A 63,877-nucleotide genomic window follows, 5' to 3' on the forward strand; every position below is an offset into this window, starting at 1 on the left:
ACATCAGAGCTGTGGAAAATATGAACATTGTAAATAGTCATCACTGAGTATCCTATTTGTCATTTGTCACTGAGGACCCTCTCAGCAAATGCATACTCAGACACACTATTACATACAGATGTTAGAGGTGTTCTTGTTTGGCAATCCCCAATTGTTCACTTTGGAGGTCACTTGGATCAAGCTAAAGGTCACTGAGAGTTTGTCTTACTGTGATTGGTCAATAGGAGGGAAATGAATTAATCAGGTCAAGTCCAGGGAGCAAAGAGACAGATGCGAGGAGAGATACGGAGGTAGATGCTAAAAAGTTTGGAGAGTGAGTCACTCATCGAAACTTTATTTATTTAGTCAGTGTTCACTCATTCTGGCCAATTTGTTTAGTCTTGGTAAATTAGGCATTTAGGTACAGTATTTTCACCCCTGGTGTTTCTGAACACAAATTTGAACACTCATTTGGTTAGGGGTTGTATACCTATACTGTATTTTATTTCACTATTTTATTTCGCTATTCCAATTCCAATGTCCAGTGCTGTGTTGCATCCAAAACAGAGATCACTCTGTCAGCAAATAATCTAAACAAAACTAATCTTTATTTGTTTAAATAAAGAATAGATAGATAGATAGATAGATAGATAGATAGATAGATAGATAGATAGATTATTTTGCATTTCATTACAGTGTCTGCTTGTATTCATTTACAGGCCTAAAAAGACTGGATTTTACTAAACCATAAGTTCAGGGTAACACTTTAACTCCTGGTAATCTTGAGAACCAAACCGTCCCATCTTTCTAACTTCGTTCTATATGAGGTGTACATAATACAGACTAGGGGTGGGGCACAACGCTCACTTAAGTGAGAGTGAGAGAAAGAGGGAGAGAGAAAGAGAGAGAGCAAGCAATAGCCTGACTGACAGCTGGGGACATGAATGAGCACTTCTTTGGACTGTATCAGAGTTCAGTGCATGACTCAAGAAATGTCCCTCTAGATTCTTTGCTTTATCTAAGAAAAGCTAATATTGACAGAGACTTCAGTAATTACTTTGACATTAGATTGGTCTTCTTCTTTGCTTATGAGGGTAGTGAATCCAATGTGTCCAAACAAAGACCAAACCAGCACAGACACTAGCTGGACAACAATTAAATAAAGAATGTTGAATTAATGAATTGAGGGACAAGTCTCAAGATGGTGTTAGAGCTTCTGGACTGCTGAGGGCACCTTTTTTTGGAATGGACTCTTTGTCAATAGTTAGTCTATATGATGTGATGAGGGCACCTCACTTCAGGAATTCAGTTAAATGACATTTAACAGCAAGAAGGAGAAGTATAACAAGAAGAGGAAGTAAAGGTATATGGATGACCGTTGAAATGTAAAATATGTAGATTGCGGAACAGATCAAATTCAGCAGTGGTACCACAAAAACATTGCTTTTTGACATTCTTGCAAAGGCCATTAAAACCTAAACCTTTGTTAAACCTAACAGATTAAGGATCAACAGTAAAACACAAGAAATAATTTATGAAACTGCAAACACCTCCACAAATCTGAATAGAATGTACGTATACGAAAGCATATGAAAAATATTTAACGAATTGTAAGCATTGATCACTGTATTTAAAGTATGTTACAAAGTGCTGCATTAAACCTTCACAATAGCAAAACGTAGATTTTTAACTTTCGTGGTAAACAATAGCTCATAAAATTGCTCCATTTATCAGCATGTGTGCTAATGAGACCATCCATATTGAGTGAATAAGTAGTGCAGTGATGGAATCAATGCACTTAATGATGAACTGAGTCTGAATACTGGTGAACTGCTGACTAGATACCCAACCCTGAATTTCTGGTATATATTGGTTATATTTTTTACTCGTTCTCTCTCTCTCTCTCTTTTTCAACTTGATACACACTGCACTTCATATTCTGCTATTTATGTCACGAAGCTTCGACTCTCTCCATATTAAATGTGTGATCATTTTTGATGTATGCAATAAAATGCATGATCTGTTTTACAAACTGTAAAATTTGTTCTTGACCTGTGTCACATGTCTTAATTAATTTCCTCTTGCCAAAAGCAAGAACCCGTTTGAAGAACCTGTGACTAGGGAAAAACTGAAGTTAAGGTGTAGTAATTGCACTCTACGTTTGTCAGTCTTTAACTAAGACGTGCACCGTTTGTAATTTTAATTAGTGTATTCAGCTGCTTTGGATTAGCAACTGTCCTTTTCCTGTTAACCCTTTCATGCACAAATTTTTCTTCCTAAATCAGGATTTTTCTCCCTATTGTTTCACTGTTCTTTAAGGATGATACAACAAGTGTTAAAACCTTTTTTACCTGACTCCATTCACTCATTCATTTATTCTTTCTTTCTTTCTTTCTTTCTTTCTTTCTTTCTTTCTACTGGTTACAATTTTCTCCACCATGCCTGTTTAAAATATCAAGTATACTAATATTAGGTTCTATGTTGAGAGGAGTCTCAAAGTCAAAATTCACGCCTTAACTGTAGAGAAAATGGAGAATATTCTACAGTTCATGAACAAACACAATGCATTTTGCAAGTACTAAATATGACTGTCCTCCAAAAAAATGAAAACAAAAACATAAATAAATAAGGCAAATACAGCTCCTTTGGCAAATTCAAACCATTTGTCAGTTTTTCTTATAAACTGAAACAGACCATGGTTTGAATTATGGGGGGATGGGGGGGGGGGGGTCTGACCCCTCTAATTAAGACTTGGAGTCCCCCAAAAAAGGCAAAAAAACAACAGTTCGGGGGGGGGGGGGGTGTCAAAACATTTATATATCCTATGCTATATAGCCCTGAAGAAAAAGTTGACCCCCCGGTTGTCATTGTATAACTTGCACTCTGAAGCAGACATAAAAGTTTGCTGAGCAAATGCAGTCCTCAGCAGTAGGCAGTGCCATAACCTATTTATTACCAAAGAATATGGAGCCATCTTTTTTCTAATGCATGAGATTACTCATGTGAAGGTACATATAGCTATTATGATTTTGTTGCTGAGTGCTATTTTCCATTGGTTAAGGGTTCTGATGCTTCTCCTGTGATGTGTTTCTGATGTGGTTGATGGATCTTTGAATTTTTTTGATCATTGTATACTAGCTAACTATGGTAATCATTGCTATAACCAGCTGTAATACTGGTGGTGTCATGAATGGACATTGAGGCCAGATGCATGTGCTGAGCAACAGGGTTTATGTGTAACAGAACTCAGGTCAAACAGGTCAGAGGGCAGAACACCAGCAAACAGAGTACAGGAGGTTATGCTAAATCACTGTCAATGAACAGGCAATGCGGCAAAGTTCCAATACATAAAAGATTGCAGGACTTTCAGAGACAAGGCAAAAGCTCATACATGGGAGCATTGGCAAGGAGATAATTGCAACAACTCAGGGTAGCAAGAGATCCAGTGATTAGTACACTAGGGAGTCTGAGTGTTGATAAGATGAATCTGATAGGGAGTGTGTTGGGGGTGTGACAAGTGCAGCATTCCCATACACAATGACTTATCAGTTGATCTGGTGAGAGTACAGTCCGTTTGGAAAACATAATGATAAAGTTCAAGGCTGTTTGTTTTAGGTGCTGACTGATGGCCTCATGCCTGGTGTTACGTGTACTGTGTGTTTTATTTGTGTGCCTTGTTTCGTTTGCGTCTCTCTCTCTCTCTCTCTCTCTCTCTCTCTCTCTCTCTCTCTCTCTCTCTCTCTCTCTCTCTCTCTCCTGACGCAGGTACCCAGCTGTGGCGGGATGGAAATACCATCTAGCCCGGTGTTGTGCCCCGCCCCTCCCTCTCCCGTTCTACCAACCAGGGAGGGAGTTCCCCTCTTGTTGTAGCCAACCGCCAACATTTAAAAAGGATAGATGCGCTGTGTGCTAGATTTCGGTCTGGTGGCTTGCGTTTTGCCTTTCGTGTGTTTTTTGCTAATTACAAACTTTCCATTCTGTGTTCGACCCTGAATTTCCGTTTATTAACTTTGTTTGTGAATTGCGCTCTGGCTTTGGTGTTTTGGTTTTTGCGGGGAGAAGGACAGGTAAGGAAGGGGATCCCCGCGGTAGTGTTAACGCTGTATAGGGATGGGTTAGAGGCGGGTGCCACTCTTGTATTTCTGTTACTGGTTAGTTAGTGTAGTCAGGTTTCCTTTGGTTCTGCCACTTTTTTGTTTTGTAGTTCAGTGTCTTTTTCGGTGTAGACATTTAAGGTGTTTTTTGTTTTACTAGTTTCATTTCTTTGGCACCGTCTGGTGTCCTCTCCCACATTCGTGTGCTTTTGTGTGTGTTTGTAAATATTTTGTAAATATCACTTTGTAAATATTCCAAATATATCGTGCACTTTCTTTTACACTAATTCCCCGTGTCCGTGTTTCCCTCTCCCATCACACCGTCCCAAAACCAACACAGATGGTGGGTTCCTTTATGCTACGTCCCCCCTACATACCCCTAGGCACCACACTCCACCGGGGACGTAACACCTGGAGAAGACTTGTTCTCATTTATCTGAAAACATCACTTTAGCAGTATATTACTCGAAGGTAGCAATTCACACAGGGTATCCATAATTTTAAAAGCTTCTGTTAAAGACTCTGACAGTTTTTTTTTTTTTTTAAATATTATATGACATTATACCGATCTATAGAACAAGTTCCTGTCAATTTGAAAACTTGAAAAATATTTTTTAAGCCAATGTGAAAATAAAAAAGGACAATTTATTACCATTAAAAAGTGCAAATTAAATTCATTCATGCAATGTTTTGGTCAACATAATGGGCACCAAACACGTACGCACGCACACACACACACACACACACACACACACACACACATACACTGATGTGGCCATTCTAAATAAAGTGTTCTTGATCACCACTAATACAGCATTCAAAAATGAAATCGATCATGACGAATATCTTTATTAGTTTAACACTGTGTGAAGGTACAGCAATGGCAAAAGAGACAAGAACATCTTAAAAACATTATTATAAAAATGCACAGGTTTCTGTCATTTATGTCTGTCCAATTAGTGACTTAATACTAGAAACAGATATGATTTTATTTGATTTACAAAGAACCCACAAATCCATTAACACACCAAGAAAAATATTATCTATTCTTTGGACTGTTTCAGCGTCCAAAGGGAAGAATGTCATGCCTATTTGCAAATACAGATAGATTCAACCACAAGTAAGAACGAGTTTTTCCCCCTTGAGAGCAACTTTACATCTTTATTCACATACACACACAACCCAACCACAAGCCACAAACCACACACACGCACACACACACACACACACACACACACACACACACACACATCATTTTTGCTCTTTGTTTTAAATGTACACTGTGTGCAAACAACAAAAATAAATTATTCCCTGAAAATGATTTCATCTTGTGTAACTTCCACAAAGACTGTAAAAAACTGGTCAATATTTCTGTGTGTGTGTGTGTGTGTGTGTGTGTGTGTGTGTGTGTGTGAATGTGTCTGCAGATAAAGGATTCTATATAAACGCATCTCATTCATATTAAACACCCCATTAGTGTAAACAGAATTTAAAAGACCCTGTCAAATACAGCTTGTTTCAAGGAATTTCCTTTTATCTTTGCATCTCATCTTTTTTCAACCAGCGTAATGGAATCACTTCCATTCATCACCAGCCTCTGAAAATCTGAATTTTCTTTTTTGTTAAGAGCTGTTCTGCAATCTCATTCTCGAAATTTCGCCCATGTTCCTGTGCGCCAGCGTTATTTCGAACTTTCTCAAAATAATGATGCCAGTTTCCATTTTTATCGGCTCCAAACCCAAACACGTTCACCTAAGACAAAGAGAGAAAAGCAATCAGATTGTGTGGTTACAAAATCACCTTGACAAGACACATGTCACAAAATTGCAATGAATATTCATGTGGGCCTGCTGTGTGTGAAAGAAATGAAATACACGTCGGTATTCTTTAACGATATTAAAACCGTCGTGTTAATTGTTGTCTCGGTGGTGGCATAAATTATAACATTTACAAACACTTCAAAACAATTTTGGTTGGGTGGATGGGTGAATGGATTGCTTAATTAACTAATTATTTGACTGTAAAATGGTTTTACCTCGTCACAGACGTGCAGAGCCAACACCAGAATGAGGAAGCCAGTTGATGGATATCGACCATGTTTCTGCAGCCAGAACTCATAAACATATTTCATAAAAGCAGGATGGAGCACCATCACCTTAAACATTTTTTAAATAAGTGGTATATTAGATAATAGTGATTAAGATTCAGTTTTAATTAAAGGTAAAAAGAAATAAAATGGTTAGTTTCTACTTCAGAAAACATTCTGAGCATGAAATGAACATGACGATTTCCACAGGACAAATAAAAAATGAGGCCACTAATATTGTACATACTGTCTCAAACTGTGGGTTAGTTCAAACCGTCTTGTCTCTTTGATTTGATATTATATAAATACAGTTCCTGATTTCTGCAGACTTACCTTGTTCTTATTAGCCTGTATTGTGGTTCTAACATTTTTGTATGTCCTGAGAATCAAAATAAAAAATGAATAAAGACATTAACACACTGCACTGAAATGTGTTGCAGTAGACTGAATTTCATTTAAGCAATGACATGATTGAAGAGTTTCAATTTTTTCAATTCTTTTTTTTTTCAGTGCAATAAATTATGAAACAATTGTGAGAGGCAAGTTTTAAAACAGAATCACACAGGTCTAAATCTCAAATATGTATCCTGTGACGGCCTCCGTTCTGTACTTGTGTTGTGTGCAGGTTGGATGTCAGAGTGGGACCAGGCCATCCTGGTTGATATTGGGCACCTGGGTGTTCTAAAAGCATAAAGGGAACTGACACCCCCCCCCCTTCCTTCTAACCCTTTTCTGTTTCTTTTTTCCTCAGGCCTCCACCATTTGTTTCCTGAGGATTTTGGTTGCTGCATTACAACACTCCCACACTTCTCTAACACACATCCATACCTTGCCTACACTACTGATACTGCTGACTACCAGTCTAATTGTTAAATTAAGGGTGTTTTTTCTTTTATAATAAATTTGCTTTGTCCCTAATGTGATCTGTGCATGGTCTGCCCTCCTTTTTGTCACCTCTTTTGAGCTGAGTCGTGACAATCCATAGGAAAAATACATACAAATAGAACAATCGTCTACTCATCTTGATAACATTTGGTAATATTAAGTCTGTACTCACCGTTTGATGTCTTTAGTGGTAAAGGCACTGATGAGCCACTGAAGATCTAAAGTCTTAAAGGCAGCCAGCACTACATAAGTGGAGTTATCCACATCCACTGCACTCTCAGGATAGATGACACGATGAGTAGTTTTGGTCCCCACGTCTGTCTCAAAGCCCTTAATTGGCCCCTTATTCATTCTTAAAACAACAACAAAAAAAAACAAAAACCTGACCGTATCGTTTTGGAGCTTAGATTGTGGCTTACTGCGACCATATTGCTCAGCGCAGGCATCTAGTTTCCTTCAGTTTAAATTGACACCTGTAGAATTCTGAAATGGTCTCTTTCATGGTTAAGGGGCTTAAATTAAGATGTTTTTCTCTTTTTAAGAATATCCCCAGCCTTAAGCCAGGACCTCATACCTGAAGACAAAATCATGAATGTCTATGAGCTTTCCATAGTGAGATCCCAGGAGATTTCCTGAATTCCCCACAACAGCACAGGTCCTGCAGCGATCAGGCTCTGTGTCCATGACTTGTGGATTGTCTGGAAAGATTTTGAATAGTTTCTCAATCACCGCTGTGTAGTTGGCTCTGTGTGATGCAAACTGTAGGCTCTGGCCACAGAAGACAGAAGGAGGTAGTGATAAGGATGATTAAATTCTAGCTACTGAACTAGCTGCACTTTAAGAGCAATTTCGTTGACTGCAAATTCCTAGATCAAGATTTATTTTGAGAAATACTATATGTTTGACTTGGCAATGTGATGAACGATTACATAATAATATGGATATTTACTTAGTGTTGTGAATATTGCCCATAAAACATGCATTTTAACCCTCATGAAGTTGACGTCATTGCCAACAGTGATAAGCGGCGTACTTTTACTATGCAGGAATAGTTCTACCCTTAAACACAGTTGTGAGAGGCAGTAATAACTAGATGAAAGTACAGACTTGGGACTTTCCTGCGGTTCTTATTTACTTTATGGGACCAACCAGAGGCAGAGCTATTATACTGTGAATTTTATTTAAAATTATTGCCGGAAATAAAATCTTCATTCAACTCCCATTAAATTTTTCATTGTATCCCTTTTTTTGTTCTAGAGATATGCAGAGAAAAAAATACCTGTGTTTCCCATAAAGACTTTTTCAATTCTAAAGGTGACTTTTTTTCATTTTTTCTCTTAAAAAGAAAAAAATTGACACATGCCAGGGGAAATCCATTCTTTATGTTCTAAATAAAGGTAAAACTAAATCTATGGCAAAACGGCATAGACAAAAAGACGTCAGACTCCAAAGGGTTAAAACTGAATTTTAAATGATAGTTTACAATGATGTAATCATGACATTTATAATGCAGGCAGCAGGTTACTGAAATGTGATTAGCCTACCTGCCACCAACTATAAACCTCTTTGCTGAGTGCACTGTTGTTCCTGGTCAGCACTGGTTCAATGAAGGGCTTGTATCGCTCAGTGAACCAGGGATCATCATCCTCATTACTGATGCAGAAACTGCACGCACATTGTTTATTTCTTTGCAAAGACTCAAAATAAATGAAGTTGTTGTTCCCATATGTGTACAAGAGTGTGGCAAAGGCAACTGCAAGTGACATAAAAATGACTCTACGCATACGGATCATAGTCTTGTTGTTGGATGGACACTGTATCACCAGAACTGGTTTAATATCAGATGGATATCTTTGTGATGTCTCTGTTGAAGAGGAAAAAACACATGAATATTGTGGCACTCTGACGTTTTAGCCTGCACGAATAAGTTAAAGAATGAGACAACTCTGGAAAAACCTGTTCTACTCTTCATAGGAAAATAGAGCGTGTTATGTTGATGAGGGTTATGTTGATGTTTTCAACCACCCCTTTTACCTCTAAAGTAAATTTGGCATTGATTCCAATGGACATGGTGTGGCAAAGTGTAAGCACTGAATTTAAGTCAGTGTAAAGTTCTCTCTTTCTCTCTTTCACACAGTATAAAGTTAGATATTGTGCTAATAGCTTACTGTTGAAACATTCTTTGAAGTTGCCTAGCTGGATTAAATTGGTTGTCAGAATAGATTTTACCTTTCATCTAAATGTAGCTTTGGAACTTCAGAAATATTATGTTGTAAGCAAATATTCAGCCCATTCAACTTCAGTTCAGCTGGAATAGACGTGTTGATTTTCTTTGCTCAGCATCACAAGTGTAAAGACAACAGATTTACTGTTGTGATTTCCAAGGGTAACATTTGCATATGTAATGCATATTGAAGTTATTTTACATCCATTGGCATATACAGTGTTATTATTGCCCAAGACAAGATGCTGTTTCAGGAATTTTCATTACGCTCAGCACTGGGGTGAAATTACTTAATACAGACAAACTATGCAATGAACTAATACTGCATGTCTTTTGATTTTTTAAAATATTTTTGTACTTTCTATAATATTGTTTGGTTAATTTAGTGTGACTGCCCCCCCACCCTAAACACACAAAACAAGATAAACGTGTTGCAATAAAATATTACCTAAGATTAATTGTTATGTACATTTCTTGTCTGCAAAAGAGAATGTAATAAATACACACATGGTTTAAATTAATATCTGATTTCATGACTTACCACTCAGTCTCAGATATCTGTTAATGATGATGTATATTTAAACTCAAACACAGTTTACTTCTCGAAAGCTACCAGTGCAGTGGATGAAAAGTGACAGGTGCATGAGGCTTTCTGTTAATAGAAAAAAAATATTAGTATTCATGAGAATGACCAAAGATAAATACCAATAGGGCAGTGTGGGCCAAGTGTGGGTGTCACGAAAAGTGTGGGTTGGGCCATAGAAGGATTTTAGTCACTATGTCTGCAGTCATGCAAATTTAAACAATGGTTGATTAACCAGTTTAAGTGCACATATACTCACTGGATTAGGGTCTTTCCCAACCCACTCTTTGCTAATTAACATTAATCTGGCCCTTTTGAACATTTCCTGCATTGCTGAACATATAAAAATCTGAACAAACCTGTCTTAACTGTGTGCATAAAACTCAACTTTTATTTCCTTCAGTGCAGGCCTAACCAAAGCGTTCAGTGTTACAAGGCTTTAAAATAAATCAGTTTTATTTTGTTTGCATAACTTTGTAAACCGCATAATTTCAAGATGAAAAGGGTCATGGATTTTACATTCAATTTATATATTTATTTATTTATGTTTTACTTTTTGTTAGACTGTTCTGATTTCATCTTGCTAGTTTTTATAATTAACCTTACCTGACATCTTGAGGATGTCAGATAATCCATTGGATAAATGGAATTTGATTATGCAGTAATATTCTATAATTGTAGTGAATCCATGAGTAGGTTATATTTGATCTTAGACTACGTCCCCAATAAGCTGGGTACATCTGAAAACGCTTGATTATTTCTCCGTTTAGCCCCTCTGTCCACACTAAAATGGTATTTTCCACCACCGAAAACGATACTTTTCGAAACCGCTCGCTGAGGTGCATAAATGCCGGGTTCACATTGCAATGTGGACAGGAAAGACGGAGAGTTTCAGAAACGATGACATATGTCGATGATGTGAAGTCAATGCGGCTCTGTAAGCCCTTCAGCGTTTTGGTTTAGATGCAGCACATTTGGAAAACTGAACAAAAACGATAGTGTGGACAGAGAGTGTTTTTACATAAAATCTGCTTTTTCAGATTTACCCGGCTCAGTGTGGACATAGACTAAGATTTATTCTGTAGCTGCCAGTGATTACCTGTGTAAGGGTGAGTGCTTGCAACAGACTGTGTAGTTCAGTGGCGACCTGTGCCTATCAGAAAAGGCCTTCTGTACCTCTACCCAAAAAAAAACAATGAAAAATACAAGAAAAAATACAAAATACTGACCATTTTTCTGCTTTAGGCAAAATATAATTTTACTGCTCCATCTTTGAAAATTGCATTGTTCTAGTCACATCCACACACCCACGCAAATGCACTCACACACACACACACACAACTATAGGACGTCACAGCTACAAATCCAGATATGATCAGTTGGTCAGATTGTCAATCTAAATGGACTTTCTGCACTTCCCTCCATCAGTGGTTACAGAGGTACTAATATTTAGACAGAGGATACTGCTACATAATTGTGCTGAGATGTTTTTATATATATTTTTATATGCTCAAAAGAGTTTTCAATAGCAGGACTACACTGACTTTTCAGAAATGAAAATACATTGTTTATTCAATGATGGAAAAAATGGTCTGGTCCATTTGCTTTGTTTTGGGGTGCTAAACAATTGGGTGCGAGACTGGATGCTTGTGCAAGTTCCCAGCTTTTATTGAACAAAGGTCAGGCCAGAAAACAGAGGCACAGAAATACAAAAACAAGGCAGGATTCAAAGTAACCAAGACTTACCTTGGTACCTCAGATCACATCAGACTAGACAACACTAAACAACACTAAAGGAAACTAAGGAAAAGTAGACATATTTATACAAAAGAAAAACGGGCTTGATCAGTAAACACAGGAGGAACCAAAAACTGAGTAACTAACAGAACCAGGAAAAACAAGGAAGTGACCAAAGAGCAAAACAAAACAGCCAGTAGTGAGGGAGAGTGATTCACAGCATAACATTATCCCCTTACTAATGTGGCTGCAGCTGACACTGTGGGGAACCTGGAGACCCAGGATGAACTTGAGTAAACCAGGGGGACCAGGAGACACCAGGAACACGGCTGATGAGACTGGCGTATCTGGCAAAAAGCAATAGAGGGTCAGGAGAGGCCGGGGTTGGGTTGATCTTAGGTCTGATCTGCTACAATGGCATTTAATATAATTTGGCTATCCTGTCCAAAATGATTTGGTTACTCTAAAGATAAAATTTCTCTCACACCTTATTGGTTATAAACACTGTCTGCTAGCAAAACAATGATCCTGGTGCCTAATTTAGAGAGAAAGCATGAGGTTTTACCCTAAATCTTATAATTTGTTTCTACAGACAGGAAATCTTTTTGCTTTGTCTTCAGCAGTGCTTCATTCTTGTAGCATAAGTACATAGTGTTTATGGTCATTAAAGTGTGAGACAAATTTGGCGTTTCTAAATCATTTCTTTGACACAAGAAATCTTTCCCTCAAGTTTAAAGTGGGAGGGGGAAAAACAGTGTAAAACATACTGCTTAAGCCTAACTTCAGAAGACAGGTTCATCCATTTGGTAGTGCACGAGTTTATGGCTAGGAAGGAGTGAAAGAAATTTGGTGTTTCTATCACTGAGAAGGACACTGGGAGCAGGCTCCAGGTTGTTATAAGGCAGATGTACACATACACATCAGCTCTGAGGGTAAACATTTTTAAAGTATAGTAGACAGTGGTAACTGAATTTTTCCGAAAAGCTGTATATAGTGTGCTCCTTTGAAATGCTTAGTTCTTTGATGAGTTTGAGGCCATGCAATTTAAGTACTTTATGTGAGTAATGGAATGCTTAATAAACTAACATGGTGTTATGCAATCTGTGTCTTTCATCTTTGAGAACATTACTGGTATGTTTCCACAGTCAAATGATTAGATGGATCTGTGTGGAATATTACAGCTGAAGTTGATGTTGTACTGTCTATGAAAATGTGAAGTTTCACTTCAGCTTTATGTGACTTATATTTAAACAGCACAACACCTTTCATTATGTTGGGTTACCTGCTGTTTCATCTTTATGTTTTTTAGAGAGTGTTGAGTATAGTACCACTTGAAAACACCATAATTTATATAAATAATATGGCCTAATTTCATCATGCCAAATAAAAGTGCAACATGGCCATCTTGAAATAGCATATAACTCTCGCATCACGATAGTAAACAATTAATTCAATCTGGTATCTGCAAATACTAGATTTGGAGCTTGCTGATCAGATTTCTTGTTTGGGCCTAGAGCTGTATCTTACTTGACAAAATTTCAGTGTCATGTATATCCCCCACTCAAACACCAAACTGTCCAAAGTGAATATGCACAGGTATAGCACAGATGGCTATTAAATGAATTCCATTACGGAAAAAGCAAATTTGGACTGGTATCAGACGAATTATAAAGTTGAGTCCTCTTGTTCTCAAAGAGGACTCAACTTTTTTTCTGTCTTGAACTTGTCTTGGTCTTGATCTCATTTGCACTCAGTCTTGACTCAAACTCAACTAGTCCTAGACTTGGATTTGTCTTGGACTTGACAATGGTGGTCTTGACTGCAGCCCTGCCATTCCCCAGTGCTGAATTTATTCAAGGAGAATTAAATAAAGTCTGAGACAGCCTATAAGGTTCCTTTCTGGCCGACAGGGCTCACAGAAACTCTTTTATAGTTCAGTTAACTTTGCAAACTTCAACAAACTTCATGTGGTTGTCATTACATGAATCATTTCATTTAGCGAGAGCTTTCGACCATACCAAAAAAAATAAAAAATCTTGATGTGTCACTGTGATAAAATAAAAACAGTTATGGTGGCTTCTGACGTCAAGGATTGTGAAGAATGCTGACAATGTGAAAGAGGTTGTTCTAGTCTGTTGGAATCTTAAAGAAAACAGTTCAGTTCCTGCACAAGTCAAACTTTTGTGAAGGGTATGTGATGTAAAACTAGGAATGCACCGTGACAAATAAAACTCTGGCAAAAGGAGTCATTGAGTATCTGCCCTCTCTGCAATTAGATACTCATACACTGTATTACTTACAGATGTTAGGGATGTCTCTATTTTGTATTCCTCTAAATTATGTTTAATAAGTGAGTGAATGGATAAGTAAACACGAAAATATTGCCTCCTCACAAGAACACAAATTTAGACTCTGTTTCCACCAAAACTAAATTATTAGTGTTTTTTTTTTCTAATTATTTATCCTCATCATAAGCAATAAGCAAAACAAGATTCAGGGAGGAATGAAAAATGCATAAATGTTTAACTGTTCTCTGCTGACTCACAGACTCCTCAGCTATAAATCTCTGATTCGGTGTTGTGTTGGTTCTGATGTGGAGGTTTGACAGAACAGTAAAGGACTGGGAGAGATTGAGGCTGATGACCTCCAGTGACTTTATTTGGGGGAGACGGCCATTTAGGGCAGGGGGGTTGGAACTCAATAGGCAGACTCGTGTCTTCGTACGGGTAAATCACAGAATGTTCGTAACTGAAATGTAATGTCTGTATGTACATAAATGTAATGAATGTATATGGCCAATAATTGAAGCAAGGGTTGGTGATATATGCATAATATAATATCACAATATTTTTATTCTTCATCGCGATCCACAATATGTATCACTTTTTATTTTTTTTATGTATTTACTTGTACATTGCAACCAAGCTTGAAATTATGTAGTACTCTATTTGTACCCTTATGGAAAATCTGTCCCTACAAGAAAAAAAAAACACTGCGCATAACATTACGGTATTTAAAATACCAGCAAAACAATAACTGAAAGACTGCCTTTGTGCATATGGGCTCTGCGTCTTCCAGTCATAAATGCAATGTATGTAAGACTTGGCAATAAATGGCTTGTCACTGCATAAGAGTTTTATCCGTTATATTTTCCCAGAATTCGGTGTATAGACGCGAAAAGTTTGCAAAAATATTTGCGGTTTGGTATGTCATGATCAGCAGCGTCTGTGTGAGTGATCTTGCTCCGACTGAAAGTGTCTGTTAAGTCTTGCTATCAACAGCGTCTGTGTGAGTGATCTTGCTCCGACTGAAAGTGTCTGTTAAGGTGAAACTGTGACAGAGGATTATGCAATCACATTTGATGCACTCTTCATTAAATTCTCCGCATACGCTTTGTGAGGTGGTTTCATTTACAGTTGCTAAAAAGATTGGTTGCCAGCTGTCGTACTAATGATGTCTTTGCAAAGCTTGGAAATTAGTGGATTAGTTGAAATCGTATGTGGCAAATCCAAACTACTTCCACATTATTGAAGTGGGACCTTTTTTGTTTGGAGCCATTTTTTTCCGTATCAGTCATCAGTCACTATTTAAAGGCTCATTTATGCTCAACGTTGTACGGATACGGACGGAGCCTTCTATCCGTACTCTGTGTTCATTTCGTCCGCATTTGTGCATGTTTTCTGAAAGCTTGCGGACATGGACACGACTTAGTAAGAAGTTTTAAACCTCTATATGACGTTACTCTGCGCTCTAGTGGATGTATCGCTTAACATCCATTCCAACGTAAAGGACACATGAAAGTATGTGGGCAGTGACGCTTACATCGTTTGAAATGTACGCATTTACTCTCGTACGTAAAGGGGGCATAAATCAGCTTTTACAGTCAATTTAGGGCGTAGGGAAGATGCGTTAAGTTCATGTCCAACAAGCATCATTATTCTACCATGTATTGTTCTGCACTTTAAACGCAGATTAGTTCAATGAACTTAAAAACTTTGAGGTAACCCGTTGCCCTAACAAAATTTAAGTTAAGCATTGTTGAACAAATAAACAAATATGAGTTTAGGGTACTTAAAGTATAAAAATGCACTACATTATGAGTTTTAGTACAATAAACTAATTCTGCATGTTAGAATAACTTATATGTATGTTTATATAACTTGTAAATTTTTGCTATTTTAATTGAACTTCATGAGTCACTCACTCATTATCTAAGCCGCTTGGCCTAATCGGGGTTGCTGGAGCCAATCCCAGCGCTCATAGGGCAAAAGGCGGGGAAACACCCTGGACAGGTCTGCATGACAAGAGTGTTTTACTGACCTTAATTAACAGTGTTGATGGTTGTTGCACTCATCCTAATGTCTGTCTAAGCTATAGTAAGCACTGATTTAGTTGAGAGGGCTTTGTCCATTGGCACTGACATGCTTACAACAGGGAGCTCTGAGAAGAGAAAGCCAACACCAGCAGCATTGTTGTGCCCAATTGGAGCAAAGAGGCTGAAGCTGACCCGAGTTGCCAAAGCCACTTAAAAGGCACTAAATGGCAAGGAATGGAGACAACAAAAAGCTCCAAATTGTCATCAAAAAGCCTTCCAAGGGTGCCACTGCTGCAGACTTCTGATTAGACAGCTCCAGACCAGAAGGTCTAACAAAGACTAGGTGACTTTGGGGTGCATGTTAAGGGTTTATATATTCGTCGTATGACCCGCCAAAGAGCTGTGTTTAGAGAAACTCACAGTTCTCTCACAGCATTTGTGCTCTACTTTGGCCTTTGAAGGTGTGTGTCCTGCATTGACAAGTGGGTACTTTGGAATTAGGTGCATGCGCTGATCAACCAGTCAGTGCATGCATATGGCTGTGTCAGGACATCCCAAGTGGATAAATTTACTGAACTATGTTGTCTTTGTACCCCTAGTAGCTACAATTAATAGGTAACAGCTAATGCTCTAATCTGCTCCTTGTTGAAGGCCTGCAGGGACTGACGTCTGTTAGGGAAGCAGTTGTGTGTGCTTATCAACCAGTAAGTCACTCACACTGTCTGACAGAGATAAAAACCCTGCATGTCTGGATGTGGGGATCAGGTTAGAGTGAAATAGAGGCTTTGTAGCAGCTGTGGAACTTCTCCTGAACAAAAGTACTTGGCCTCAGAATATGTGACACATGTACCTTTTAAATTTTAACATTGCACCCCATTGCTCTCCTACCTTCTGGTTCCTCACTGTCTGCTCATTATGTACTTTTTTTCTCATGACAAATGCAGAGTTTATCATATTTCTTATTAAAAAAGAGCCAAACAATGAAGTGTTTTGCTGCTTATCAAGTTCATATATTAAGAGTACCATTGTGCATCTAATGGTCTAGTTGTGGCTTGCGATGTTGATATTTCAGCCCTGTTCTAATAAGCATCAGAGATTTTCTATGTGCAGCTAATGATGGCTAACATCTTTGATTCTGACGAGTAATATATATTTTATATATACACACACACACACATACACAAACATGTGTGTGTGTGTGTGTGTGTGTGTGTGTGTGTGTGTGTGTGTGTTTAAGTGGATGCTTATTATTTAAAATTGCCATTGTGCACTGTACATTTGAAGTTTTTCTCTTCTGACATTGTGAAATAGAAAAACATACAATTTTGTACAAAATTTGTATGTTATCTCCTTCCTCACAATGTGAGTTACATTGAATTCATTGGTCACATGATCACATGAGTAAGATAACTGTATTGTGTACATTTATCTGAATAAAACAAGGTGATTCACTTAGTAACTTCTATTGTCTCGTTTGAAGTCATCACATCATTTTCTCATTTCTGTTTCTGAAAGGAAAATAGAATGAACAAAATATACATGGACCTATTAGACATTCCCTCACCTTCCAGCTAAACTGTTGTGCCTTGGTATTTTACAACTTTTTGCAACCTTTCCACACACTTGTGGTATGGTCTCCCATTCATGTGTGGTCCCTGCATCTGTCATATTTCTCAACAGCAGGTCAGCATCTATGTTGTGCCTAAGTGGTTAGTTCTGGATATCAAAATCATATGTGAATAAGGCAGCAAGCCATCTGTGTCCTACAGCATTGAGCTTCACAGTTGTGAGCATATATGTGAGGATGTTGTTTTCAGTGCTTAGGGTGCATCTGGCTCCATAAAGGTAATTGTGGAATTTATCCACCAGAGCTCACTTTGAGACAGAAACTCTAAGTGATGGATTGGGTAATTTCTCTCAGACTGTTTCAGCTTTCTGCTAGCAAATGCAACTGGTGTTAAGCCCCCAGTATACTCTTGATAGAGTATGGCACCAAGTCCTTCTAAACTGCTGTCAACACGCAGGACGTATGGCTTGTTGGAGTCTTCAAATGCCAGCAACGGCACATGAGTAGGCAGTAAATAGTCTAGTGAAAAGTGTCAATGCAGGATAGGTCCCATCTCTCACCAAATGGCTCAGAATTTGTCAGATAAGTCTTAGCTGTGTCATGCTTCTTACCTCATTGAGTTGGGGCATAACCTTTTGTGAGTTCAACTAATGGTCTGACAATTGCAGAATAGTTGGCTATAAACCTGCAATGGTAGTCACAGAATCCACATTCCAACCAAGCAGAGACAAGATATAGGACCGTTGGGACAGCTTCTAACAAAGTTGTTTTTTCCACTCCTCTCAGACAGGTGAGTCCCCAAAGTTGATCAGGTTGGCATCAAACTGTGGTGCAGGTATCTCATAAGGTTGGACAATTATGGCAACGTGCATATGTCCAACAACTGTTCCAACTGGTATGACTGTGTCTCTCAAGGACTTGTTTTGGACTAGAATTTTGAAGTTTCTAACATTCACCACATGGCTCAACCACCATGGGCTGGAGTAGAACACCAGCTGGAAGTGGGGCCTTGGGTGACATCTCCACCATCAAAATTTCTTCATCAGCTGCCCGCTTGAAGTCAGTCTTGCAGACAGCATGAAGGTCATCACCCAGCTATAGAGTCAAAGGTCCTGGGCCTTGCCACTTCACACAACCAACATCAATGTGTTCATCCTCAACAGGTGAAGCAGTGCCTTCCATTGTTTGCTCTTTTCCACGGCAAGTTTGTATACCCAGTGCCTGAGTGATGTCCATGCCACCTTCCATGCAAAGCTTCACTAGACGTCTGACATGACTGATGTTGGTCTCCACTGTAAGTGGGGCAGATAAAGGTGAGCACTGTCATGACCTGGCGGGCACCCGCAACCTCTGTAGGGAATTCAAGACCCACGACAACATAACCTGGGTAGGTGTAGCTAAGGTTAGACTCACTTAAACCTTAGAGGGCCAGACTGTACATAGGGTGCATAGAGATATCAGGCAGATACTTCTTGTACCAGTAATCAAAGATCACAGTCACCTAAGAGCCATTGCTGAGCAATGCGTCACATAGTTGTCCAGCTTCTGTGTTGGTACACTCCTCCTTGGCTTGGATTGGCTTACTCACCGCAGCTGCAAATATAAACGTGAGATAATTTATTTCAACTTTCAGGCTCTGAATCTCAACCTGTGCCACTATATTTTGTTTTGTATTGTTGGGTGGCAATTGGAAGAGAGATGTTTTACATTGCAATATGTGGGCTAATAAATGTTTCATTAATTCTGTGGTTATACATTGCACAGACTCTCACCATATCCCCCTGTTTCTGTCTCTCTCTCTCTCTCTCTCTGACTGTCTCTTCCTCCCCCTTTGTTTCTTTAACCCCTTTTATGATCCAGGTCTCTCTGTGTTAAGGACCAATGCACACCAAAGCAAAAATTACTCGGCTCAACACTTAACAGGCACTAAGCTCGACTTTTTAGCGCAGCAACCCCGTAACGATCAATCCTAATGAAGACCAGATGATATCAGAGGTTAGTTTCTCTCAGGAGTGGAATTCGGACCAAGGCACGATTCCAATCTGCATTCTACCACTCGTTCACTAATTATATAGAACAAAAGAAAATGAAACTAACCTATACAACACTACAGAATAATCATGCATATTGAAGCTGTAATGAATGATATAGCTGTAAATGTGCTATAGGTCTTTTAAATAACCACTGGCTGATTAACCAACAGCCAGTTCTAAGGCTGTCAATGAACCTAAGCCATTCACAATTATATTTGATATCGCTCGGAAGCATAAAATGTTTTGGATATGAGTAGGCTAATTTTACTATTTCTTAACTTGAAAAAGTTATGTAAAATTATTTAAACTAAGCTCAAATTAACACTTCCCAAATTCCAAGGACCGTCTCCTCCTTCTAGGCAGAGACACCCCTGAAAGGATAGCAGCACCTGTTCATTTCCAAATCAGATAAGATTCCAGGTTTGCCAATCCAGTCTTCCTGTGTTTTGTAGACCTGGAGAAGGCTTACGATCGTGTCCCCCGGGGTGTCCTGTGGGGGGTACTGTGGGAGTATGGGGTGCCAGGTTCGCTGCTGTGAGCCATTCAGTCCCTGTATAACCGCAGTGAGCGCTGTGTCCGTATTCTTGGCACAAAGTCAAACTCGTTCCCAGTGTGTGTTGGACTCCGTCAGGGCTGTACCTTGTCTCCAATCTTGTTCTTAATTTTCATGGACAGGATCTCAAGGCGCAGTCGGGGTGAGGAGGGTATCCAGTACGGTGCCCTCAGGATTGTGTCTCTGCTTTTTGCAGACGATGTGGTTCTGTTGGCCTCATCAAACTGTGACCTTCAGCACACATTGGGGATGGTTTGCAGCCGAGTGTGAAGTGGTTGGGATGAGGAGCAGCACCTCCAAGTCCGAGGCCATGGTCCTATGCCAGAAAAAGGTGGCTTGCACCCTTCGAGTTGAGACTGAGTTTCTGCCTCAAGTGGAGGAGTTCAAGTATCTCAGGGTCTTGTTCACGAGTGAGGGTAAAATGGAGCGGGAGATCAACTGGCACATCGGGGCGGCGGCAGCGGCAGTCATACGGTCATTGTACTGGACCGTCATGGTGAAGAAGGAGCTGAGTCAGAAGGCAAGGCTCTCAATTTACCAGTCGATCTTTGTACCAACCCTCACCGATGGTCATGAGCTCTGGGTAGTGACCGAAAGAATGAGATCGCAGATACAAGCGGCAGAAATGAGCTTCCTCCGCAGGGTGGCTGGGCGCACCCTTAGGGATAGGGTGAGGAGCTCAGACACCCGGGAGGAGCTTGGAGTAGAGCTGCTGCTCCTCCGCATTGAAAGGAGCCAGTTGAGGTGATTTGGGCACCTAGTCAGGATGCCTCCTGGGCGCCTCCCTGTAGAGGTGTTCTGGGAGGAGACCACGGGGAAGACCCAGGACACGTTGGGAGAATTATATATCTTGGCTGGCTTGGGAACGCCTTGGGGTCCTCCAGGAGTAGCTGGTGAATGTAGCCAGGGAAAGGGATGTCTGGGCTACTCTCCTCAGCCTGCTGCCACCGTGACCCGGTCCTGAGGTGTCATGCAAGCTAGAACTGCCACTGTTTACAAAATACATTCACACCAGTCAGTGAAAATACTGGAAATCTTTTCTTTGTGCTTTTGTCAGTTAAATAAAGGTTCAGGAAAATTAACAAATCACAGATTCTGGTTTTTACTGGGGTTTGTAGGTAAACAAGTAAATAAGTAAGTAAGAGATGAAACATTGAAAAGGCAAAAGAAAGAATGATGATGATCATACCTGTTGTTTAATAGAATGTTCTCACAAATTCAGTCACAATGGTGCTGAAATTACTTTAATGGTTGTCAAGATTTTATTCAGTTTTTATCCTGTAATAATATTGTTAGGCTGCACACACCACACACAAAACATGTCTGAGAATGTCATCCAGCACTGTGTGTATATGACTTGTGTGTTTAATTTTCTTCTTCTTTTACAGTTGCACTCACACCCCACAGGCCTAAACCCACAGTGAGCAGGGGTCAACTTTTGCACAGTGATATGTGTCTCCCTCTAGTGTTGTACAACAACATTACTTGACAGTTAATGGACTGTTGAGTTTATTTATAAATGTGGATAAATTGATAGTTCAGGCATGAGCCGCCCCCCCCCCCCCCTTTCTGCATAAGCAATGAATTTAACAGAGTTTTTCTTTTTCTTTGAAAATAAAAATGAAAAGGCTGATACAACTGAAACTAATACATTCTTCATTAAATCCACTTTTACTATCCAAATTTACCATAAATTGTATAAATGCACCACACCACTGGTTTTTCATTTCCGACTACATGTGTAAATGAAAACTTGATATGCGTGCTCATGAGATGCTGTCAGAGGCCTTGATGGCATCACCGGAACAACTTTCTCTCTTCCTTTTTCTTTTTTTTCCCTTTTTTTTTTAAAAATTTACATATTTCTTTGCTCACAAAGCCAACACAGTAGCGCTGAACTCCACCTGTCTGCCTGCCACTGTAGACCTGTCTAAATATCAACCATTGCTTTTCAACAGTGTCCTCCACTCTTAACAATTATACAGCTCCATTGTTTCAACACAGAGACCACTCTCATTCACCGGTCACACATCACCAGGATTTCAAGAGCGAGAGAGAGAGAGAGAGAGAGAGAGAGAGAAACTTCCACTTACTGTGCTCTGAATTACATGTGTTTTGAAATAACTTTTTTCCCTCTTTTTGCTCTTTTTCAGGAAAGGCCAGTATTTGTTCATTTAGACATCTCACCTTTTCTCCACCATGCTTGTTAAACTATTGGGAATACTGCTTCTGTTTTGAGAAGAGTTACACAGTCAAACCCATGTCTTAACCTCAGAGAAAATGGAGAAACGTCTGGCAGTTATTCTACAGTTTATGAAGAAACACAATGCATTTTGTAAATAGAAAGTCAGACTTTCCAAAAAAACAAAACACAAAAACAAGAACAAAAAAACCCCAAATAGAGAAAGCAAATATAGCTCCTTTTTTACAAATTCAAACCATGGTTTGCAAACAAATTCAACGAGTGTTGTAAAAAATACAGCTACTACATTAAGTCAGTTTTTCTCATATCTTCAGTGATGTGTTTTTCTTCCAAGCTGAAACAGACTGGAAGTTTTCTGAGCAACTCCAGTCCTCAACAGCAGGCGGTGCTATAGCCCAGGGTTTCTCAGCCTACTGCGACCCACTTTTTTGTCTACTAGTCATCCACAACCCACTAATGGAGGAAATAAAGGAACAAATAACTTAAGTGCCTCTTTAGACCTAGGCTACTTTATATTCTTATTATAATTAATTATTTTCAATTAATTAGGCAGACTATGGGGCAAACAGATTTTTTTTTTAACTCACGTTAATATAACACTTGAGACTGCCACTCTGAAGTGATGATATCCAGATGCGGTGGAATTGGGGAAAGGGCGATTCGTAGTGTCGCACATCAGCTTGCTGTTGTCAGTCTATTCCTGCTCTTCGTTTTCATTTCAGTCACTGCTGAAAATGCGGACACACAAAGACTGGCCTGAATCCAGAAGGAGCTCAGGTCTGTCTTCCAAAAAGCAATACCACAATTCCAACTTCTGTGTGAATGCTTGAATTTTGGCAATCATCAAGGAAACACAGCTGTTTCTCCCCTTAAAGAATAATTTCAGCTGGTTTAGCTGGTCAAAGATATCTCACCTGTATATCTGCCAGTTTCCCAAGAAATTCAGCCTCCTTATAGTGCTTTGCCAGGGGAGACAATTCCAAAAGACTATTAAGAACTTTTCCTCGTGACGGCCACCTATAATTTCACTATGATGTAACAACTGGCGGTGGTCTGACTGTAGCAACTGAGTTCGGGCTCTGACTCAAGACAATTCTTTGTATCATCTCGGACTTCTCTTGGACTTATCGGTATTTGTACTCGGACTAGCCTCAGTCTTGCCCACAGGTCTTACAAAATATGGCCTTCAGTCTTAACAGACACTAACTGCCTTTTTAAAAACTAATATTTATTTGTATTGTCTTTTCTTTTTGCATATTTAACTACCGCCATTGCATGGATGCAGCGCTGCCCACCCGTAACTGCTCCTACAAAACAAAAAAAATGGGGTGCATTTGACAGAGTCAGCTGGTTAGGGGAAAGAGGCATGTGTAAACTGGCATCTTGGTGGGAACAATCCAAAATGCTTAGCGTGAAAAAAAAAAAAAAAAGCTTAATGCTGCAGAAGTCTATGATTGCACTTGATAAATGCAGGGGAGGAGAGCTTTCTTTAGCATGTCCTTGCTCAATGGGACCTTATGTGAAGAGCCCATTGAAAAATGTTGTTCTAGTTTGTACTGAGAAAAAATACACAACGTTGACATGCTTTTTAGATAAACTGCAAAAGACCTGTCACAGAGCATTGTATTCAAATAAATAAATCCTTTACAAAAGACAGACAGCAGATGTTAGAATACACAAAATATATAATGTATATACAGCATGTCTCTCCTGTGTTTGTCATGACAGCAGAGCCTTTGGACAAATAATAACATCACTGATTTTGTGGTAGGCGATTAACAAAAGCGTTATGAGTCATGGCGGTTTTTTCATGACTCTCTGTCTCTGTCTCTGCCCTTGTCTCTCTCAAGCTCAGGGGCTTTACTGAGCACATGACTATTCAAACTGACAGTGTTACCAAATCAGATACCTAACGTCCTGACTCCTCCTTTTTGAGTATTTATTCCTTTAAAAGTTTGCTCCATTCTCAGCTAAATGGACATTGTTATCCTTCTGTGACCTTCAGGCTCCAGGACTAAATGTTTGCTGTGAGGGGAAAAAACAGGATAGGGGCCAAACTATAGCTACGTCACTATGTCACTTTGACAGTATGTAGACAGAGCGACCACTGGATGATCATTGAAATTATTGACTGTATGTGTAGATAGGGAAACAGATAAAAATCAATAGTGGCACCACAAAAACCCTAGTTCCAACCACTATGCCACTCAGATCTGTGTTTGTGTAGCTCTTTACACTACAATGATATGGATCAGGAAGGAGGAAATTTTTACCACAGCAAGCTTTCAAAAAAGAGAGGTCAAGATGTCAGAGATAAGGTATCTCACTTCCTTTAAGTGTCCATGTTTCCACACATTCCCAGCTCTTTCGTGGTTGGGAAAATATTCAGAGAATTCCTATGTGAATCTGGTCAGGTGGTCCTGGACAATTATCCCAGACATCCCTTTCCCTGGCTACATTCACCAGCTACTCCTGGGGGATCCCAAGGTGTTCCCAAGCCAGCCAAGATATATAATTCTCCCAACGTGTCCTGGGTCTTCCCCAGGGTCTCCTCCCAGTTGGTCGTGCCCAGAACACCTCTACAGGGAGGCGCCCAGGAGGCATCCTGACTAGGTGCCCAAACCACCTCAACTGGCTCCTTTCAATGCGGAGGAGCAGCAGCTCTACTCCGAGCTCCTCCCGGGTGTCTGAGCTCCTCACCCTATCCCTAAGGGTGCGCCCAGCCACTCTGCGGAGGAAGCTCATTTCCACCGTTTATATCGGCGATCTCATTCTTTCAGTCACTACCCAGAGCTCGTGACCATCGGTGAGGGTTGGAACAAAGATCGACTGAAAAATTGAGAGCCTTGGCTTCTGACTCAGCTCCTTCTTTACCACAACGGTCTGATACAACGACTACATGACTGCCACAACCGCCCCGATGCGCCTGTCGATCTCCCGCTCCATTTTACCCTCACTCGTGAACAAGACCCTGAGGTACTTGAATTCCTCCACTTGAGGCAGTAACTCAGTCTCAACTTGAGGGGTGCAAGCCACCCTTTTCTGTTCTTTACTAGTTAATTGTTTTGACAGCAATATCCATCACCTCATTTAAAGGCACTGACATTTCTTTGGCTGCGAGATGTTCATGGTGTGAAAAGCAGTGACCCCCTGTCGCTTCTGGTGCTCTGTCCAAATTTTCCACACAACACCACCATGTTTAGCAGTCACTGAGGCCCCGCTATCCATGCAAATGCCTGTGCAATTCTTCCAATCCAGCCCATTCTATGTGAAATAATAGCCATCGAGGCAATGGACACACTCATCTGCTGTCCTCCATTTTGGGAGCTCATTGCACATCAGTAGATCCTCAGGTGTTGCACCCTCCCAGTTATATCATGCTAGCAATAATGCCTTCTATGAAACGTATGTTGATTCATCGATTTGGATGGCAAAGGAGGGGTTTGCTCGCACTCAGTCCAAAAGTTGCTTTTCAATATCCTCACTCTTGTCTATAATCCGTCTGGAGACAGTATCATTGGAGAGTGGTCTTTCTTTTATTTAGCTCACAGCACTTTACCAGTACATCACAGCACATGTCAGCTGCACATGGGATAACTAGCTCTTCACTAATATTGAACGATTTCTTAGGATGGGCAATGTGGCCAGCTGCCAGGTAACTTGCCTTCAGGGTGCTTTTTGAAGCTGTCTTGAGTAGCAATACTACTTTGCTGTCTTTTAATAAACAACAGCTCATACAATTGCTCCAATAATCAGTGCATGTGCTACAAACAATAGGACCGTGTTGTGGACTGGCATAAAACAACGCTTTGCAATACAAATGCAAGACCCTGGACAGGTCACCAGTCCATTGCAGGGCAGACACACAGACAATGACATTCACACCCAGGGGCAATTTAGCATCTCCAATTTGCCTGACTTGCAAATTGGAGGAAACCCACGTAGACACAGGGAGAACATGCAAACTCCACACAGAGAGAACTCTGGGGACTGAACCCACAATTAATACATTATTTAAGAAACAGTCTGTGATAAAAGATGCTACGGATTAATCAAATAAAAAAGTTCGAGCTCATATTCATTTTCTTTTCTGAGACAAAACACATCTTTTTGATTTGTTGCTTCTGTTTGTGTAACCTAACCATACCACTTTACAGAGTGGTTGGGATTATTGCTAGCCCTGAACCTTCTTTAAACAGGCAAAAATCATACCTCAGGATATGACTGTCATGTAATTCACATACTGTATTCCCCCTAGTTAACTCTTCAATTGAGACAGAGAAGACAAATGTGTGCAGAACAGACCCTGACTAAGGTCAAATGTACGTGTGTGTGTGTGTGTGTGTTTGTGTGTGTTCTTTTTACAGCCAGGAGAATGCATGGGGCTGCTTTAATATCACAGTCCAACAGAAGTTCATTTGAAAGGTAAGCTCACTGATGTTGAAGCTTCAGTTGCCTCAGAAGAATTGTACAGGCCAGTGTTTTCCAGACTGTTGAGCGATGTTCATGGTAAATGCAGCAGTGTACAAAGAATGAAATGGAAAATATAACAACAGCGACAACAGCAATAAGAATATTTTTTCATGTCAAACAAGGGACAATTAGGCCAATTAGGGCAGAAGGACAGTGTCTCTCACCCCTCTGCTAACAACGTCTGCATGTCCCCGTACAGTAGGACTGTAGCAACTGAGTTCGGGCTCTGACTCAAGACGTTCTTTGTATCATCTCGGACTTCTCTTGGACTTATCGTACTCAGACTAGCCTCAGTCTTGCCCACAGGTCTTACAAAATATGGCCTTCAGTCTTAACAGACACTAACGTCCTGACTCTTCCTTTTTGAGTATTTATTCCTTTAAAAGTTTGCTCCATTCTCAGCTAAATGGACATTGTTATCCTTCTGTGACCTTCAGGCTCCAGGACTAAATGTTTGCTGTGAGGGGAAAAAACAGGATAGAGGCCAAACTATAGCTACGTCACTATGTCACTTTGACAGTATGTAGACAGAGCGACCACTGGATGATCGTTGAAATTATTGATTGTATGTGTAGATAGGGAAACAGATAAAAATCAATAGTGGCACCACAAAAACCCTGATTCCAACCACTATGCCTCTTAGATCTGTGTTTGTGTAGCTCTTTACACTATAATCAGGATGAGGAAGGAGGAAACTTTTAGAAGAGCAAAAAAAGAGAGATCAAGATATCAGAGATAAGGAATCTCATTTCCTTTAAATTTATGCGCTTCCTTGTTTACTTTGACGGTATGTGGGCAGAGTTTTGCTTAGATGGTGGTGGAAATGTGGATTATATGCATAGATTGGGGAAACAGATAAAAATAAACAGTGGCACCACAGAAACAGTTCATGTATTTCAGCTCCCATATTCTGAACATTTCTGCAATGGCTCTCAACATAACATATGCAGCCGAGAACCGGGCTTGTGATTGGAGGGTTGCCGGTTCGATTCCCAGGCCCAACATCCACCGCTGTGTGCCCTTGAGCAAGGCACTTAACCCCAATGCTCCCCAGGTGCTCACCAAGGAAGGCTGCGCACTGCTCCTGCGTCTGGTGTGTGTGTGTTCACTGCTGGTGTGTTGAATGGGTTAAATGCAGAGGACAAATTCACTGCTTACTGTTCACAGTGTGTGTGTGCAATCACAGAAACTTAACTTAACAGTGACATTGTTCAGAAAAGAGGAAGCTTTGTGTTGGCCTTTTGGGATAAACTAGGGAAAAATACGCAAAGTGTTTTTTTGTTATCTCTGCAAAAGACATTTCAAAAAGTGTTACATTCAAACAAAAATTTTTTAAAAAAAATCAATAATTCAATATGCAGAATATTTGACAAGACCCCTCAACACCTCAACCATGGTAACCTCGATGATGCTAATCCAGTCCATTTAGGATGTAATTTAGCTGAATGAATCACAGAGTGAGGCACTGTGTGCAGTTGTATTTTTGTTGTTTACTGCTGATTTAGCTTTACTTTTGAATCTATAGTGAAGTAAAAATGAAAGCTGACAGAGCAGACACATTTATACTCAAGAACTCAAGTAAAATAGAAATATTCCATGTCATACTTGAGAGAGGGTGGGGCTGGAGAGAACGTGAGAGAGAGAGAGACCGACTGACAGTTAGAGACAAGAGTGAGCATTTCATTAGACCAGGGATCGGAAACCTTTTTAGCTGGGAGAGCCATAAATACCGAATATTTTAAGATTTTTTTTCTTTGTGAGCCATATAGTTAATACAATAGTCAATACAATTTGATGTGTCTATTTGTAATGTAGGGCCTATATTTTTTATTATTATGCTATATTAGGGTAGAAATGGACCGTTATTATGTATTATTGCTGTCACATTATAGGCTAAACAATAATAAATTGAACACTTCTCACCATTGATGCGACTTCTTCTGATGCTGCAATGTTTTGGCATACTCATCATCTGTGAATTCCTCACGATTGCCAAAGTACCAGCAAAGCTAGCCAAATTCCCATCATCTTGCTTGGCCCACGCATGGAGTTGCTGCTGACCGACCTGTACTTTCCAGCCTTGTTCTGTTCTTTCTGACTCAGTGACTTTGTAACTTTGTAACTTTGTATGGATTCAAGGCATCTACACTTAATAATGAAAATTTTCCACAGGCATTTTGCAAGCATGTGACCTCTTTGATTTAGAGTAGGTATGGCAGTTGCACACTTTGTGAGATTGTCAGTTATGACTTGGACACATGTTTAACACCTTGGTATTAGTTCAAGATAGAAAAAAAAATCCTTTCAATCTGACTGGAGGACTCCAGTAACTGCACTGTTTACAGAGTTTGCTGTCTTTACTTATATGGCCAGTAAATCTAGATCTTGATGTGGTTAAGGATGCATTCCATGAAATTATGCCCAATGTTGTCATGTGAACCTTTGAAAATAACAGTATGCAAATATTCTGGTTCCACCAACTGCTTATCAATCTGTTGATCTTTCTGTCACTTTTTGTAGAGAACATTCTGTAATACCAAGCTACCGGTGTTTCAGGAATTTCATGCCTCCCTGTTGGCAAAGGTTTCTGTCCTGTCTCATGTTGATCAATCACATCTCTAATGCTGGGGTTTTCTGCTTCTAACTCTGGCATCTGTTTCTAAACAGAGAAGAAACTGTGGAGCAGCTGATATTAGGTAGCTCCTCACAGCCAAAGCTAGGCAACAGACAAAGAAGATGAAGGTGATTTTGAACCCTTTCCCCGTCTTTGCTCTCATTACTTTGGCTGACTAATTTTTTTTTTCACACGCAGCATGGATCCCTTCATAGTAGAAAACACTGGGATACTTTGCTTCAAATGATCACATCTGATCATTGCGTCTGTCTTCTTTCTGTGAAATAAGTCCATTGGTTGTCTCTCCATGTGGTCATCTTAACAGGCCATAAGCATCCAGATTTCGTTTCCTTGTTCTGTGCTGCAAGTTGAAGGAGAAGCTTGACAGAGGAACACGACATCTGTAGCTAGTGGCATCAACTTTTGCAGATGTTGTTACATATTTAAGAAGGCTACTGGTATTCAGAACAATGAAGGAGTTATCATAAAGGTCATGGAATTTCCCACTTACATCCCATGCTTGGACTAGGAATTCCAATTTGTGTGCAGGGCATTTAGCCTGAGAGAAACACAGACTTCTTCTTGACAAAGTTATGAGGTACATTTGTCCTTTCTGCCCTTGCTACCCAGTCCAGTAGCATTTTCATCTGTGTGAAGATTATGATAAGGTTTAGATTCAGCAAATTACAGATCTGGGGGCTTGTAATGCTAAATGGATGATTGGAGCAGGCAAGTATGATTTAACAGTTTAATAGAGAACTTCAGAATCAAACATGATTCGAGGCATAGATAGCTGACTCCTCTAGTTCTCATTGTATCTATATGTTCTACTGGAACTCCACCAGTCATCTTAGTAACTGGGCCACATTATTTAATTAAGTCTTTTTGCTATGCTACATTATCTAGCATTTCAACATATCTCATCACAAATAGGGCTGTGGAAAGCTTGACAATAATGGCATCAGTTTAATAGTTTATCTCCATCTTCTTAGATCCTTTTCTCAAAGAAAGTTATCAAGTGATCAAGTCATACAAAGGCTTGATGATCTAGGAGCAGTCCTTCACAAATTTACAATAATAACCAGGAAAGCTTAGGAACAGTGTAAGCTCTTGAAGTTTTCTATGATTTGGACAAGTCTTTGAACGAGTGTACATGGTCTCCGGTTCAATTTTGAACTCTCCGAATGTTCTGAGATATGATGTCTTGAAACTATCAGTTGTCTGGAAAACTTTGCACTTCTCTGGGGATAGTTTCAACTCACTTTTTCTGATATAGTGTAGAACCTCTGAATTTCCTCTGTTATGTTCTTTAGATGTCGCAGAGCATATGACTGAATCACCCAAAAGTATATGGACCACTTTCAAATTATATAATGTGTATATGTATGTCTTTGTGTTTGTGTGTGTGTGTGTGTGTGTGTATATATATATATATATATATATATATATATATATATATATATATATATATATATATTATAGGCACTGTAAACCTAAACATTCAAATAACTTCATTCTATTAAGCTGTGTAAACTTAAAATGTCCTTATAAATTCTACTGACTTAAAATTTTTTGAGATGTTATAACATATAATCCAATTCTGAGTTATGGAAACTAAAAGTTCTTGATTAATTTCAAATCACTTTTGGATTAAGTAATATGTACTCCAGATTATTAAATTACTACAACTTAAAAATTTTGGAGTTCCAATGTCCTGCATCCCCTAGCAAACTTTCTGCAGTGATTGAAAAGAGCTTTTAAAAGAGAGAATGGTCAATAGAGTCTTCATTACAACTACTTTGCATTTGGTGCAGTGTTTGGCTGACAAGCCAATTTTATGAAGCTAAAATCTGTGAGGTAATGACCGAATGCCTCTAAGTCAGAATCTCGCCTAGACGTCATGTTATGTGATGATCCATGACTGATGTTCTTGACTGATGTCGGATAGCCAGCACTTTCTCTTGGGGCAGCTCCGGTGCAGTGGGCAGATCGATGATGACCCGTTTCTGGGTTAGGGTCTTGTACACTTTCTCTTGTAGTTATAGCTTAACCAGTGCAAGTTAGTTCAAATGACAAAAATCAGTGACCACAACATATTTTCCATTGTTACATAAACTTAGAACTTGTAATACTCACATTTTTGACAGGAATACTTGATAAAGTTTTCAATTCTGCATTACGTATCCTTCACAAGTTAAAGTTTTTCTAAGGTTTCTGAACATTTTTTTAAGTAAAGTTGATTAATCACATTTTACAGTGTGGATATAATCCATACATTTTTCCATTTGTTACTTTTCCATATATTCTGATGATCTTTCAGAATCCTAAGGGACACAGAAAAGCACTCATGATTTTGTTGCTTTTTTCCATCTCAACTTGTAAACATCTGGATTTCAGATTGAGAACCAGAAACCATTTTGATCCTTATAAACCTGAGACAGTTTCTTCCAGTTTGGATAACATCTACACTTCTTTCACTGTATGAAGATTTAACTCTGGGTAGGCAATGCAGAGTCACGCTTAAGCATGAACAGTCTTTGAACAGTAATTTCTGATGAAGAAATTGATAATTCTACCTCCAATAGTACAACAGTTTAGTTTAGAATATTTTGTGTGTGTGTGTGTGTGTGTGTGTTTAAGTGAACCATTCAAATTAAATGCAACGTTTTTGTAATTGCTATGTGCTGTGCGTGATGCGTTATGTGTGCATGAGGTTACTGATGTACTTTGTCCATCATTATCAGCACCATAATCAAAACTTTGAAGTCACACACATTCATTCTCAATAAATGCAAACAACAAGAACCTGTTTCATGTGTTGTACAGGGAAATGCATACTGGTATCAAATGAAAAACATTGTTATCTTGGTGTCAAATCAAAAGACGTTATCAGATATGTTACTGCTGCAAATGATTTTCAGTCTTTTACAGTATGGTTGTATGCCCTCAAAACCAGGTGCTAGAACTATGTATCCTGACTGATGCCTCATGGAGTCAGCAAGAATTTGAGGGAAAGGTGTGGATAGTAACTAGGCTGAAGGAGAAGAATCAGTACAAGGGACTCTCCTTGCAAGATCCTTTGGAGTTCAGCAGATTAACAAACCCCCTCTCCACTCTGAATGTTATTTGCTGTTTTTCTTAGGTCAAGAACAACAATACATCAGGCTGGAAATTTCAAACCTCACAAAGAATGAGGTCAAAGTTTCAGGTACCAATGAAATGTCTGGAACTGCCTTCTTTTCAGCCTGCTATTAGTCTAGATTAAAGTTTTCGTCATTAATTATTATCTTAATGAACATCGCTCTCTGAAATTCCATGATAAGAACTTTTGTACAGCAAATGTGTACCTCAAACTACAGAATGACTGAAGTGGAAAATTGCATTATAAATATGAAACGATGAAAAGTTTTAAAGTTGCAATATTAAAATACACTTAAGCAGTCGATGTAAAACTGTGTAATTGTTAGTATTATAGGCAGAAGCTAGACATTTCAGCTACTTATGTCGCAAACAGACAATGAAGCTGGATGCATGTACTGAGCAGGCATTCAGGCAAACTCAGAACAAACAGGCCTGGTTCAATCATTAATGAATTGAGTGCAAAATAACTATGCAAGACATATTCAACAAACAGGCAAAGTGTCAGAAATAACCAGAGTAAACAGGAGGATTTTAGGCAAGACTAAGGATGACTTGTTTGCTAGAGATGCCAAACCATCTTGTGAAACTGCCAAAGTCCTTCGCCTACTTTATCGGTACATTACTGGTTGACTTTAAATATTCACCAAGCGATTTCTAAAAATTTAAAAAGGGGCTACATAAGACAAGTGGGATGTCCTTCCAATATTGTGTTATAACTTGTCATAATTTGCAGTTTTCAGCATTGAGCTGACTCTCCTTTCCAGAGCCACAATAACTGCAGTCAAATGGAGAAGAAACATATAACAGAACAGAACTAACAAAATGCTAGCATCAAAAATAGACCTTTCAAATGAAATCTTACCTTTCCTTTTTTTTTTCTCTAAAGATTCACAACAGGAGTAATATCCAGCAAGTCACTTATCACTTATTCTTTTTCTTGGACCGAGTGCTAAATCATTTGTAGAGTCAGAAGGTACTTCCACAAATAGCTGATTCCTGATGTTTTCTCAAGTCATATGTACAGTACGAACATACATATTGTGTACACAAGTAGTTCATGCCTGAATATGTGAATAAGTGAATGAAGTTTGAATAACAGCAATTTTCAATAAAACATAAATAATTATTGTGAATTTTAGTCAAATGTTCTGGGATTCTCTTTGTTTATTTGTTTGTTTTTTTCCTCATGTTTTAGAGAAAATGATCTGCTTAATAATGTACATCTGAAGACTTTCCTGAAGGGGAGGAGTTCCCTGGGGTATGTGGCATCCAATATGGGCATGTCATCGGAGACAAGGAAGTGAGATTCGTTATTTAAGGCAAGACATTTGGCCTGACAAAGCCTGGTTGCCAAAAGATTTGTTGAAGCTCATACCAACTCATTCATTTATCTGTCATCTTGACTGTTCATTATAATCATAAAAGATGCCATCAAAATTCGAGCTCTGCCCAGGGAGAATGATTGGGGAGAACTATCCCTGTTTCATCATTGCAGAGATTGGACAAAATCATCAAGGAGACATTGACATTGCCAAGAAAATGATTCGAATGGCTAAGGTAGTAACTCTCTTATAACTTAGACTTTCTAATATTTGCAGGATAAGGGGCTCATTTGCCGTGAAAGAACACTGCAGTGTCTTTCTTATCAGTACATGGCAAGGTTGGGGTCAATTCTGAGCAGAATTTAGAACTGCAGTTAATTGTAGTTCATTCCAATTACTGTAGTTAATTCCAGTTCACGGAACTGGAGTTGAAATTAAACAAATATGGAAGATTTAGAATTTGAAATGACTTACCATGACAGAAAAAAGGAACTCAGATTGATGGAATTCCACAATCAAGTGAAGTGTTACCTGCAATTACAAAATATTTGAATAATATCAATCCCTTTGTTCAGCTGTACTGAAAACAGGTGCAAAACATCCATGATTGCATAAGATATTATAAACTAAATTAAAATTTTGTTTTATGACTTTCAAAGCAGGTTATGAACCATGTAAAACAAGGGATTACAAAACAAGAAAACTTGAGTCACGTTTTGGGTCTCCTGGGTTTTGCCGATTACAGCATCTAATGGTGCAGTGGTAGGTGGTGGTCAACAAAGCCCTACCTTATATTGCTGTGCGAATACTTGACAGTGACGACACAGAGAGGGATCAAATTTCTGTTAGTCCAGTGACATCATTAAGAGTTTGCAAATCTTGATTTCGTTTATACATCTAATTACTATATTTGTTTATTGGTGTAATAATTATGAAAACGAAATGTTCAAAAATTGGAGATGATTATTTCTTCATCTAGAGGCAGTGCATAATGAGGCTTTGTAAAGGCCGGTGATTAAAATAAAATGTACTTCATTTAGTATGAAAGACTGTTAACCTATTCCAGTTGTAATTCCAGTTCTTCACTTTAACTGAATCTGATTAATCTTCATTTGAATTGACCCCTGTTTTGTCATGATGCATGCATAGTATTCATGTGTTTATAGATTGTGTTCTCCAGCATACACATAAGATATAATATACTAGGGCACTGAGAAATACAAAGAGAAGGTTAATTAAAAGAGAAGTAAGATATTTAAGAATATTAAACAGTATTGTGCTAACCTAGCAACAACAAAGGCCAAAGTTGTTAGAAAACTTGATAAATATGACTGACAAAACACTTTTCTTTTTTCTTTGACTTTCTTTTCTCAAAACAGTCTTATATACAACTGTTAATCTTGCACATTTATTGAACAGCATTAAATTTTAAATGAATCCAAAAATTGTCTTACCTTATAATCAATTTTTTCTAACAGGACTGTGGAGCCGATTGTGCCAAATTTCAGAAGAGTGAACTGGAGCACAAGTTCAACAAAAAAGCCCTTGAGCGTCCATACAACTCAAAGCATTCCTGGGGGAGAACGTATGGTGAACACAAGCGCCACCTAGAGTTCAGCCACGAACAATACAAAGAACTCCAGCAGTATGCCCAGGAAGTTGGGATTTTCTTCACTGCATCTGGAATGGATGAGGTAAAACATGTTGAAACACCACATTTTTTTCAGCTGTTGTAACTTTTGGCAAAGCCCATCTTTATAACTGGAGAAAAAAAGTTAGGCTTGTTCAACTTGTTTGGCTTCTAAATTATTCATTCATTCCTTCATTAGTTCATTTTCTAAGCTGCTTTCCCAATTTGGTTTGCACAGGGGGTGCTGGAATCTATCCCAGCATTCTTTGGGCAAAAGGTGGGGAAACACCCTGGACAGGTCGCCAGTCCACCGCAGGCTTCTAAATCAAAACTTTTCAAATCAGCAAGATACAAATATATGAACACAAGACAAGCATTGCATGGCACAAGATCAGATCAACTTAGGACCAAGAATAAAGGATCTTGTGGCCATGTAATGTATAGTGCGATACTAAGTCTGTAATATAGTGATCCACCAGTGCATCAATGTCCTTATAGTTTATTTTGAAACAGAAAGTTATCATTCAAGGTCTGTTTTGGAATTGGGGTAAATGGTGGAGCAGCGGGTAGCACTATTGCCTCACAGAAGGAAGGTCCTGGGTTTGATTCCTGGCCAGGCGGGAGTGGAATTTCCATGTTCTCCCCGTGTCTGTGTGGGTCCCCTGCGGGAGCTCTGGTTTCCTCCCACGGTCCAAAGACATGCAGGTCAGGTGAACTGGAGATACAAAATTGCCCTTAGGTGTGGATGAACACATAAATGTCTGTTTGTCTGTATGTCTGTCCTGTGATGGACTGGCGACTTGTCTAGGGTGTTTCACTGCCTTTCACTCAATTAATGTTGGGATAGACTCCAGCACCCCCCACGCTCCTAATTAGGATAAGCGGCTTACATAGTGAGTGAGTATTCTGGAACTGATAAAAGTTAGTAAATTAAAAATCATTGTTGTTGTATGATTCAAATAACATTCACATCACAGTTCACAACATATCCAGTGAAACTGGAAGAAACATTTTGTATTTTTGTTTTCAAGATGGCCATAGAATTTCTCCATGAGCTTGATGTGCCTTTCTTCAAAGTTGCTTCAGCAGATGGCAACAATTTCCCCTATCTTGAGAATACTGCCAAAAAAGGTTTGTGTCTAGTAATGTCCCAAAAATCAACTTAAAAACAGATAAATCTACACATAAGTTGTTGTAACATATAAATTTTATTTAGTTAATGCAGATCTGAAAAGGGATCCCCAAAATGGATCTGTTTTGCTTGACTGTGATTGGGTGGGCCATGTGGGTATTCCTCTGTGATAGGACGGCCAATGGTGATTTCCAGTGGCATGCAGTCTATGGAGACAATGCGACGGGTTTATCAGACAGTGAAGCAGCACAACCAGAACTTCTGCATCCTGCAGTGCACCAGTGCTTACCCTCTGGAGCCTGAACATGTGAACTTACGTGTGATCACCGTAAGGGACTCAAAGCACTGACCTCCTCTCTGCCCACCTCCCGAACCTGTTTCTCTCTCTTTCTCTGCCCTTCTGTCTTCTGTAAAAGCAAGTCTGAAGTAAAAGAAAAACTTTTATGTTTCCGTGAAAGTATAACTTTTATATTATTTATGTAACCATATTATTTACAAGCATTCAAAATATTAATATCATTTAAATCATTGTAAGATCCATTGTCTTGCTGTGAAAATTCATTGATTCACAGTTCTACGACTCTTTAACACAAATGCAGGAATATTTGAAGGAATTCCCTGATATTCCTATTGGATACTCTGGCCATGAGACTGGCATCAGTATCACCGTGGCAGCGGTTGCAATGGGGGCAAAGGTGGTTGAGCGCCACGTGACCCTGGATAAAAGCTGGAAAGGCAATGACCACGAAGCCTCTCTGGAGCCCGCCGAGCTGGCCGAGTTGGTGCGCTCCATTCGCGTTGTGGAGAGGGCACTGGGGACAGGTGTCAAACAGATGTTGCCCTGTGAGATGACCTGTCACAGTAAGGTTAGAATATCACATCTGTGCACATGCTTAAAGCAACAACAACAACAGCAATAATAATAATGAATCATACAATATGAAACTGATAAAATACAATGAACATAGATCAGTAATAAATATGATTTTTTATAGTGTAGTTAAAGGGAATTCTTTATAAAATGACTTCTAAAATGCAAAACTGACATATTTGAAGAAAGTTGTTTTTAAAGTTGGCTGAAAACATTGTCACTGTACTCAGATGCACTCATCATACACTCAGCAATCTTAGAGTTCAAAACAGCACATCCTTAAAGAAATTCTACAATTGTCTCAGCACTATCGGTGTCTTGTGTAACTACAAACAGATGTCTATTTGTTTGCAGCTGGGAAAGTCAATTGTGGCTAAGATGGCCATTCCCAAAGGTGCTGCTCTGACCATCGACATGTTGGCTGTGAAGGTTGCTGAGCCAAAGGGAGTGATCCCTGAAGACATTTTTCAGCTGGTGGGAAAGAAGGTTTTGGTAGATGTGGAAGAAGATGACAGCATCACTGAAGATATGGTTGATGGTTATAGCAAGAAGGTCTAACAGTGAACAAGCTCTACTGCAACCTTCATCTAGTCTCTCAGAGAATGAATCCTTAATCAATAACTTCAGAAGATGGAATAAATAAACTGTCACTATAAAATAGAAAAAGAATCCTTCGGTTTTGAACTCTGTTTGACTTTGAAATGTTTGACTTTGAATGGAAATAAATATAATTATGACCACACACCCAGTTTAACTTGTCTTAATTACATCATCAGACAACAAAATTAGATGGGGGGGGGGGGGGGGGGGGGGTTACAAAAAGGATGGGGGGGGGGGGGGGTGTTGTGATGTGACTGGGAAAGTTTTTTTAAAAAAAAGGATGGGGTCTTCAGTAATTGAATGGTCTGTCTTGCTATGTTTTCATGCTTATGATGCATACAGTATCTGACATGATCATTCAGACAGAACAGACAGCTCTATAAATTCTAAATTCTTTTTTCTAATCACTATTCTTATGACATAAACCACCTGGAAAGCACACACACAAAGTTTGGTTCCTGTCCTGTCCTGTGCAGTGTTTTTGATTCTTGCAGTTCACTTGACAAATTCAAGCTGAAGTTTAAAAAAAAAAGTGTGATTATACAACTGAAAATATACAATTAAAATATTGAACAACATTTGTAACGTGATGTGCGCTGCTGGATATTTGGGTTCGCAGTCTATCACTATAGTATTTGTAAATTTAGTGTCTTCATCCCAACTACATAACCAATGTCATTCAAGGTAATGTCAATAATACTATGTTATATTGATGTACATTAATGCATGAGGTATCAGAGGGGGAAAAGAGCTCTTGGTTAGGTAGTAAGCCATCACCCGTTTAGATAAGCTCCGTTAACAAAGTTATACTAAAAGCCACTTTTATCTCCAAAGTTGTCTCATGACTCCTAAAACGCCCTGATTTAACTGAAGTAATTTTAAAGCAGAAATAAGTTTGCTAGCCATTATATTTAGGGGTGTCACTGAGGGCTGTAAAATAATACTTTGGAATGGGATTTTAATAGCATCTCCCAAAGAGAGTCCCAGGGACGCTTCTTAGAATTTCCATAGTGTCAAACTCGTAATTAGTATTGAAAGATATGTCCATGTGCGTGGGCTCACTTACTCATGTGTAAAGTCTCGTTTACACTTTAGTCATTTATTTATTTTTTGGCAAAAGATCTCAGTGCCCAATTACCAGCTTTACCTGCCAGTTCCGCACAACGGCAACCCAAATGTAACACCTGCATGCTACGGCAGAGGAAGTAGGCGTGACGCATTTGTGCTCGTTGCTGTCAAATGAATGTCCAGAATGTTTCCCTAACTTACACACTGTTCCATTTGTGCGTTGCCACCATGGCGGATAAAAGTAAACTTACCACAGGGGCTAATGCATCAAGCTCACAGCAAAGCAGTAATGGCTGGAGCAATAAACGCCGACACATTACGGCGCTCATCCTTGCGAGAGGAGGTAGCAAAGGAATACCCCTGAAGAACATCAAACTGCTTGCCGGAGTCCCGCTTGTGGGATGGGTGCTTCGGGCAGCGCTGGACTCCGACCTCTTTGACAGGTGCAGTAAAGGAAAATTTGCGGAAAAGATTTTGCGCTCTTTCTATGAGACAAAAAGCTGCTTAGGACGCATTTGTGTAGTAGAAAAAGAAGAAACGTTGTATGAACTTCATATGAATTACTTCATTCATTAAGCAAAACAAAATAAAAACCCAGTTTATTTTGCAGACGGTCAGTTGTGGTAAAATTTTGGAGAAAATGTTTTTGCTTTGATGTTACCATCTCATTCTTTTACACATACATATTTATTTGAAAAGCAGTGTATGCGAGAAAGAGGTCTTATCTCCTTTTAATATTCAATAAACAACGTCGAGAGTAGAGAGAGAGAGCGTCTTCTCCTTAACTAGATTTATATGGCGGAGAAAACGCTGAACTGAATTTTTTAAATCGCTGTTTCAATGTCAGTCGCTTGACGTAAATATGACTGATTTTTTTAATAATATGTGTATAGACGATTGTGCTCAGGAAAAGTAAGTTGTTTGAAAAAATATGTTTTTTCCTGTCATTTTACGCGTTCGCTCCCAACAAGCATTTTAGAATGTTACTTGGCAGCGTTTGAGTTGTCTGCAAATCCTTAGATCTAGACTGTTTAGGATATTGGATTTCATTTTCAAGTTCACAAAGGAAGGTCGAGTGTAGAGTGAAACCAAATGAAATACAAACTCTTCAGCATAAGTTTGACTTGTGATTGAATTGTATTCCTTAAACTTCGAGGCAATTTCAGTAAGAGTCTATGTGTATCGCTTTTTTTTTGTCCATTTGTACTAGTGTTTGGGTATCAACGGACCATGATGAAATTGAGAAAGTGGCCAAAGCTTGGGGGGCACAAGTCCACCGTCGCAGTCTTGAGGTTTCCCAGGACTCATCTAGTTCCTTGGAAACCATGCAAGAGTTCGTCCGGCAGAGGCCAGGTACGCTACGTTTACATAGCCTACGCACTGAGAGAAAGTGTATGTACATGTATGTATGTATGTATATATATATAATACATGTGTTATTCATTACAGTTTGAGTTAAGTTCAACTTAGCTGTACTTGTGCTGTACTTGCGCTTTTAGAATACACTGTGTCACAGAGCAGCTTTCCAGAATTGCAGAACGGAGTTTTGTTTTCTTTAGGGATATGCTATTAAAACTGGTTGAACTTGATCCCCTGTTGTACTTGAACTTTTATGTGATTAAAAAAAGGAAACTGTTATAGACCTGGAAACATAAGCAGGAAGTAGACTTACATAGTTTCTGACAGTCATAGTTCCAGTGCAGCAATTACTTTAGTGCTTGTGTTTCAGAGCTAAGCGGCTACATGCAGCAATGATAATGATAACATTATTTTGATACCGAGTAATCTCCTTCCTGATACACTCTTGTCATACAAACTTGTGGTGTCATGCTCACTTAAGGAAGAGAGCTTTGCTAAAAAAAAAAAAGGACAGACATCTCTATGTGTTTGAGAGTATGTTCCATATTTCATATCAAAATGAATTGGTCACAGTGTAATAATGTATCTTAATTGAACTGGTGACACTGTCAGACATGACACAGCTCTGTTCCTCACATTCCATTTGAGCTCTTATGGAAATGAATAGTGTTTATTTTCAGCGCTTTTCCCTCTGTGTCTGATGAAACACACATCTCTTTGTTCTGTGCTATGTCAAACTGAGCTTGTGTGATTAGATACCGTGAGTTTAATCTGTGGCCATCATCATCGTCTGTGTTACAGAAGTGGACGTTATCTGTCACATCCAAGCCACCTCGCCCTGCCTGCATCCACGCCATCTTAGAGAAGCACTGCAAGTGATCTTAGACCAGGGTTATGATTCTGTCTTCTCCGTGGTGAGGAGACACCAGTTCCGTTGGGAGGAGGTCAAACAAACAGGTAAGCCAACTCACTCCTGCCTTGAATAATATCAAAATACATTAATTCTGTGATTATGGTATTCATGATGTTTTTACTTAAGCTCATCTTGTATAGTGCTTAAATATTTCAGTTGCAACACAAATTTGATCCTTAAACCAGATCTAAAACTAATGTGTATGCTGCTTTTTGTTGTTGTCTTGGGGTTTGTCTTGGGGTTTCTCCTTTTAATTTACTTTGTTAAGTTCTTTTCCTGATACTTCTATTCTGATTTTCTCCTCACAGAAGGCAGATGCTCTAAACCCTTAAACATAAATCCATCCAAGAGGCCACGTCGCCAGGACTGGGACGGAGAGCTGTGTGAAAATGGCTCCTTCTACATCAACACGAGAGAGCTCATTGAGAAGGGTGTCCCTCAGGTAGGAGTCTATCAATTTACAATTTACAATTTAGTTATTTGGCAGACGCTTTTTACCAAAGCGACTTACAATCAGTGCATCAGTCGGTCTATCAAGTATGTTCTTCAAACCAGGACCCAGAAATGAAGACTCTGTGCTAAACCATAATAAGTCTACTTTCTATATTTGTGTATCTTCTTCTTCTTTATTCCCTCTCTAAGACAGGGAAAGTTACTTACTATGAGATGCCTCCAGAATACAGTGTAGACATTGATGTGGACATTGACTGGCCTGTTGCAGAACAAAGAGTTGTCAGGTAATGAAACTCTTTTAATGACAAGTCATTGCGCACTTGACTTAAATGTTTTGAACAAAAAGTACACAATGTTTCATTATATAATTACCTCATTATAAAATAAATACATTGATACGCATGTACTATTGTTCAGTCCAAAAACAGCAGCACCTACCATTTTGAAAATAAAACCCAACATTTAACAGCATGTATTTCTTCCCTGTTGTATTTACACAAGATAGTGGGTCAAGTTATTAACAAGCTGTCTAACAGAAATAAACACAGTTAGAGGAGGCTACAAGACTTGTGTGCACTGCAAACAATGCTATAATTCAGATAGGCTGCGAATGCATTTCCTTCAATCTCCATCTATATAACAATGTCATCTTACATGGACATGTAAACATGTGCTGGTTTCTGACAGGTATGGGTATTTTGGCAAAGAGGAGCTGGAGGTGGTCAACCTGCTGTTTTGTTCTGTGTCAGGCTGTCTGACAGATGGACACTTATACATATCGATAACTGGAGAGGAGATGGTGTCCATCCACAGTAGAGACCTGATGGGCATCCACATGCTTCAGAAAGATGGTGTGGAGGTAATATATTAATGGACTTAACATTCACTGTGATCACTCAAATATTCTTAGATCTTTTTCTCCAGCAGTGCAGTGTTATAACCCAAAGGGTATGATACATTAACTAGTGTAAACTTGTTACTGAGTTAAGGCGACTCTCCTTGTAAACAATTAATGTGAGATAATCCCACCTAGGTGATTCTGATCTCCTCAAAAGATGATCCCGTGTCCAAAACTCTGGCAGACAAACTTGCCGAGCGTGCAGGTTGCAAAGTGATGCATGGGGTGGAACAACGGCAAGTTGTAGTAGAGCGTCTCATGAAAGAGAGAGGGCTGGTATGGAAGAAGGTGGCCTACCTGGGTGAGTCCTTGACCGTAATATTAAGTAACTGGTCTTACAGTCAAGATGACGTTAACTTTTTCCAACAAGTTCCTTTATTATCCATTTAGATGTTTGTTGAAGGCAGTACTTGTTCAGTAGTAAAGTTGACTCAATCATGAAAAAAACATTTGAGCCAGAATGCTTGCTTATTTCTTTGTCTCTTTAAGCAAACAGGCAACTTAGAACATTACACATTACTGCAATGTCTCTATGCTGTTTGGAATTTAATATGATATTTATACATTCAAAGTAGCACATGGTAGAAATAACATCAATTGGGTTCATCAGTCTTACAGGGTTAACAAGAAGACATGAAACTGTGAATATCACTGTCACTGACATTTGACCCAGAACCTAAGGTGGAATCATATTCTCCCATCAACTCTCACCTCAGGAACTGACATACTGGATGTGGATTGTTTGAACCTGGCTGGGCTGAGTGCAGTAGCAAGTGATGCCCCTGCAGAGGCTCTCAATGCAGCTAAGTACAACTGTCATAGCCCTGCAGGAAGAGGGGCAGTCCGGGAGTTTACCGAACATATCCTGTTACTGAAGAAGAAAGCCAAGTCCAAGATGGACCAAGACCGCATTGACCGAATGTCCTTCTAGCTCAAGATCAGTTAGAAAGATTCTTCAGATATAGGTCCCATCTGAGACTTTGCAGCTGTTTAATTTCATGCAGATATACAAAGTTAACGGCATTAGACAAATCAGATATCGGGATCTACTTTGCCATTGCTGTTGTTTTCTATATTCCTAGACAATAAGAGTTTCCCTTTTCGGTGCAATCAATTAGAACATAAAGAGCACTGAGGCACTTGAATGGTATAAGGAAGGAATTGTACTTGTCTTTGCACTTTGAAGAGCAGCTGATAGACACATATAGCTTGGAAATGGAAGTGCTGTGATTAATTATACTCATTACTGTCTCAGGGTATGTATTAGCACATTATGGTTTCTTTCAGATGAAGGTTCAATTTAAATAAATCTTTGCGTGATTAGATTATGGGATTTTATCTCTTAACTTTGAAGGGCTGTCTACGAAAAGTGATTGAATGGTGTGTATGTTTTCCCAATAAAACCACAGAAGGTCAGCACACCTACATATTTGCGGTGATTGTCATTTATTGTGTCATTGTCATTGGCAGGGGCGGATTCAGGAATGGGCGACATGGGAAGCAACTCAGGATGGCATCTTGCTGGGGGTGGCAGGGGGCACCCACATAAAAAAAAAATTGGAATGGTGACACTTGTGCGATCAGTTTTGTATTGCTCATTTGCATGTCACATCAGTGATGTCATATCACCGCGTGGTCAATTAACATTGTAGGGGTGGGTACCCTGACTCTGGTTTGTGAGTTAGCTTGCATACTGCCTGAGAAGGACTCCCACTCCGATGTACGAGATGGGGAGGGGGGAGGGGTTCGGTTGACCTCAGGTCAGTCACACTACAAAATGCTACCAAATAAACCACGATTCATTTAAAATACTGTGAATATATAGTTTCACAGACATATTGTTGCATTTTTTCTCTGATTTGTGAGAAATCATTAAGAGTAATATAAAATTAGTCTGCACCTGAGGCGCCGTAAGTGGGACTTTTGGCTCTCGGAATATCTCTGTTAATCAACACCGTCCATGTTATGCCAAAAGATGGAGGGAGACGTTAATAATCGCAGCAGTATCCTAATGTGCAGTCTCATTGATTTGTGCAGGTATTTCTGTGTTGCCAGGGGGGGATGTTACCTGTCTGTTTCACTCGTAAGCAAGGGTGTCAAGTTGTCAAGTGTGGGATTTGAACTCTAGTTCTTGGAACCAAGGGTGAAAGGCTGAACTGATTGAACTACCCACTGGTTCAGAAAAAAAACAAATGCAGAGGCTTCCACAGGAAGTCAAGTTTTAATGAAATCCAGAGTAGGCAAGACACTAAAAAAAAAGCAATCCTAGGATACATTGAAAAATCAAGAGGGCAAAACAGTTCTCCAAAAAACAAAGGAAAAAAGCAAAGCAAAAGACAAAGTCAAAGAATGACACAGGACATTCTCACAGGGGTTTCAATAGGAAAAGACTGAACAAAGACAGACACAGTGAGGGCAACTGAAATATACGGATCAAACAAGACACAGGTAAAACGCACGATCTAAATGACTAACAAAAGTGCTCGATGGCACCATCTGGTGGCCAAAATCTGTATAGAGGTCCCACAGCTAACCGAGGGAGCTCATAGCCAGCCCAATTCGCATTATTTTAGGATTAATGTTTGACTCCTGGTTATGATGTCACTGCGTTCCACCAGCCAATCTTATGTCTCGATCACAAGGTATGTAACATAGTAATGTTTAAGAAGAAGGGCGAAGCGTACACTGACTGTCCAATGGATTTTGTTGATCTGGGAAATCGGAATGACCAACAGATTACTCGATTGTAAAGCACAATTTCTTTGTAACTCCATGTGAAGTAGGGTACAGTCGACACTGAAAATATGTTCCTGTCCCGTTTGTGCTTTGAGGGCTCCAGGGCTCCAGCTCTCCAGCTCCGGTGTCTGTGTTTTCACAGTTCTGATTACATCAAATTAGAAGTGGCGAAGTTGCAATGTAGCAAATGCTTTGAGCAAAGAATGCAGACACCAAATTAATCTGTAGTTAGTATCTTACAATTAAACGTTTTCACATTTCTCTGTGCTGAATGCTGTTGATGTGGTGATCGAGTGATTTATACAACTGTCCAAAATTAACATGTACAGAAACTAATACTGAATGTTTGTGCACTGGTTGAACTTCCCCTCTAATGCACCCACTAACACCCTCTGACGCTAATCATGAGTGTGCAAAATGGTCTTTGAACTAGAGTAAAAGATTAAATCTTATAGCATGCGGAAAACATTGCATGCACAGCTTAGGTACCTGTTGGGAAGTGTGATTGGTCAATCCATCAACTGATCGCTTTGCAGAGATAAATAGCCGGATGTAGGAGACCCTTCATTGTTCCAGTTGGTGCAACCGGATAAAAAATAAAATACAATAAAAGTTTACCAAATCTGGATCAGATAAATCTGTATTGTAAGAAATGGAGAAGAAACACCAGATACTTGGTTTTGCCTACTATATTTTATATTTATGTCTCTTGTATATTATGGAGGGGCATGAATAATTAAATTAAGCATTTAAAAAAGTTATATTTACATGGTAAAATTGTACGCTGTCAATTTTTTTTACAAACTGCTTTTTTTTTTTCGGTATGGTTTGCCCACTGCTAGACTGATAGTACACAGTGAACAGGCTCTCCAAAACAGTTTGAAGTAAACTGACTTTGTACATATCTTTCCCAGATTCACCGCATGGTTGCAGGCCTGCGGATTTTAAATTAGTCTTAGGTGATTAATCTGGATGTATTGGGGTGATTTCAATGTATTTAGGTGACTAATTTCAACATAATCTTTGGTAGTGTTTTGATAGGCCTTTATTAGGGAGATATTAACCAACTGGTAAAGACAGCCAATTGTACAGTTATGTAGTTTCATTCCACTATAGGCTTTATTTCCATATTATCAATAATAAATACATTAGTGGTGACATGCTCTCTGTAGTGCTTGCACTATATTTTAGACCTAAAACTCACAGCAAACACTAAATCTCTTTCACATCTGTGCAAATTACAGCTCCAATTGAGACTTATTTCCTCTAAGTGTTCCAAAGCAGAACTGACTACAAAATGGCCACAGCACTATCTGTCTATATGTTTGTATAAGTAGTGAGTACCAAAAAAAGTTACCAGTGTCTTTTTATAAACATGAAACTATCAGAAAACTAAATTTTAAGAGTCTATAAATCTCCAGTCATGTGTTAAAACTAGCTTGGGATAAGTGATTTTCCTCCTTTTGCTGTATCACACTTTACAGTCACAAAAAATATTATATCAAGGAAATTATTCATAAAGAGTGTGAGTTATAATTGCCTTAGTTCTACTTTTAGTCTTAAAATAACCCAAAACTTTAAGGCGTAGGTTTACTTTATTCATTGTTTTGCTTGCTATAATTCATTTTAGAACTGTCAAATAATTTTGAGATTGGTCATGCCAATCTCAAGTATGGATTACAAACCAGATAAGGCTTAAATGTCCTCTGCCTAATACTTTAGTTTAGTCAACATAGTCAAAAGGTTGTCCTGTTTAGAGACACATCTTTCAAAGGCAATTTTGACTATAATCTAAGTGCTACATTCACTGTGTTACCTGATTCCTAGAGAGGGGGTTTTCTGTTTAAGAGTAATGGCTCTGTCCATTGACTGGTCAATCTTTGTTGGCAGACGTGGTGATGGTGTCCTGTCTGGTTTCACCCTACAAACACATGAAGCAAAATCGATATAAAACTTGTGATCGTTATAACAGGAACATAACTAAATGCAAAAATGCAACTAAGCAAGCTGTTGATTTTTTTTTTTTTTATTACAAGAACAAAAATGTACTAAAGCTTATATTGGCTTACAGGAACCCGCACTTATGTTAGCTCACCAACTAATCTGTATGCTGTGTATGTAAATAATTCTGGAAAAGAGCATCTGCTGAGTGAAAACTAAATTGAATTAAGTGATGAAGTGATGTGAACACAAAAAGCAATCTGCCAATCATAAAATTATGCACTTTGAATGTGGCTGGAATAAGTTATCATGAAAGATACATGCCCAGATGTCAGTAGATGATACCACTGGGGTGTCACTGTTGGGGGTTCCTGGGTTGCCAAGTTCATCATGGCTGTGTGAAAAAGACAAAGACACACATTATGCCTCTTCCACTATTCATGGCAGGCCAACATTAATGCACTTATAAATGCACACATACACACATACCCTTTATCTGCAGTGGGCTCCTCTTCATCCATAATGAGACAGAAGTTCTCTCAAACTGAGAACATATCAAAATGAGTAGTCTGAAAAAGTGAACAAGCACATAAGAGAGTGACATATACCAACTTTAGAACAAGAGAAGGGCCAAGGGGGAGGGGGAGAGGGAGGGGGGGAGTGAGATATACAGGAGTGACAGAATACATTTAATTCACTTAGTTCATAATACTTTAAAATTATCACCAGTTATAACAGTTTAGACAAAATTAGTCTGGCTGATTTGAAAGAGGGAAAAAAAATCCTGCACCTATCAAAGTACAGCAGTTAAAAGTAAATGATCCATTAGGTCTTTCCACTGTTTTTACTGATCAATGCCAGGGTGTTCTGAAGCAAGAAGGTATGTGTTTTGTGAATTAGGCACTTACTGATAAAGACGATTTTAACAAAACTACCCACATCAACAAAATATAAATGAGACAAATAACTGATGAACTTTACATACATATTCATCAAAAATCACAGGAAATGGATAATACCCATCAGTCAACTTATCCATAACATTGGCATTTGTCAGAAGGTGGACCAGTCAGTGCAAAATATTTTATAGGGTTCCATTACATCTCAGTAAAGTGCTAGTGCTAGTAGTTTCTAGTATTTCTAAAATACTAAAATACTTCCTATATGAAACTTTTGTAAACACAATCTACAGCAGAGTAAAAAATGTTGCATGATAACTGAAAAAAGGGTTTGAAATAATCAACCAATACATATAATTTTTAAAATACCTCAAACCTAATGCACATAGAAAGATCATAATAAAACATTCCAAAACACTGGAGTTTTATGCAGCTTTTTTCACCTGTGTTTAAATAGGCGCTGCAGCCTGCCGATTTTCAAGAAAACAAAACCGATCCTGATTAGATATCCTCTCATAATAGGGAAGAATTGAGTCAATGCCGGTCGTTGGTTATCAGCGTAAATTCTATATTGAACCAGTGTTTACTGATTGTTCCTTTGCGGGACACATAAAGCCATTTTCTTTTTCTCTGGGTCTTCTCAGCATATGTAGCCTAGTATGTTCAAGCAATGTCCTGAAAACGATCTTCAAATGAACACCGCCGCAACATTTTGTATTTCTTGTGTAGCCTATTGTATAAAACATTTCAGAAAAAAATTTTTGGTATGGTCGCTCGAACTTCTGTATTCAACCCCTCCGAAAGTGAAGGTTTTCTCTGCATCCAGTCATAAACTGCAGGTTACTCAGGGGCGGCGCCAGAGATTTTCTTTTGCTGGTGCTATAGGGTTGCTTGACTTTTCAGCGAGGGTGCTCTAAAATTTACGGTTTCCCATTAATATGCCGGTTGCTACAGCTTAATTTCTACTGTAACACCCCCGACACACGTACACACACGCGAGCGCACACACGCGCACATACGCAGTACCCGTTCCGCGACAATTGCAATGCCATTCTGTGTTGAATAAAAGGCGAGATATTCAGCTCATGGGATATGGATACAAAGTTCGCAAGCCAGCCTACGGAAACACACGTCTGAATAAAAAAAATCACTCAATTATGCAATGGCCAGGGCTTGCACACAAGCAGCAAGCAGCAGACACAGGTTGTGCACATTTCAGCCTCAGGTTCTGAGATCATTAAGTAATGGTGCCAGTTACCGACGCCTCAGCTAATGAATCGACAGTTTCCGTTCCATAGAACTGATGTCATATGAATGAGCGTTGCAGACAGATAACTATAAGGAGTCAGAATTTGTGCCACAACCGCCAAAAGTATTAAATTCATAATAGGCAACATAGGGAAAAGTCATGCACTTACCATTAGACATCTTCATAACAAAACGTTTATTAAGTAAAAAATGCTAGTGGAGGACGGGGCGGGGAGGACAGATACATCTCTGTGTGTGTGTGTGTGTGTGTGTGTGTGTGTGTGTGTGTGCGTGCGTGGGGGGTCTAAGTGTAGCTACAGCACCCCCAAGCCCCTCCCTGGCGCCGCCCATGAAGCTACTAGTTCGAGGTTTCTGACACTGCTTTTAGATTGTTTAGATTAGCTGCTTTTAGACGCGCACTGAGGAAAACATGTCAGGGCACGTGCTGTTGCAAAGCACACGAACATATACAGTCTTGCAGCTTTTTGTACTATTGTACAACTCAGCAAAGCAAATTCAGAAAAGATCCAACTCCCCATTTCTTGACAGAATGTTCATGTTGCGAATGAGTTCAGGCACGGGATCTCAAAAAAGACCACCGGTTTAGCGTGATGGCAATTAACCATACACCCACCCAGTTATGTGCGCTATTTAGTGCTTTCAACTAAACACGTGAATTTGAATTGCACATTGAATTTGTCTACTTAGGCACTTACAAATCCACAGTCTTAAAGTATTGACGTTTATTGTCTGTGCCTGACATAACTAAGAACGTAAGACGGTCTGTTAAATGCCGTGGTCAGGCTGTGCACATATTAACCACACAAATTTGAAACATGTCGTATTACAAAGCAAAGCATGCCTATGCCATATCTATCTCCGTCCTCCCTTTAATTGCAAAATTCATGTTAAAAACTCGTGAACAGGTCTAAAACACCGAAGTTTGTGAATTAACTGTTGTTTCACTTTCACGTCACTTCACATGATCCTCTTCCGCATTTCCAGATTCTGCCTGCAACATGCTGCCTTCTCCCAGTTGGGACGTTTTTACGCGAACTAACCGCGTGGCAGAGAAAGTCGATCTCCGCACGCTCTCTGCACTGTTCTTCTTAACTGCTAATTTTCTGTTACACTGAGTGACGAACTGGAAGATCTATTCCAGAGGCACCGGGATTTCATTTACCTCGTAATATACGGTCGTAAATAAAAGCAAAAAGGTGCAGTCTCAGTGGAAGTAAACATAAATCTTTGCTGTTGAGAGCAGTGTGACAGAAAAAATCAACAACTTCCATTCAATAAAAGTACAAAAGAGGAAAAAGAAAAAAAAACGTATGCATCACAGTCATACACCTCCCCGATAAACAAAATTCTCAAATAAAAGGACTTATTATTCCGGAACTTGTATGAGTGCAAAATTCGTTTAAAAGCTCAGCATAAAAACATTGCATATCAGTAATATACGCAGGTATGAAGGTAGGGTACAGAGGAGCGAAGATACGTAAATAAAGCTTTTGTTGTTCTGAGCTGAATTCAAGATAGCCCATTCATGACTGTGATGAGAGCAAATGGCAAGAAAATTGTCATTATTTTTTCCTGTTTTCATTTTTGATGCCAACATTATAATTAAGGAAATTTGGGCAAATTAATGAAGAAATAGCCGAGATCGAGCTCTCTTTCTTTCTTTACACATAGGGTTGTGATTGATTGTAAACAAAGAAGTAGGGTGGGATAGTTCAATAGTAGGAAGCACAGCTTAAAAAGCAGGATGACAATAAGAAAAGGGGGATTGAAAAGGTAGACTACCTCATATTTTAGAAACGGTCCTCTTGCTTATGCCTCCATCACATGTGAGATGCACTTTTTAAAACGACTTTATTGTTGTCGAACAAATGTACAGTACACGTCTGGGGTGTATAAAACAACCAGTATTCACGTGTAAAGGAAAACCAAACTCGAAAAGAAATTCAGAACGACGGGGAAGAAGCAGCCATTCAGTGAATTTTCCCAAGCAATAAAAAGCAGACGCATGAGGGTTCAGAATAACAGATACTGTACCATGTTCTTAAGTGGTGAGTCAGTTTACTTGCTCTTACCTCTAAGCTATATTAACGATTTGGGGGGAAATGTTCTTAAACCATCACCCAAGAACCCAAGAATCACTACCAGAGACTGCTGAACTAAACATGGTAGTAGTCCACATGAGCCCAATTTCAGAAGGACCCCCAAGAATATATACAAATAACTCAAAACTGTGGTGATGTTACTCTTGATACCGAAGTTAAAAACAGCAGACTTCGAAGCATCTTATCGATTCGTTTCACCATAAATAAGTGATCAGTGATGTCAGAAGCACGTGTCTGCTTTGGGATCTGTATCAAAAGAAACGTAAACCTCAGCCCTCATGCACTTTCAGTTTAAAAGGCGCCACCAAGCACTTCTCTTGAAGTATCTTGATTGAGTTCATATATAACGTCCAGACTGGTCCTAGGTTAAATTTTAATAAGGGCTATTCGGGCGTTAGTAGGTTATACCAGATGCAGTTTACTCTATAAAAACCAATAGAAACCAGTTGGTTTTCTACTGGTTTTCAATTGGTTCTCTACTGGTTTTCAATTGGTTTTCTACTGGGATTTTCTACTGGTTTTCAATGGGAATTTCCACTAGGGGAAGCTTCTATGGCGAAGCTATTCGGTTTGCTACTACTACTACTACTACTGATTATTTTATTTTTATTATTATTATTATTAGATCAATTTCTGTTGAAGATCGGATAAAATTAAATTGTATCATTTAATGAGATAAGTGTGATTACATAACGGTAACACAGTTTAGCCTGAAATGTCCTATGAAGAGTGTTGGATAAAAAGCGTGTCTGTTTAATGTCTGTCTAAAAAGAAAAAAAAAGGAGAAAAAAAATCCAGTGACCCAGCATCCAAAATGACAAATTACACAAATACTCTTTAATGCCGCTATTTTTTAACTATGTCCTGGAATGTAAATGAACCAACATCTCAGATATGGCTGAAAAATGCACGTAAAAACACTGACATTTTAGAAAATATTAGCCACAACTTTTATGTAAACATTACCAAAATGTTTAGGGGTTTATTTATACTAGGCTTTATTTCAGCAGTTGCGTAACAACATTTTGATTTGAGTGTTAACGCGTTTCGGTCCTGGGCCGTCAAATCCCCTGAAAGTACACGATAGAATGTTTGTAGCATGTTTGCAGCACCAAACATGTAACAACATTCGATTCGTCAGTGAGGCCACAATGAATTACGCGAGACTACGTCAAGTGGCCAAACTGATAGAATGAACATTGGATTTTCACAAGCAAAATCAGCAAACATGAGCTCTAGAAAGTCGCACGCGAGACGTCGGTAAGTTGATGAAATACTTAAAATATTTAAAGACAGATAGTCAAATTATTTCCAGAGTTGGATTTTGGGGCTTCTTGCTAAATAGCAGCGAAAAACGTATCAAAAATACATGTATACTTATTTCCTTCTATGAAAGTGACAATCGGTCAAAGCAGTGCAGCTTAACAAAGTCCCGAACAATCGTAAGAAACTGAACTAGCCGGACAGTTTTATATGATCCTTTTACTTCTTTCTCACAGAAATTCAGTGAAGAGGTTGGTTACACCCACCCAGGACAGAACTGTCCCCCTACCCGTGAAAAAGGTAATTATTATAAGCCTGTTATTCCTACCAAATTCCTCCTTCAGAGGGGAAATGGCAGCATCTCTGTGACTGAGTGACATTGAGTCAGGCCTTTAATAGAGGCCCTGCTGTGTCTGAGTGATATTATGTGGGAAGCTGTATGACCTAGGCTTGAATGTATGATTAGCAATAAAGAGTGAGACCTCGGCCCTAAAACAAGTGCTAAGAAACCCAAACTTTTCATTCATGTCAGTGAAGCTACACATTCTGTTTGCTCCCTCATGTGGGGTCACTGCTTATGACATCTGATTCCGTAGTTACCTGAACATCCAGATGCAGCAGTGAGAGAGGGATGGATGGCTGTCACTCACAGCCATGTCATTGGCTTGTGTCTGAGTTGTCTGAGACAGCAATGTCATCCACCAGAGTATAGGATAGAGTTTTACCAGGGCAGTCAGGTTGTCCCCTCCCTTAGATCACACCTTCCTCCTGACCCCAACTGGTGCAGAGGGTTTCCCTGGAGAAAGGAGGACTGACATATTGTGGACTGACATATTGCACATCTGTCTGTTTCCTTTTGGAAATGAATAGAACCGAGTGTATTGTCTGTGTTGTAACTCTAACGTTAGTAATACGCAAACATGCCTATAATGTCTACTTGATTTTTCCGGTAAGTTTTATATAACTTTGGGAGAGCAGAGAACTGCTCTCAGAACTTGACTGACCGACACCAGTCTTCATGGTAATGTGGATCAGTTGATTTCATCTTATTATTCTTGCTTTTATCAGTGATAGTAACAATAGTAATAACATGTTTTTCCTGTTCTTACAATCCATGCTTGGAACTGTGTTGGTGTCATGTCACAAAATAAATCATCCCAACAGTTATATTATTATTTATATGTAATTACACTTAGCAGACATCTGATGATTACAGATCTACTGCATATCACTTGCCAGATGTGAGTAGTGACTGGGAGCTGGTTTGCAATCTGGTTTGATGTTTCATACATCCCACTAAATGGTGGGCTGTGTTTTTAAGTCCTCTAAAGAGTTTTTATTTATCTCTTTATTTATTTATTTTACTATGAAGTCATGTGTCTTCCTGGGAAGTAAAATTAATTTTCAGTTGTTTGCTCCTATTGGCCACCAGAGTCTGCTGTCTGTCTCTTGTCTAGTGGAGGTGACCTTTTCTGGTTTCAGGGATGTCGGAGGTGACCTTTTCTGGTTTCAGGGATGTGGCTACTGCAGTTTGTGATCTTGCCTCTGACTCAGAGCTAATAACAGATGTCACAGATTAGACGTGTTAATATCACTATTCGCAGAAAGAAGCTGTTGGTCAGTTTTTGTTCAAGTGTCATGAAAATGGTCATGGTCCTTAGTGCACCTTTCAGTTTACTATTTTGCAGCAATTGTGAGTGCTTTTGATTTTCTTTTGAGTATAAATATACTTTTTATTTATTTAGTTGTTGTTTCTTGTTTGTTTTTTTGTTTGTTGACTGTATATTTTGGAAAGGAACAGTATTGTGCGTTCATTTTTTTCATTTGTTTGCTGCAAGACTTGAACCTTCTCTGCTCTAGAACAGTGAGATGCGTTTTGGTTTGTCATACGTCAGTAAACCAGTTGTCTATCTAAATAGCTGTTGTGGCACAGTTAACCATCAAAATGGACAAGCTGAGTAAATATTTGCTCTCTCCCATGAGAAGTACTTAAAGAACTTTAGAAGACCCTATACTTTGGAAAGAAATAATGTTGTGCATTGAGCTTGCAGTAAACTATTATGTCTGTGGCCTCTTGATCCTCATAGGCAAGAATTCCTGATGCCTTCCCCCAAGACCATAAGGATCAAACTGAGATCACAAACCCGAGGTCTGGTCTATCCCTCATGGAGGTAAGCGCACCCCCACAAGCCCCATGATGGTATAACCCTGTACTGTGGCATACACAGTACTTACAAAGAGAAATCTGTGAGGATAGGGGAAGGCATCTTAGCCTTCAATCCACACTGCTGTTGGCAAGGTTAAGATTAGTGGTGTCAGTGAATTGGTTGGGTACCCTTTGGATTTTAGCCAGCCCTTGCTGCCTTGTTGCCCAGTGCTTTTGAGTAACAAGAGTATAGTATGCATAACCTGGCTGAACCATCAGACTCTGTCAAACTTGGACTTGTCTTGTGTCTCTCTCTCACTCTATCTCTGCTGGGTAATTCTAGCAACTGTGCGGTGTGGAGTTCGGTATCCTCCCCCAGGGAAATACAACTGTCCAGCCCACCAGCAGTTCTAAGCCCAGACGCAAGGGAGATGTCAACTTTCCGCAGGTCATTATCAAGGGACAACAAAATAGCTCTCAGCTCTGTTAGGGGAGTTGCCGTGCACATGCAACACAGTGTCACATTATGTCTTAAATAAACATCCTATTCTTGCTGCTGTTAAGTTACCTCAGGGTCATTTAGACATCCTTACTAGTGGAGTTATTGCTAATAATCACATGCATATTGTAATCTCATGATTGTTGACCTTCTGAATTCTTTGAATGACAGAAGGAGAGGGCAAAGACCTCGCACCTTGAGTCCAGCCTTGAGAAGCTGCCAGACTGTGTGAGTGTGTCTGAGCAGGAGGACAACAAAGGCTTTGAGGGTCTGAAATTTCCATTAACTCCCACAGGTACAGCACACACCGAAGATGGGGGATTGTTTTGGGAGAATGATGAAATTGACATAAGTAGCAGAATTTTTTTTTTTTTTTTTTTTCCCCCCCACAAGGTGCTCAACTTTCAATATTGACATAAAGTGTTTTATAGCAATCGGCAGCTAGGGGGCAGAAACACTTAAAACAAGTAATATAATAGAAGAAATGTATTATTTTATTAGCATATCTGCTGAGGTTTTAGAACACAGCATTTGCTTCCTTAGTGTGAAATTTTTGCTGGCGTATTTTATTTACATGTTATTATGCAAACATCATTTGTGTTTTGACCCATTTGCAGCTAAATCAGTGCTTTGTTTTCCACATTGCACAGACGTCAAATCATAATTTGATTGACAGAAATCCTGCAACATACTCACAGTATTTGTCTGGTCTCTGTGTTACAGAGGCGCTGAGACATTTCGGGAACAGACTGACTGAGTTTGAGCAGGTGGAAATCATGCACTACTCAGAGGTTTGGTACCTGGGTCTGGATGCCAGGAAGATCAGCGGATCCCAGCGGGCATCCTGTAACTCTGGATATGATAATGAAGAACGTGGCTATGTCCTGGTAATGATCCTGGCAATAATGCTCCACATCTGTTGAGATAGATTGTTTTGCTAGGCCAATGGAGATCTTAATTAACAGCGTTGATGGTCGTGGCACTCATCCTAATGTCTGTCTAAGCTGTAGTGTTTTTCATTCCAGGTTCCACATGACCATATTGGCTATCGCTTTGAGATACTGGAGGAGATTGGTAAAGGTTCCTTTGGCCAGGCATTGAAGTGTTTGGATCATAAGAACAATGAGATGGTAGCCATTAAGGTTATTCGCAACAAAAAAAGGTAGCTTTTTTTGATACATTAGTATCTCTCTCACATCCCAGGTATGGCATCAGAAATATAGTAGAATGTGTAGTAGTATATATATAAGGAAAATAAATATGATGAAAGTTATGGTAATAGTACATTTAGGTCTGTAATTGTCCTTGTCCTCAGTTAACAACCAGATATCTTTCTTAATCTTAGTGGCTCACAATGACATTTTTCAATGCTCCCCCTAGAGTCTTATAAGTGAATCTTTATCTAATGGTTGAATGAAAATAATGTGTAGATGCAGTTGTGAGTAGTAACTGTTCTTTTGTTGGTTTCCCACTGTCCCACTGGCTAGCTTTCACAAGCAGGCTATGGTGGAGCTGAATATTCTGGATTTGATCCGCAATAAGGACCAGGACGACTGTCACAACGTCATCCACATGAAGGAATACTTCTACTTCCGCAACCACTTCTGTATCGTCTTTGAGCTTCTGGGGTGAGTCTGTTTGCCTGAGCTACTGTAGGATTTACCGTGGTGGAAATTAAATGTAGACTTTCAGGTTTACAGAAAAGTTCTCACAAGCTGCTGAGCTGGTGTGTTAGTGCATTACTTCTGTGTTAGTGAAAAGAAGAGTGACTGACACTGCAGTGTTATGGGTGCTGCTCCCTGTGTCACGTTGCCTTTGCGCTGGTTTAGGAATCTTGCTGTCACTGTGGGTCACTGTGGGGTACCGATTAGGACACACAATCCAAGCATCCAATTTGATTTTATATTTATTAACATGTGCAACAAGACATGAGCACACGCTTGAATTTATATGGACAGAGGCTGAGGTTTTGTGTGTGGTGACTACAATGACACATGAAAACTGTAGTGAATGAACAGAATTTGCAGATGTAGACATAAACACAAATGCACATAAGTACACAGAAAAATATTATTTACGGGAAATGTTTGGTCTGTGGCTAAAATACACTGCGATAACTCGTTGCCGGTCCACGTTCATGAGATCACTAGTTGCACTAGCGTGTGGTAGCCACATCAGTATTAGCTGTAGCATGCTAAGTGGCTATACTAAAAACAATGCATAGGGCGCTGCCATATTGCGCATGTGCAATAATGGAACTCTGATCATGGACCATAACTATGGCAACGGGGAGGCATTGCAGATTAGAAAAGTTCAACAACAAATCTGTGAGCATCAAAGCAACACTTTTTCATGGCTACGGTGGAAACTGACAAATAACGATAGCACATGACTACAGTATCCACAATCTTCCCCAAGCACAGAAACCAGGCACTGTCTCTGAAACACAAGTTCCCAACTGGTGGCCCTTTTATACAGTTAGTCTATATGCTCTGTTCTGCTGAGGTGTGTCAGGGGCTTACTGCTGTGATAGTCTATGTCCCACTCTGACCCTGTAGTGGAGTATTAGGTACTAGAAAGTGGGTAAAAGATTACGGAGCCCATTTTAGGGAATGCATATCGGGATGTGTATGTTGTAAATTAACATAATATGCCTTTAAATCTGTGTTTTGTTTTTTGGTTTTTTTCAGACCAACTCTGGATGAACTGATTAGGAGAACTCACTACCAGGGCTTTAGTCTGCCTCTGGTGCGTAAGTTTGCCTACTCTCTCCTCAAGTGCCTGCAGATGCTTAAGCGCGAGAAAATCATCCACTGTGACCTCAAACCGGTAGGAGTCGGAAGGGTCCCTTCAAATGACATTTTAAGATATTTGCTAATGTGAAGAAAATATGTCTGTGTTGGCCACTGAAATTTCTCTTATTTTTCATTCGACAGGAAAATATACTCCAGATCCGTGAAGGCCGTAGCAGACTCAAAGTTATCGATTTTGGTTCTAGCTGCTTTGAAGACGAAACTAGTGCGTAAACTGCTTTTTAAAATGAAACTCTGTTCGTCTGACTGTCTGTCCATTTGTGTGTGTTCATGACTGAGGGTGAGTGAGTGATGTGTGCTCATGGGAGAAAAATGATTTCCTTCAACCTTACATGTGGATCTGTTTTTCACTTCCCCACCCCTGCACCCACCCACAGTGTATGACTACATTCAGACTCGTTACTATCGGGCTCCAGAGGTGATCCTGGGCCAGGAGTACACCTCAGCCATAGATATGTGGAGCCTGGGCTGTGTTGTGGCAGAACTCTGCACTGGTGTGCCCCTTTTTCCTGGGGAGAGTGAGGGTGACCAGCTGGCCTGCATAATGGAGGTCATTATGCTTATTTTTTTCTTTTTTAATGTACAGGGAAATTCGACCGCAATTGTTCATTCATGCGGCTCTGCAGGATTCTAATTCAAGATTCTAACTGCGCCAAGCAATGCCTATGATAGCGCATGGACTGTTTTCATATGTCTAGCCTCATTAGAGTGCACTGAATTCCTGGGTCAGAACCATTTGGTAATTGTCCCTTTCTAGCTAAACATGCCATTGTTGGTAAATAGGATTTTTATAGGGGGTGTTTATTTGCCATTACTTATCTAGTTGTTGCTCTTTTCAGAACATTTATTCATTTGGCCAATTCTCTCATCCAGGTAGCACACCTTGTGTAAGTTGAGTTCACCTTAAATCAGTTCCTGTGTTTTCCAGGTCCTTGGCTTGCCTCCTGATGATGTTCTGCAAACCTCACCACGAAAGAGCGAGTTCTTTGGTATGTTCTCCAAACCAAAAAAAAAAAATCTTGACTCCACAAATTTTTTTTTTTTAGTCTAAGGATTCTTGTTACTGAAGTATGTTTCATTGCTAAAAATGGCAGGCTCAGATGGGAACCCACAGAACATTAAAAACAGCATGGGCAGGAAGAGATGGCCAGACACCTTAGACCTCGCTGCTGTGCTTGGAACTGATGACCTTTCATTTCTTGATTTCATCAGACGCTGCCTCACGTATGTTATAATCCGTAAATCTCACCACGGGTGATGTCAGTGTGACATGTGATGTTTATGCAGTATTCACCTGTTATGGGATTTTAATGAGTGAATTCATGTTTGCCTGTCCACTTCTTGGGATTTGTGTAGCACCGGTCTTCATGATGACCGAGCTAAGTTACAGATCAATGTGAGTGCAGTATAATTTAGAAATGAGTCTAAATCGCTGATCAATAAGTGCCTCATCTCTTGCAGCGAGAGGTGGTACGTAAGAGGCTCTCTGTGTTGGAAAAAGGCCTCAAATAAGGCACAGTTTAAAAAGCTGACATTTTCCTGGAAATTGGCTGCATGACACGAGTGTTTTACTGACCTTGCTGGTTGTAGGTGGGATCCAAAGCAGCGCATGACTCCAGATGAGGCCATGCGGCACAGCTGGATGTTGGAGGGCCGGCCCAAGGCCCGTGCCATCAGAATACTGAAAAGAAGTCATAGCAGCACTGGTAATTACACTGAGGACACTCAACTCAAACCTACTGACAACATGACATGTAACTAGAGCATTCCATAATGATGAGGAAAATCCCTTGGGTCTATCATTGTAGATTGGCTTGTCTACTATTCTCTGTTTGAAAAGTTGAAATATGTCTGTTGATTTGGTTATGTATGTTTGTTGATTATCTTATCTCTTTGTGACGCAGGTGAGAGGGCTTTGTCCAATGGCTCTGACATGCCTACAACAGCAAACTTCCAAAAGAGAAAGCCAACACCAGCAGCATTTTTGAGCCCAGTTGGAGCAAAGAGGCTGAAGTTGGCCGAGTCTCCAAAACCACTTGAAAAGCACTAAAATGGCAGGGAATGGAAACAACATTGCCACCAAAAAGCCTTCCAAGGGTGCCACTGCTGCAGACTTCTGATTAGACAGCTCCAGACCAGAAGGTCTAACAAAGACTAGGGTGACTTTGGGGTGCATGTTAAGGGTTTATATATTCGTCGTATGACCCGCCAACTGTGCTGTGTTCAGAGAGATTCACAGTTCTCTCACAGCATTTGTGCTCTACTTTGGCCTTTGAGGGAGTGTGTCCTGCACTGACAAGTGGTTACTGTGGAATTAGGTGCATGCGCTGATCAACCAGTCAGTGCATGCATATGGCTGTGTCAGGACATCCCACATGGATAAATTTACTGAAGTATGTTGTTTTAGTACCCCTAGTAGCTACAGTTAGTAGGTAATAGCTAAAGCTCTAATCTGCTCCTTGTTGAAAGCCTGCAGGGACTGACGTCTGTTAGGGAAGCAGTTGTGTGTGCTTATCAACCACTAAGTCACTCACACTGTCTGACAGAGATAAAAGACCTGCATGTCTGGATGTGGGGATCAGGTTAGAGCGAAATAGAGGCTTTGTAGCAGCTGGGGAGCTTCTCCTGAACAAAAGCACTTGGCCTCAGAATATGTGACGTATGTACCTTTTAAATTTTAACATTGCACCCCATTGGTCTCCTACCCTCTGGTTCCTCACTGTCTGCTCCTTATGTACTTTTTTTCTCATTACAAATGCAGAGTTCATTTCTTATTAAAAAAAAAAAGAGCCCAACAATGAAGTGTTTTTGCTGCTTATTAAGTTCATATGTTAAGAGTACCATTGTGTATCTAATGGTCTAGCTGTGGCTATTGACATGTGGTGCTGATATTTCAGTCCTGTTTTAATAAGCATTAGAGATTTTCTATGTGCAGCTAATGATGGCTAACGTCTTTGATGCTGATGAATAATATATGTGTGTGTGTGTGTGTGTGTGTGTGTGTGTAAGTGGATGCTTATTATGTAAAATTGCCATTGTGCACTGTACATTTGAAGTTTTTCTCTTCTGACATTGTGCACTAGAAAAACGTACAATTTTGTACAAAGTTTGTATGTTAACTCCTTCCTCACAATGTGAGTTACTTTGAATTCATTGGTCTCATGATCACATGAGTAAGATAACTGGATTGTGTACATTTATCTGAATAAAACAAAGTGATTCATCTCGGGCCTACTTGATTTATCTATACATTTAATATTAAATAGTACAGGCAAATCAGTATATGTAATCAAAGGAAGAACTTTAACATGATAGCAAACACAAATGAGACTGATCACAGACTTAATAATAATAATGATGAACCAATAATGATCAACCATTTACAGATGAAATATTTCTAACAAAACAGAATTTAGTTAAAAATAAAAGTTATACACAATATTAAAAGGGATTCACATACATAGAAAGCGTAGAAAGCTGCATTACACACACTGTAATGCAGCAATAGCCGGCAACGACAAAGCTAAATTAAACAACAAAGTTAAATAAAATAAAAGTTGCAGGCCTGTGCCGCTTCACTCACAACTGAGCAGAAATCAAATTATGTGGTGGTTCTTTGTACAGTTGAACGCTCTTTCTTGTCATCACCCTGGCCTCTGCCAAGGGAAAGTCCATTCACTCACTTGGTGAAACAAAACTATCTTGCTAATTTACTAGCTGGGTACATTAATGAAAACGTCAAGTCAGTGTTTAATGAAGCAGTTTAGCACAGCAAACAACAATCAAACTTCTTAACAATTATCACTTAGATAATCATTTTAAATCACTTAAATATTAGTGTACATAAACCTCGAATTAACTTATTTCGGACACACCACAAAATCTCCTCAGATTCTTCTTCCTCTCTTTCAACTCTCTTCCCCAGATGCTCTCCCTCGCATGCGCAGTATCTCGCGAACTCCTGTCAAACATACAGAAATACAACGGACACATTCCAAAATGAATATGAACAACAACAAAACAATGTAATAACAAATAGTAATAATTTTAACAATATGTAACCTATAACAATGTCCAAGTTTTTACATTTTAACTGGGCTACACCCTCCCTCTTCTAAATGTCCTGAACAAACAGAACCTTTCTTTTAAACTCGAAAGCATAGAAGGTATATGAATTTGTCTGTATTAACTATTGCCAATCTTAATAATGACTTCTCCTTGAACTTTGGTGAGAGGTTGGACTCCCACTTTTCCATGCCCATCATTTGTAAGTCTCATGACTGGTTTCACCATTGTCTTAGGGTGAATCTCAGGTTTCATAATCACTTTGTCCTCTGCCGTGGTGATTGCCTCTTGGTCTTTGTCAGACACTGACTCTGGGTCAGCTTCATCCCCTGTATCTGAATCCCACGCAGGATTACCTCCAGTTAAGTACTGTAGGGGCTCCCAGATTTTGTAAGCTCTTGAAGCTCTTGAAAGGCTTCCTGAACTTTGGGCACTTGTTTGTTGCTCTTGTGAGTCTCAGCTCGAGTCCTTGGCCTAATAATTTGGTCCTCATCAGTGTCTACCTGTGGCATCCTCACCATCTGTCCAGCAGGCAGTGGGTGATCTTGATGAATGGTCTTAACATCTCCTCTCCCATCTTCAGGTTTGTTAAATCTGGAATCCAACCCTCTTGTCATATGACCGCTTGTTTCTCTTGTGAATCTTATCAGCAGCCTCAGAGGCAAGCTTGTAGGCTCTCTACAGGGTCTTCCTTCAGCTTGGTTACATAGCAGGAGTGGCACTTATCTTCTTGACCATCTACAGAGGCTCCAAAACACAAATCTACTGAGAGCCTTTTCTCTCAGCCAAACAATAAATAGTTGGGCGAATACCCTGTAGCGTCACACTTAGTGCTACTGTAGGCATGCACCAAGTACCCAATACGTTGCCTCCATCGGTGCCTCTTCTCATGATTAAGAGTATCCAGCACGGAAAGTAAAGTTCTGTTGAACCTTTCAGGCTGAGGATCTCCCTGTGAGTGATACAGAGTGGTCCATAACTTCCGAATCCCCATCATCTTCAAAAGTTTTCGAATAAAACAGCTTTCAAAATCTCTCCCTTGGTCTGAATGGATCCATGCAGGCAGACCATAATGTACAGAATACTTGTCAACTAGGATCATCGCCGCAGTCTGAGCTCTCTGGTTTTTGAATCCTGGGCGTACCATGTTAAATCATTGGTGACCACTAACACATTGTGTATGCCATTGGAGTCCGGTTCCATTCAAAGAAAGTCAACGCATATGAGATCCATTGGTCCACTGCTCACAATCTGGTGCAACACCTGCTCTCTGACTAGGTATCTTTCAAGTAAGATACTCTCTGCAGTTTTTCATGTACTGTTCAACATCCTTTGACATTTTCGGTCAAAAGAATCAACTCCTCAGCTGGTCAGCTGTTCTTTCTACTCCCAAGTGTTCTAGGTCTTCTGC

The 63,877-nt window shown here is 39.5% G+C and overlaps 4 protein-coding genes across 4 annotated transcripts; 3 read left to right on the plus strand and 1 right to left on the minus strand.

Annotated features, from left to right (window-relative positions):
* Positions 1-5,660: 5,660 nt before the first annotated feature.
* On the minus strand, positions 5,661-20,368 carry LOC115823728 (CMP-N-acetylneuraminate-beta-galactosamide-alpha-2,3-sialyltransferase 1-like). Its single transcript, XM_030787755.1, has 11 exons — positions 20,299-20,368; positions 19,001-19,063; positions 18,801-18,889; positions 18,427-18,565; positions 11,828-11,935; positions 8,589-8,797; positions 7,619-7,812; positions 7,217-7,396; positions 6,493-6,538; positions 6,109-6,228; positions 5,661-5,825 (listed from the first exon to the last, which is right to left on the minus strand). The coding sequence occupies exons 1-11, from the start codon at positions 20,366-20,368 to the stop codon at positions 5,661-5,663; spliced, it is 1,383 nt and encodes a 460-aa protein (XP_030643615.1).
* Positions 20,369-33,912: 13,544 nt separating this feature from the next.
* Positions 33,913-38,005, plus strand: LOC115823898 (sialic acid synthase-like). The gene is made up of 6 exons (XM_030787934.1): positions 33,913-34,044; positions 35,288-35,503; positions 36,471-36,570; positions 36,745-36,899; positions 37,171-37,437; positions 37,797-38,005. The coding sequence occupies exons 1-6, from the start codon at positions 33,913-33,915 to the stop codon at positions 37,998-38,000; spliced, it is 1,074 nt and encodes a 357-aa protein (XP_030643794.1). The 3' UTR covers positions 38,001-38,005.
* Positions 38,006-39,338: 1,333 nt separating this feature from the next.
* On the plus strand, positions 39,339-43,946 carry LOC115823729 (N-acylneuraminate cytidylyltransferase-like). The gene is made up of 8 exons (XM_030787756.1): positions 39,339-39,553; positions 40,321-40,463; positions 41,271-41,426; positions 41,691-41,824; positions 42,025-42,119; positions 42,523-42,694; positions 42,869-43,034; positions 43,450-43,946. The coding sequence occupies exons 1-8, from the start codon at positions 39,339-39,341 to the stop codon at positions 43,662-43,664; spliced, it is 1,296 nt and encodes a 431-aa protein (XP_030643616.1). The 3' UTR covers positions 43,665-43,946.
* Positions 43,947-52,908: 8,962 nt separating this feature from the next.
* On the plus strand, positions 52,909-60,451 carry LOC115823730 (dual specificity tyrosine-phosphorylation-regulated kinase 4-like). Its single transcript, XM_030787757.1, has 15 exons — positions 52,909-52,940; positions 53,180-53,243; positions 55,031-55,114; positions 55,433-55,537; positions 55,760-55,883; positions 56,312-56,475; positions 56,614-56,750; positions 57,076-57,216; positions 58,279-58,417; positions 58,525-58,606; positions 58,779-58,951; positions 59,330-59,390; positions 59,496-59,625; positions 59,992-60,107; positions 60,306-60,451. The coding sequence occupies exons 1-15, from the start codon at positions 52,909-52,911 to the stop codon at positions 60,449-60,451; spliced, it is 1,698 nt and encodes a 565-aa protein (XP_030643617.1).
* Positions 60,452-63,877: the final 3,426 nt, after the last annotated feature.

This window comes from Chanos chanos, chromosome 11 (assembly GCF_902362185.1).
Source record: "Chanos chanos chromosome 11, fChaCha1.1, whole genome shotgun sequence".
NCBI classification, from domain to species: domain Eukaryota; kingdom Metazoa; phylum Chordata; class Actinopteri; order Gonorynchiformes; family Chanidae; genus Chanos; species Chanos chanos.

Excerpts from the sequence above, each read along its gene's own strand:
- LOC115823898 (XM_030787934.1), top strand. The coding sequence starts at position 33,913 with ATGCCATCAAAATTCGAGCTCTGCCCAGGGAGAATGATTGGGGAGAAC. Across the intron at positions 34,045-35,287 it reads AAATGATTCGAATGGCTAAG|GACTGTGGAGCCGATTGTGC; the intron begins GTAGTAACTCTC and ends TTTTTCTAACAG. Across the intron at positions 36,900-37,170 it reads TGAACTTACGTGTGATCACC|GAATATTTGAAGGAATTCCC; the intron begins GTAAGGGACTCA and ends ACACAAATGCAG.
- LOC115823729 (XM_030787756.1), top strand. The coding sequence starts at position 39,339 with ATGGCGGATAAAAGTAAACTTACCACAGGGGCTAATGCATCAAGCTCA. Across the intron at positions 39,554-40,320 it reads GACTCCGACCTCTTTGACAG|TGTTTGGGTATCAACGGACC; the intron begins GTGCAGTAAAGG and ends CATTTGTACTAG. Across the intron at positions 43,035-43,449 it reads GAAGAAGGTGGCCTACCTGG|GAACTGACATACTGGATGTG; the intron begins GTGAGTCCTTGA and ends CTCTCACCTCAG.
- LOC115823730 (XM_030787757.1), top strand. The coding sequence starts at position 52,909 with ATGAGCTCTAGAAAGTCGCACGCGAGACGTCG. Across the intron at positions 55,115-55,432 it reads CTGGTCTATCCCTCATGGAG|CAACTGTGCGGTGTGGAGTT; the intron begins GTAAGCGCACCC and ends GGGTAATTCTAG. Across the intron at positions 59,626-59,991 it reads TTCATCAGACGCTGCCTCAC|GTGGGATCCAAAGCAGCGCA; the intron begins GTATGTTATAAT and ends TGCTGGTTGTAG.
- LOC115823728 (XM_030787755.1), bottom strand. The coding sequence starts at position 20,368 with ATGGCCTCGGACTTGGAGGTGCTGCTCCTCATCCCAACCACTTCACAC. Across the intron at positions 7,813-8,588 it reads AGGTTTATAGTTGGTGGCAG|AGCCTACAGTTTGCATCACA; the intron begins GTAGGCTAATCA and ends TTCTGTGGCCAG. Across the intron at positions 6,539-7,216 it reads ACCACTAAAGACATCAAACG|GACATACAAAAATGTTAGAA; the intron begins GTGAGTACAGAC and ends TTTGATTCTCAG.